Source organism: Acomys minous (assembly GCF_964271855.1).
Source record: "Acomys minous genome assembly, chromosome: 16".
In the NCBI taxonomy this organism is placed as follows: Eukaryota; Metazoa; Chordata; class Mammalia; order Rodentia; family Muridae; genus Acomys; species Acomys minous.
In genome coordinates this window covers 84,461,699-84,530,713 of record NC_140498.1, presented here as the reverse complement: position 1 = coordinate 84,530,713, position 69,015 = coordinate 84,461,699, and the positions used below count along the sequence as shown (strand labels likewise).

General features: G+C 48.9%; 4 protein-coding genes and 2 long non-coding RNA genes across 14 annotated transcripts in view; 2 read left to right on the top strand and 4 right to left on the bottom strand.

Annotated features, from left to right (window-relative positions):
* Positions 1–5,424, bottom strand: part of SBNO1 (strawberry notch homolog 1) — a 50,696-nt gene extending 45,272 nt beyond the window's left edge. For all 3 annotated transcript variants that reach the window (XM_084762013.1, XM_084762014.1, XM_084762015.1), the window contains exon 1: positions 5,284–5,424. The gene's annotated coding sequence lies outside the window, so the exon portion shown is untranslated. The remainder of the gene's footprint in view (positions 1–5,283) is intronic.
* A 17,512-nt stretch (positions 5,425–22,936) lies between these two features.
* LOC311586148 lies at positions 22,937–23,709 on the bottom strand. Its single transcript, XR_014775461.1, has 2 exons — positions 23,471–23,709; positions 22,937–23,371 (listed from the first exon to the last, which is right to left on the bottom strand). It is a non-coding gene; the product is annotated as an uncharacterized lncRNA (long non-coding RNA).
* Positions 23,710–23,911: 202 nt separating this feature from the next.
* KMT5A (lysine methyltransferase 5A) lies at positions 23,912–46,045 on the top strand. 5 transcript variants are annotated; one of them, XM_084762031.1, is made up of 8 exons: positions 23,912–24,053; positions 29,880–30,001; positions 31,264–31,420; positions 35,295–35,514; positions 35,864–35,951; positions 41,585–41,644; positions 43,516–43,706; positions 44,276–46,045. In XM_084762031.1, the coding sequence occupies exons 1-8, from the start codon at positions 24,044–24,046 to the stop codon at positions 44,484–44,486; spliced, it is 1,059 nt and encodes a 352-aa protein (XP_084618157.1). In that variant the 5' UTR covers positions 23,912–24,043; the 3' UTR covers positions 44,487–46,045. The 5 variants fall into 5 exon arrangements, with proteins under 5 accessions (XP_084618157.1, XP_084618158.1, XP_084618156.1 ...); XM_084762034.1 differs by lacking the exon at positions 23,912–24,053 and adding an exon at positions 29,467–29,651; XM_084762032.1 differs by lacking the exon at positions 29,880–30,001 and having other exon boundaries at positions 23,939–24,053.
* Positions 31,476–35,758, bottom strand: LOC311586147. Its single transcript, XR_014775460.1, has 3 exons — positions 35,632–35,758; positions 33,474–33,544; positions 31,476–33,173 (listed from the first exon to the last, which is right to left on the bottom strand). It is a non-coding gene; the product is annotated as an uncharacterized lncRNA (long non-coding RNA).
* Positions 46,046–48,272: 2,227 nt separating the features above from the next.
* RILPL2 (Rab interacting lysosomal protein like 2) lies at positions 48,273–59,328 on the bottom strand. The gene is made up of 4 exons (XM_084762058.1): positions 58,738–59,328; positions 52,105–52,256; positions 51,358–51,462; positions 48,273–48,716 (listed from the first exon to the last, which is right to left on the bottom strand). The coding sequence occupies exons 1-4, from the start codon at positions 59,041–59,043 to the stop codon at positions 48,686–48,688; spliced, it is 594 nt and encodes a 197-aa protein (XP_084618184.1). The 5' UTR covers positions 59,044–59,328; the 3' UTR covers positions 48,273–48,685.
* A 3,943-nt stretch (positions 59,329–63,271) lies between these two features.
* On the top strand, positions 63,272–68,155 carry SNRNP35 (small nuclear ribonucleoprotein U11/U12 subunit 35). 3 transcript variants are annotated; one of them, XM_084762046.1, is made up of 2 exons: positions 63,272–63,480; positions 67,084–68,155. In XM_084762046.1, the coding sequence occupies exon 2, from the start codon at positions 67,087–67,089 to the stop codon at positions 67,825–67,827; it is 741 nt and encodes a 246-aa protein (XP_084618172.1). In that variant the 5' UTR covers positions 63,272–63,480; positions 67,084–67,086; the 3' UTR covers positions 67,828–68,155. The 3 variants fall into 3 exon arrangements, with proteins under 3 accessions (XP_084618172.1, XP_084618170.1, XP_084618171.1); XM_084762044.1 differs by lacking the exon at positions 63,272–63,480 and adding an exon at positions 63,486–63,615; XM_084762045.1 differs by lacking the exon at positions 63,272–63,480 and adding an exon at positions 63,653–63,805.
* Positions 68,156–69,015: the final 860 nt, after the last annotated feature.

The window sequence follows — 69,015 nt, the reverse complement described above, 5'->3', positions numbered from 1 at the left end:
CTGGCCTCGAACTCAGAGGGATTCCCCAGTGATGGGATTACTGGTGTGCACCATCACGCCAGGCTGCAGAATACAAACTTTTAATGATACTAATCCATCCAATAATTCATTTTTAAATAGGTTTATAAGGAGCTGGAGAGATTGCTGAGTGGTTGAAAGCATCACTCTTCTTCCAGAGGACCTGGGGTTTGGCTCCCAGCTCACAACCATCTGTAAGTCCAGTTCCAGAAGACCTAACATCTTCTGGCCTCCTAGGGCACCAAGCACAAATGTGACACACACACACACACCCATACATGTGAAATAAAAATTTTTAATGTTTTTTAAAAAATAGTTCTATAGCTGGGCATGGTGGCGCACGCCTTTAATCCCAGCACTCGGGAGGCAGAGGCAGGTGGATCAATGTGAGTTCAAGGCCAGCCTGGTCTACAAAGGGAGTCCAGGACAGTCAAGGCAACACAGAGCGACTCTGTCTCGAAAAACAACAACAACAACAACAACAACAACAAAATCTATAAAATACTAATTAACTGTCTAGTTTGTGCAGACAATCAGATCTAAAGGCAACTGGTAGTCATTTCCAAATGTGCATAAATACTATCATTTAGCAAATATTTTTGCCTGAATGAATAACAAAACAGGACTGGCATTGTGGTGGTGAATACCTCTAGTCCCAACACTCAGGGAGGCAGAAGTAGGTGGGTCTATGAGTTCAAGACCACCGTATCTTACAAGTTCCAGGACAGCCAGGACTACAAGAAACCCTGTCTCCAAACAAACAAAAAACAACAGGTTGGTTCAGACCAGCATGCATGATTTAGTAAAAGCTTCTTTCAAAATAAATACTACAAAGAGAGCCGTAGGCACAGCTCGGTGTTAAAAAAAAAAAAGGTGGCTGGCCATTGGTTGCTCATGCCTTTAATCCCAGCACTCAGAAGGCAGAGGCAAACAGGTCTCTTTAAGTTCGAGGCCAGCGTGGTCTACAAAGAGAGTCCAGAACAGCCAAGGCTACACAGAGAGACCCTGTCTCGAAAACCCAAATAAATAAATAAGTAAATAAATAAATAAAAACTTGGCTAGCATGGCCCAAATTCCTAAGTAAATCACAGACACACACCACTTCAAGAGTCAGTGTGGCCGGGAAGTAGTAGTGCACGCCTTTAGTACCAGCACTCTGGAGGCAGAGGCAGGTAGATCTCGGAGTACCATGATAGCCTGGTCTACCTATAGAACAAATTCCAGGTCAGCCAGGACTACACAAAAACACTATTTTGAAAAACAAAACAAAAAACAAAAACAAGACAGCTTCAGTTCTATATCAAAATAGACTGAAGACTGAAGGAGCCAGGCCTGGTGTTGCACGCCTTTAATCCCAGTGCTCAGAGACAGAGAGGCAAGTGGATCTATTTGAGTTTGAGGCCAGCCTGGTCTACAAAGGTATGAATGCCAGGGAAACACAGAGAAACCCTGTCTCAAAGACAAAACAAAATGGAAATTCACACAGACACCTTTAACTCCAGTACTTGGGAGGCAGAGGCAGGTAGATCTCAGTTGGAGGCCAGCCTGGTCTACATAATAATGAGTTCTAAGAGGGCCAGGGCTATATAGGGACCCTGTTTCAAAAAATACAAATCTGGAAAAGGAAAAAAAGCAGAAACTCTTCGTCACCAATACCTCAAATTCAGATGACTAATCCCTCTTTCTGATTAGATTTTTTTGAACCAGGATATCTTGTATCCCAGGGTGACCTTGAATTCAGGGTCCTGACTGCAGCCTCGAGGTGCTAGGGTTATAGCCACAAGCTCTGGCACCTTTAATACTTTTTGTGTGTGTATGTTTTGTTTTTTTTTTTTTTTTTTAAGATTTATTGCTCGGAGCTGGGCGTGGTGGCACACGCCTGTAATCCCAACACTTGGGAGGCAGAGGCAGGCGGATCGCTGTGAGTTTGAGGCCAGCCTGGTCTACAAAGTAACTCCAGGACAGCCAAGGCTAGCTAACACAGAGAGACCTTGTCTCAAAAAACCAAAAAAAAAAAAAAAGATTTATTGCTTGGTGTGGTGGCACACACCTGTAATCCCAGCACTTGGGAGGCAGAGGCAGTCAGATCACTGTGAGTTCAGCCTGGTCTATAGTCCAAAACAGCCAAGGCTACACAGAGAAACTCTGTCTCGAAAAACCAAAAAGATTTATATTTTATGTGCATTTTATGTGTTGCTGTCTGTCTGTCTGAATATGAGTGCCCATCTCCTAGAACTGCAGTTACAGAGAGTTATAAGCTGCCGTGTGGGTACTGGGAACCGAACCAGAGTTCTCTGGAAGAGTAGCCAGTGCTCTTGACCACTGAGCCATCTCTCTAGCCCCCTTTAATACTTTTTATGATTAGGTTTTTCTTTTCATCCTCAGCATAACCCAGAAGTCTCCTTCTTGTCACAAAGCAGGAGCTAAAGCCTAGAGAGAAGAAGACTAACAAGAGGAAGGTAACAAGAACACAAGCTTGGAACTCAGTAACAAACTTCCTGCCCCTCTCAGCCCTCCACATTCCAAAGTTCAACCTGGAAGGTCTCACACATGTAAGTCCAACACTGAGACAGGCTAGTCTACACAGGAACTTCCACTCTAGCCAAGGCTACATAGTGAGGCCTTGTCTCAAAAAATAAAAAAAATATGGGCTAGAGAGATGGTGTTAAGAGCACTGTCTGCTCTTCCAGAGGTCCTGAATTCAATTCCCAGCAACCACATGATAGCTCACAATCATCTATAATTTGATCTGATGCCCTCTTCTGGCCTGCGGGTACACATGCAAGATAGAGCACTTATATACATAAAAATAAATAAATCTTTTTAAAAATTTTTTAAAAAGCCAGTCTGGCTACATAGTGAAATTATACAGAGACAGTCTCAAAAATAAAACCTTTAAAAATAAGAAGCTTAGAATGAGTCTCCACACTGGCCATTTTCTATGTTTTTGTTTTTGTTTTTCAAGACATGGTTTCTCTGTGTAGCCCCGGGTGTGCTGGACTCAACTTTGTAGACCAGGCTGGCCTTGAACTCAAAAGCAATCAGGAGGCAGAGGCCGACCTTAACCAGCCTATGTGATGGTTTAATCCCAGAGTGCTGGGATTAAAGGCGTGCCATCACACCCAGCTCACACTAGTCATTTTTAAGTAGTAATTTAAAACATACTTAAGACATACAAGGGCTGGAGAGGTGGCTCAGAGATTAAGTGCACTGGCTGCTCTTCCAAAAGTCCTGAGTTCAATTCCCAGCAACCACATGGTGGCTCACAACCATCTGTAATAAGATCTGGTTTCCTCTGTACATGTAGACAGAACACTATACATAATAAATAAATCGGGCTAGAGCTATGGCTCAGAGGTTAAGAACACTCACTGTTCTTCCAAACGCCCTGAATTCAATTCCCAGCAACCACAGGGTGGCTCATAACCATCCATAGTGAGATTTGGTGCCCTCTTCCAGCGTGCAGGCACACAGGCAGGCAGAGTACTGTATACATAATAAATAAATCTTTAAAAATAAATCTTTTTTAAAAAGACATACAAAAAAGTTCAAATACACCGGGCATGGTGGAGCACACCTTTAATCCCAGGAGAGGCAGGTGGATCACTGAGTTTGAGGCGGCCTGGTCCAGGACAATCAAGGATACAGAAAAACCCTGTCTCGAAAAACCAAAAAAAGTTCAAATACAAGTAACATTCAAACCATTCAAACATTTATACAGCAATTAAAGTGAGGTTGAATTTTAAATCCTGAAGGGAGCTGTAGGGAATGAAACTGAACTGCAAGCAGAAACCACAAGTCTTCTCTATCAGGAAATTTGGGTGGGGGGGGGGCGCAGCTTTAGAAAAATGGAAATTAGCATTCCTGTGCAATCAAAACTGACCCACTGAAGTCACCTCGGCAAATGCCACTTCACCCCAGAATTAAAGTGTAACAGTAGTTTCTTTCCCCAATGCTCATGATAATCACCACAGACTCTGGGGGCACGATGACTGTTAAGGGGTAGAACTATACACAAATGCTAACTGAGCTGACTGATACAGGGCACTTTGGGTTTGACAGTTCAATAGACTGTCCCGGGGACTCTTGACAACCCTTCTTCCACCTTTAATTCTTAAAAGTCCGGATAATATGGACATTTTTACTCAGAATACACTGCAAATAACCGACTTTTAAAGGTCAAAGGGGACCCGTTTTTAACCTCTCAACACGTGTTCAGCACAAACTTCCGGGTGCGGCTACAATTGGCTGCGCAATTCAGTGGATAAAAACGATGCTTTCCTAGGCTCTCATTTTATCTCCAATTCACCCGCCCCCCCCCCCCGGCCGCCGCGCGCGCGTGCACGGTTCTCAGCCAGCGACTCCCCCAAACAAAAGCCTCCCACAGCAAACGAAGCAAGGACATAAGAAAAGCTTTCTATATGGCAACATCAACTTAGTGGTCCGCAAACATCAACCAAACAGAGGAGCACAAAGCCGGTTTAGAAAGGGGAGGAGCTGGATGCCGGGGTCAGGAAAGCAACAATCACACGGGTTCGGGCAAATCCAAGGCTTCGGAGCGGTGGAGCCCATCCCACGCCACTCCCGGGAAAACACCAGTAGACACCGCTTTGAGGAACTTGGGTGCTCGCTCGATCCAATACTGCTAAGGTGAGCAGATTCCCAACCGCCATCGCCCTCAGTATGGACTGAGCTCAGAGTCTGAAGGTACACTCACCACTCACTTGGGGGGGGGGGTAAACTATGCCCACCAAGTCGAGGCGTGAGGGTGTCCCCCACGTGTCCCACGCACCCCACCCGCCAGGGAGCGAGGTCCAGAAAGGGCGTCCCGGTACCTCCCTCTCGCTCCAGGAACCGGGAGCAGTGGGCCGGCGGGACTCTAATAAGGTCTCCGACTCACTTTCCGCCGCTCGTCCAGAGTCAGGGAGAGGAGTGAAGGCGAAGGGGGCGATGCCCAGTAGAGGCGGCGTGCGCAGGGCCGGGGGGGCTCAGCCCCGGAGCTGCTGCTCTCCGGCTCGGGACAGCGGGACTCCTGCAGGGCCGACGTTGCCCGGCGGGGAATGCCAGAATCAACGGGGCGACCCGCAAGATGACACCGGGGAGCAAACAAGCGAGACGCGCCTAACCGTGAAGCGGCCGCCTCCTCCCCCCCCCCACCCCCCAACAGCCGGCCCCACACGGACCCCGAGGAGCCACGGTGGGAGTGGGTGGCTGTCCGGGAGGAAGAGCGTGAATAACGAAAAGGTCTGAGGAAGGGGGACTTACTTTCCCCGCCGGAGCCGACGAAAGAACAGCTTCTCCCGGTCCGTGAGCGTGTGAGGAGCCGGAGGCGACAGGAGCGGAGGCGGCGGTGGCGGCGGCAGAAGCGGCGTCCGGCTCTGCCTACCTCCCCGCCGCCATCTTGACGCCCCTCCCCCCCGACCCCCCGCCCCGCAGGAAGAGGGGGCGGGGCGACTGGTCAGGCGCCGCGCGCACGCTGCGCGCGCCACGCCCCACGTGACCTTCCCCACTGTCACTCCCCCCTCCTCCCCTGAATCCCATGCCTTCTCTGCCCCGCCTCCTCCCTAGGTGAAGGAAGCGGACTTCCACCCCCCACCCCCCCCACACGCCGCATCTTGACCGCCCTCTGCCTTTGACACCAAACCCGGATGCCGCCGGGTCCCGCTAGCCTGGTACCAGTGATGGGATCCACGGGAATTCCGCAACCCAAACGGTCCATTACCGCGGCTCCGGGGTGGGCGAAGGGTGAGGGGGCCGGGTTTCCGAGAAGGGGGAGGGGGCGAGGCGAAGGTGGCCTGGGACAGTCACGTGTCCACCACTTCCGCCCCCGCTAGCTGAGAACTCGCGAGATTAACGTTTTTTTTTTTCCCCTCCCCACCCGTTGCGGCCCCCGCGGGCTGTCGGGAAGAAGGTCCGTTTCTCCTGCGTTGCCACCAGGAGGTCAGCCTGTTTAGTCTACGCGCATGCGCCCCACACCTGTCGTCGGAGTTGGGGCTTGGAGGCCCCAGAGCTATTTTCAGAATCTTGGCAGTGGTGACCTGTCAGGCCCTAGTGGGGTTTCTGTCGCTTGACGAGATCTTCATTGAGCATGCTAGAAATAAAATATTAACGCAGTCCTTGCTTGTGAAGCTCCCTTTAGAGTCACTGAACTTTACTAACTTGAAAACCGCACTGTGACCCTGAGCTCATCCATGGTCCTGGAGAATTGAGCAGAAAGGTCCAGATTCTAGTCTCCTCCAACACGCCCAGACGCCTACACACACCGTTGCTTTCCAGTAACGATTGCTGCATGCCAAGACTTCTGCCGGTCCTCCCCTATTGTCCTGTTTTTGTTATTGTTAAGTGGCCTTGCAGGCTAAACGCATTATCTTCTTGGTCACCCTTTTTTAAAGTCATTCTAAGAATGTGCTTTGACTTTCTTACTTAGGTAATATGCACGCCTGGACAATTCTTGCCCCCTCATCACAGCTCATCTGTTTTCTTCTGTGCTGAAAGCAAACCTCACACGGTCGTTTTGACAGCTGCCATTAAAGTGTGTACTCATCTGGGCTTGGTGGCGCACGCCTTTAATCACAGCACTCAGGAGACAGAGGCAGGCGGCTCTCTGGGTTCGAGGCGAGCCTGGTCTGCAGAGTGTGTTGAAGGAAAAACAAGCTACACAGAGAAACCCTGTTTAGGGAGGAAAAAAAAAGTGTGACCTCTTCAAGACAAATTATTGATTATTGGTGTGTGTTCTAGTTCGGTTTTCTGTAACTATGATAAAAACAAAGCAACAACAACAACAAAATTAAAATTAAAAAACTAAAAAAAAAATTAAGCTTCACAACACACACACAGACTGAAAATATTCTAGAAGAGATAAATCATTCCCCAGGGATGCAAGTCTCATATGTGCTGAGTTTCTGTGTGGAAAAAAAAAAGTGTCCTGTAGATAATGTGCCATTGGATCCTAACCACGGCTCTGAGGAAGATGTCAGCCATCAACAGTCCCCCAAAGCCTGCATTATTTACGTACAGCAATATGAGTTTGCCTGCTGATAGCCAATTAACTTGGTTTGTTTGGGGAGATTTTTTTTGTTGTTGTTGTTTTGTGTGTGTTTGTTTTTTCTACACAGGGTTTCTCTGTGTAGCCTTGCTTGGTCTGAACTCTCTTTGTAGACCAGGCAGGCCTTGAACTCACAGAGATCTGCCTACCTCTGCCTCCCAAATGCTGGGATTAAAGGTGTGGTGGCGCCACCACACCCGGCTAACTTGGTTTGTATTTAAAAAAAAAAAAAGATTTATTTATTACTATGTATACAGTGTTCTGCCTACTTGTACATCTGCAGGCCAAAAGAGGGCGACAGATCTCATTATACATGCTTGGGAGCCAGATGCAGTAATGCAAGCCTGTAATCCCAGCACTTGGGAGGCAGGGTTGGGAGGATCACTGTGCATTAGAGCCAGCCTGGTCTACAAAGCTAGTCCAGGACAGCCAAAGCTACACTGACAAACCCTGTCTCAAAAACCCAAAATGAAAATTGAAGAAAAAATCATTTAAAATGCCGTATTGAGCAGATCCCCGAAGGATTTGAGAACCACAATCTATTAATTCATCTGAGCTACATAAACTTTGTTCCTACGTACCCGCTTCAAACTCAAGCCTGCATACATGTGCAGGAAGAGAGATGGAGCTTATTTCTAGAATTAGTATTTTGTTTGACTACTAGTATCATGACAGAAAGCTTATAGATACATAGTACTCTTATAATATTTATACCTTAGGAAAAGTTTTAAGAGAGCCAAATGAAAACCAAAATTTTTGGCTGGAGAGATGGGTCAGAGGTTAAGAGCACTGACTGCTCTTCCAGAGGTCCTGAGTTCAATTCCCAGCAACCACATGGTGGCTCACAACCATCTGTAATGTGATATGGTGCCCTTGTCCAGCCTGCAGGAGTACATGCAGGCAGAGCACTGTATGCATAATAATACATAAATAAATCTTTTTTTTTTTAACCCAAAACTTTATGAGACTCGTGGCTACAGAATGGCCCATCATTTTTTGTTTTCCTCTGTCCCAAACAAGGTGGCTCATCTGTATTAAGAGATTTTTAATTTGTTTTTGTTTTTGTTTTTGTTTTTGTTTTTGTTTTTGTTTTTTGAGACAGGGTCTCTCTGTGTTATCCTTGACTGTCCTGGACTAACATTGAAGACCAGATTGGCCTCAACACTCACAGCTATCCGCCTGCCTCTGCCTCCCAAATGCTTCACATTATTTTTTAATAATAAAAGATTTCTTTATTTGTTTTATGTATGCGTGCTCTATCTGCATTTACACTCTTAACCTCTGAGCCATCTCTCCAGCCCTTTGAATTTTCCTTTAACCAGGCATGTGTAGTAGGTTTGGGGAAGGCGAGCACTCCAACCCCATGCTACTTTTAATTTTTTAACTGATTTGGGACCACATAAAGACCATTTGCCACTTATGTCTGTAGAGGGCAACAGAGACAAACATTTGGGGATGCGCCATGGGAGGTCCAGCTGCCTGCCTAGAAGAAAGACAGAAGGGCCCACCTGGGCTGCCAGTGCTCCGCCCAAATCAGGCAGTGTTCCAGTGAGGAGGGGCAGCCGCTCTGACTGGTGGCATGGGTGCCATTGCTATTCCGGGGATCCAAACCAGGATTTCAGACTGGTCAGCCAGTGATGGGGGACACCACTGGGCCGATTCACTCTTTTTCTGGGGACATTTTTTTTCTTTTTATTTTTTTAATTTTAGATTTTATTTATTTATTGTATATGCGTGTCCTATTTGCATGTACACCTGCAGTCCAGAAGAGGGCATCAGATCACATTACAGATGGTTGTGAGCCACCATGTGGTTGCTGGGAATTGAACTCAGGACCTCTGGAAGAACAGTCAGTGCTCTTAACCACTGAGCCATCTCTCCAGCCCCTTCTTTTCGTTTGAAAAAAATATTTCTTTCTTTATTTTACATAAGAGTGTTCTGTCTACATGTACGCCTACACGCCAGAAGAGGGCATTAGATCCCAGTAAAGACAGTTGTGAGCCGTTATGTGGCTGCTGGATTTGAACTCAGGACCTATGGAAGAACAGCCTTGGCTGTCCTGGACTTGCTTTGTAGACCAGGTTGGCCTCGAACTCAGAGAGATCCACCTGCCTCTGCCTCCCGAGAGCTGGGATTAAAGGCGTGCGCCACTATGCCTGGCCCTGATTTTGTTTTTCAAAGCAGGGTTTCTCTGTAATACAGAGCCCCTGTATATTTATTTCTTGATCACAAAGGGCATTTGCTTTGAGTTTCAGCATGCCTTTTGCAAGTGGCTTGTTGTTGTTGTTGTTGCTGTCGTCATCATCAGAACTTTATTAAGTGGAGTTTGGGTGAGAGAAAGGCCTGAAACAGTTGTCCACCTGACTCAGGATAAGTGGTATAAGGAGCCTTTGTTTGGAGACAGGCTTTCACTGAGATGGAAGCAGATCGTTGATTTCTTTACAAGGGGGCTGACTGGCTGATTATCTCTGAGACCCAGTTCAGATTTTTTTTTTAATATTTTTATTTAATTTTAATTTATGTGCATTGGTGTGAGGGTGTCAGATCTTGGAGTTACAGACAGTTGTGAGCTGCCATGTGGGTGCTGGGAATTGAACCTGGGACCTTTGGAAGAGCAAACAGTGCTCTTAACCACTGAGCCAACTCTCCAGCCCCGGATATTTTTTTTTAAAGTGGTTGATAAGAAAAGGCAAGTTCCTAGGGCAGGAATTGACCACAAGTAGAAGCCCTGCTCTGTGTGCCGGCAGACAGGCACCAGGTTTATGTTGGACAGGGGACATCTCTGCTATTCCCAGATCAAGATTTGCTGGAACGGGGACCGTGACAAAAGACAAAAGGATCAGTTTCTCAAAAACAAGTATGAAGTAATTACAGAGGGAAAAAAAAACATAATGGTCACAAGGGAGGGAGGGAGATAATCGTGACTCTCATTAGTACCTGACCCCATCCCCAAGCCACTGATCCTGCAGGGGCACACCAAGCACCCCAATGAGCTGCGGCCACATAGAAGGCCTGAAGGCAGAAAGGTGGGGATAGGGACTGCTTGGCTACGGGGGGTGGGGGGGGGTGGGGGGGCCTGGGGGGGTGGGGGGGTGGGGAGGGGTGGGCAGACCTGTAGAGCACACTTGTATGCTACCCGTGGCCACAGCCCAGCCCCTCCAGGCTTCTATCACAGTTACCAATACATGCATAAATACATTATGTACAACAGTGGGTCTGGGAGGCAGGCATCCCACAGAGGCTCAGCTGACACAGTTCTGTGCAGGACGGGCACTGGGCTCCCAGCGCTGTGCTGTGTGTGTTCCCTCCTGCCCATGAGCCCACCCTCTCCTTTTCAGGGTCTAGTTTGTCCAGTATGGAGAGCTGCCATGGGTGGGCTTGCAGGCTTGAGACTTGGGCTGCAGGAAGCTGGGCTGGCTGCGCTGACCAGAGCCACTCATGGCATCCTGCAGTTGCAAGTAGCTTTTATATTTATTTTTATTTTCTTCTTCTTCTTCTTCTTCTTCTTCTTCTTCTTCTTCTTCTTCTTCTTCTTGTTTGTTTGTTTTTGTTTTTGTTTTTCGAGACAGAGTTTCTCTATGCAGCCTTGGCTGTCCTGGACTCACTTTGTAGACCAGGCTGGCCTCGAACTCCTATTGATCCGCCTGCTTCTGCCTCCCAAGTGCTGAGGTTAAAGGCATATGCCACCATACCCGGCAATGGAATTCTTTTTGCTTTTGTTATGCCCAAATTTTGAGAGACTCCCCGAACAGACCACCCAAGAGCTGAGTCCAAATGCAATGGCAAGGAAGTCTTTACTGCAGGTTCGAACCCCGGGCCACCCCTCCCATGCACTGGCACAGCAGATGCAGGGAAGTGGTCTTGAGTCTCAACTGAGAGGGGTTTTTATAGGTTTTAGACAAAGAAATGGGTTTTATAGTATATGATTGGATGGCATCTGGGCAGAAAAGCTGCAAGCAGGGAGTTATAAGCCTTGGTGTCTCATAATTGGGTAATAGGTGTAGGGGCAAGCTGACCTATAGAAAAGATTGGTTGAGAGCCGGGCGTGGTGGCGCAAGCCTTTAATCCCAGCACTCGGGAGGCAGAGGCAGGCGGATCGCTGTGAGTTCAAGGCCAGCCTGGTCTACAAAGTGAGTCCAGGACAGCCAAGGCTACACAGAGAGACCCTGTCTCGAAAAAACAAAAACAAACAAACAAACAAACAAACAAACAAAAAGATTGGTTGAGCTGGGCAGTGGTGGTGCACACCTTTAATCCCAGAACTTGAGAGGTACAGGCAGGTGGATTGCTGTGAGTTCAAGGCCAGCCTGGTCTACAAAGTGAGTCCAGGACAGCCAAGGCTATACAGAGAAATCCAAAAACACACACATACAACAACAACAAAAAATAAAGTAAAGAAAAGATTGGTTGAAGCAGTGTCACAGGGCCATTAGGAACGTTGACCTGACTTCTCCTAATTGGTTCTTGCTGTGTGCCCGACCACCCACTGGTCAGCTTGACCGTTTATCTAGAATTTCCCAAGGTGAGCTGATTGTGTTGCTGGAGAATATTTTTCTGTTTAGACTACTTTGTGGGTTTTCTGGAATCTGGGTTCAGCCCTTGGCCAGGTTTAACACAAAATGGGGTTTCTTTTTCAAAATGGAGTCTGTCTGGTCCTTTCATTTCCCCCTCTCCTCGTAACTAGAGAAGCTCAGTCTTGGCCTTCTATGTGCTCTGTATTTCATAACTGACTGGGTGCGCATTTTGTAGGGGCTGGTAACCATCAGTTGGATGACACCTAGTTTTTCTTACGTGAACTGTATTATCTCACTTAGGATACGAGGTCCAAAGGTGAGAAGGGGAAACAGTGAGCAAAGGACCTAAAATCATGAATATCAAAGTGGTCAGCCTCGGGGAGGAACTGACCCGTGACGCAAACCATCAGTGATGTGGGTTAGGACAGACATGACATAGAGTCTGTCATACAAGGGGCACAAAGCATGACTGGGAGACACAGAACTAAAGGCCCGTTTGTCCCTTATGCCGAGGTCTTTTTGTTTCTACATAGTATTTCAGCCTGTCAGGTGGGATAATGGACGCTGTAGTCTCTTCTGTAGCTTCTTCAAGCTGACATTAGGACGTTGTTATCAGTGACCCAGGAAGGCTGAAAAGCTAGTCAGAGGCTAGGTAATGGGGCGCTTATCAGAAGCATCTGCTTAGCCGATCTAGTTGAAGAGACAGGGAGCAGTCAGATCTGTGGGGCTGGTTAACATCAGCTTCCAGCAGGTCCAGATCTCAGCAGCTTGTAATCTATAGGTGATCTCTGGATGGAGTCTGTTAGCCAGGTGAAAATCTGCTGAGACAAATAGGAACTTGGAACAGAATTAAGTTTTTCTAGTAATTGGGGAAGGTGAAGAATCCCAAGACCTGGGAAAATGTCCATTTTCAGAAAAAGGTAGATGAACTTATCTGGAGTTCATTTGATCTGTGGCAGGTGGGTCCAGTTCTCATGACTTTTTGATTCTCTTGAGCTTCTATGAATTTTAGCTTAGAGAAAGAAGCATATTAATCTTACAGTTGTAACAGACAACAGCAGGAGACTCACACCTTTGAGACCCAGTAAAAGCATGAACATTTTTTTTTCTCTGTTCCAGTAGCCTTGGTATACAGACTGGACAGACTTGTTTTTAGCAGAAATGATAAGCACCCTTAAGTCTGTATTCAGAAGACAACCAAAGGGACATTAGAATCTTGAGCTTGTGACTAATTAATAAGCGGTCAGTGCTTCACCAGCTTATCGGAACTCTATTGATGTCATTTTTATGTGCCTTAAGTCATTTTTGTAGCTCTACAACTTGTATTTATGTACCTTAAAACTTTTCTTTCTTTTTTTTTTTTTTTTTTTTTTGGTTTTTCGAGACAGGGTCTCTCTGTGTAGCCTTGGCTGTCCTGGACTCGCTTTGTAGACCAGGCTGGCCTTGAACTCACAGCGATCCGCCTGCCTCTGCCTCCCGAGTGCTGGGATTAAAGGTGTGCACCACCACGCCCGGCTCTTAAAACTTTTCTTAACAGCCTCTAACCTTTGTCACTTTCACTTACCATTTAAACACTTTCTTAGACCCTCAAATACTTCTTTTTGTTTTTTCAAGACAGGGTTTCTCTGTGTATCCTTGGCTGTCCTGGACTCACCTTGTAGACTAGGCTGGCCTCGAACTCACAGCAATCCACCTGCCTCTGCCTCCCGAGTGACAAATACTTTTTGTTTTGTTTTGTTTTTTTGAGACAGGGTTTCTCTGTGTAGCCTTGGCTGTCCTGGACTGGCTTTGTAGACCAGGCTGGCCTCGAACTCACATCGATCCGCCTGCCTCTGCCTCCCAAGTGCTGGGATTAAAGGCGTGCGCCACCACGCCTGGCTGACAAATACTTTCTTTATTACCAACTTTTAAATACTTTCTTAGACCTTTTAGTATTTATAAAATACATTCTTAGTCCTTCTAATATTTTAGGTCCTCTTATCTGTCTTCTTAAATAAGAGAAGAGACCTAATATCTGATAGTTTTAGCTAGCTAAGGAACTGACTAATGAACTAACAGTGGATCTAATTGTTCTCTAGTTGTCAAGCTACCATCAACTTAGCCATCAATGTGATCAGAGACCTCAGAAGGAAAAGTTGTAACCTAGATGAATCTATATATCAATTAGAATGACAGAGATGACCAGCCAGTCTGCCACCTAGACAGTTGTGGTTTCCTGGTATCATGGGCAGAAACAGTCTGGCCATCAGTCACAGAAGATGAGAAGCTGTTTTTGTGGAGGAAGAACATGAGAGACTGACCTCACCTTGTTTCAGCAACGTGAGACAAGAACTCTCCAGATGTCCAGCTTGTTGTCCGCAGTCCATGCTGGGCCTAGCAGCGGGTGAAACTTTGGGGCAGTTTTGCCCAGTGGTTAGAATACCACAATCCAGCATTGTAGTCATCTGCCATGCCAAAAATCTTCTCTGAGACCTTAGGAATTTACTGCTAGGATGTGGGAGTCTCTGTCCTAATTAGTTTAAATATATTTAATGTCATACTTAGTAGATCTCTGACTAATCTGAGGGTCAGCATATCTGAGCTGAATCCTTGTCTGTCTTTAACTGTCTCTTGTAAACCACATCCTACAAACATAAGACTGGATATCATGACTTATAACCTGCAGATAAGTGTTTGCCTATATTATAATCTATTTTTTTTATTTATTTATTTTATTCATTTGGTTTTTTGAGACAGGGTTTCTCTGTGTAGCCCTGGCTGTCATGGACTCGCTTTGTAGACCAGGCTGGCCTCGAACTCACAGCGATCCGCCTGCATCTGCCTCCCGAGTGCTGGGATTAAAGGTGTGTGCCACCATGCCCGGCCTATCTATTTTTAGTATATATAGATTGTTTACATTGACTGATTAATTTAGAAAATTGAAATAGCACCTAATAAAACCATCAGTTGTGATTACTCTAAACGGTTTGTGATAGTAGCTCTTAACTTTACATACCTGTTGCAGTTAAAGTACCAGTATGGTTTAAGAATGTTTATTTTGCTGGGCGTGGTGGTGCACACCTTTAATCCCAGCATTCGGGAGGCAGAGGCAGGTGAATCCCTGTGAGTTCGAGGCCAGCCTGGTCTACAAAGTGAGCCTAGAACTGCCAAGATAACACAGAGAAACCCTGTCTTGAAAAAACTAAAAAAAAAAAAAAAAAAAAAAAAAAAAGAGTGTTTATTTTTAGGTCTATAATTATTATTACGGCAGTATTTTCTAACCTGCCAGCAATCAATCAAGACACAGACCCCTGTTATATTTTAAAATAGCTTTAGGTAACCTGGGGCAGGGCAGATACAAATCCCCTAAACTACTTCCTAGAGTGGGCAGGCATGGGATCCCTCCTCCAATCCCATGTCATCTGCTTCTAATAATTTTTATCAAGCTACCTCCCATCCATAATCCCATATACTTGCTAGTGTTCTTCATCTGGGCCAAATCCTCCGTCCACAGGGGCCTTGTGGCTCTCTTTCCATCTCTCAACTCTTTGCCCAGAGTCTGGCAATGATTCCCAGTATCTGTTCCGGGTGGAGTCTCTCAGAGGACATCTATGTTGGGCTAATAGCCACTTATAAGTGAATGTATACCATTGTGTGCCAGAACACACATTTTCCTGTACTCCCAAATGCACCCATTCTTTCTATTAGAACAGCTTTGCCCTTAATGTAAGGAAACAGTAGCAGCTGAGCAATCCTACCCCCTGAGTTAATTTGCATCTCCTGCTTTACACACTCCATGATTGTGATTTCCTCCTTACAATCCCCATCACTCATGACCATAAGCACAGTCAAAGATATTTTAAGAATACAAGCATTCATGAAGCAACCGATAATCTGCACTTGACAATTATTTTAATAATAAAATGACAACCATTAAATTTAAGCTCCTTTACTTCAGCATCAAGATCTCTAAATACAGGGGCTGGAAACTTTTCTGACTCCCATATGGTAAATCATTATCGAAGACAACAGTTTTCTTAAAAGAAAATTCATCAGTGTTACTACCTATTTAACTTATGATTTACACAAGTTCCCTTTACGTTACTAGTAATCTGCACTGATTGTAACATAATTAATACAAATGAGTCTTTTTTACATTTGTTTAAGAATGAAGTTATAGAGTATAACCATAATTTTAGAAATCAAAACCAGATTTTTCACAGTGTAAACAATTGAATATCTCTAAAGTTAATACATTTCAACTTAAAGGTATCTTTAGAATCACTCTTTCTTTATATATAATTTTTTTACTTTTCGAGACAGGCTGTCCTGAACTAACTTTGGAGACCAGGCTGGCCTCAAACTCACAGCTATCCGCCTGCCTCTGCCTCTCGAGTGCTGGGATTAAAGGCGTGCGCCACCACCGGCCTGGCCAGCATAATTTTAAAAGAATCTTACATCTAAATGTTAAATGCTAAAGGTAGAACCTGTGGAAGATAATAGAGAAACTAGGACTATCTGAGTTTGGCATCCTGCCCCAGGATGTTTCTGCACACGAGCCCCTGTTGAAAATGCGTAGCCCACCAAGAAGAGACTTGATACCCTATGAGCATATACAGGGGGAGGAGGTCCCCCTCAGTCACAGTCATAGGGGAGGGGAGTGAGGGGAAAATAGGAGGGAGGGAGGAAATGGGAGGATACAAGGGATAGGGTAACAATTTAGATGTAATATGAATAAATTAATAAAATATATTTTTAAAAGAAAAGAAAAGAAAATGTGTAGCCCTCATAGTGAAAGTTATACAGAGCCCATCGCCAAGGAGTCCAGGAGTGACTAGGACTGAAAAGAACCTTACCAGTGGCTTTATCTGGTCACTGCTTGCCCACCCAGTCCCGGGAAAGACCCACCACATTATCTCCCGCTGCTCAGCCACCTATTTCTCCCTGTTGAGAGTAGTGACCCTGCACTCACTATGTGAAGGCTTCTGGGCTTGCTGGAGTTCAGAACACATCACTGGGAGAGAGTTCAGGCAGCCCTGGGCTTGTTGCCAGTTTGCTCTAGACAGGACACTCCCAACCTGGCTCCAAGGACAGAGCTACCTTATCAGTCCTTGCTGCCTTTTTTTTTTCTTGAGAATCTTTAAAATAAGTCAGAACTAACAACCAGCAGATGGAGGTTGGCCCTTCCTCCCCCCCCCACAACAGAATATAAAACATAAAACAATACTTAAACAATTAAACACATTTTCTTAAAATTGTCCGTCACAAGAGAAAAGGGGGTTGTCACAGTCTGTCATTAAATCTAGAGGAACGGAGGTGGTCTGTCCCATCGTCAGTTCAAGTCTCAGTCAGATAAAGAGCAACAGGAAGACATAATCATCAGACAAAGAGTAACAGAAACTTGCGCACCAAGATCGGATCGGAAGCAAAACCGAAAATGGGACACCGGCCTCATGCCATGCTGCTGGAGCGATCCGCCTTGTCCCTACACATGAAACTTCTTAAATTCTTCACAAAGGGCCACTCTGTCCCCTCCCACGGAATCTGGACCATCTTCTAGACTTCCTGTGATCTCAGCCCCTTCCTGCGTCCGCTCAGCTGACTTGATTACAACCTGTACACAGTTGTCTCAAGACCAAAGTGAAAGTAAGACTGAGAGCAACAAAACAACAAACACAAACACAACACTTACTGCCGGCTTAGAATCCCATTGGGTCGGAGGTCTTGGGGGTCGCCGGGGTCGGGGGGTTCCCGGCCAATGCACCATAAGTTATGCCCAAATTTTGAGAGACTCCCCGAACAGACCACCCAAGAGCCGAGTCCAAATGCGATGGAAAGGAAGTCTTTTTTCTTCTTTTTTTTTCTTTTTTCTTTTTTTTCGAAACAGGGTTTCTCTGTGTATCTTTGGCTCTCCTTGACTCGCTTTGTAGACTAGGCTGACCTCGAACTCACAATGATCTGCCTGCCAGACCACCTGCTGGTCAGCTTGACCAGCAGAGAGTATATTTGGACTTTCCCAAGGTGAGCTGACTGTGTTACTAGGGAATATTTTTCTGTTTAGACTACTTTGTGGTTTGTGGTTTTTCTGGAATCTGGGTTCAGCCCTTAGCCAGGTTTAACACAAAATGGGGTTTCTTTTTCTTTCTTTCTTTCTCTCTCTTTTTTTTTTTTTTTTTTTTTTTTGTTGTTGTTGTTGCTTTTCGAGACAGGGTTTCTCTGTGTAGCCTTAGCTGTCCTGGACCCGCTTTGTAGACCAGGCTGGCCTCGAACTCTCAGTGATCCGCCTGCCTCTGCTTCCCGAGTGCTAGGATTAAAGGCTTGCGCCACCACACTGGGCTTCTTTATTTTATTTTTTTTAAGAAGATTTATTATGTATACAGTACTCTGGCTGCAGGTACACTTGCATGCCAGAAGAGGGCATCAGATCTCATGATAGATGTTTATGAACCACCATGTAGTTGCTGAGAATTGAACTCAGGACCTCCGGATGAGCAGTCGGTGCTCTTAACCTCTTGGTGTTTTTGTTTTTTGTTTTGCTTTCTTGAGACAGGGTCTCTCTGTGTAGCCTTGGCTGTCCTGGACTTGCTTTGTACACCAGTCTGTCCTCGACCTCACAGCGATCCGCCTGCCTCTGCTTCCCGAGTGCTGGGATTACAGGCATGCGCCACCTCTGCCAGGCTTTTTTTGGTGTTTTGAGACAGGGTTTCTCTGTGTAGTCTTGGCTGTCCTGGACTTGCTTTGTAGACTGGGCTGGCCTCAAACTCACAGAGATCTTTCTGCCTCTGCCTCTCTGAGTACTGGCATCAAAGGTGTGCGCCACCACTCGGGACATCAATGGATGATATCTATTTCTGATTACTTGTAGTTAAATAAATAGTGAAGTTACTTCTGAATCAACAGGAATGCTTGGTAGTTTCAATATGTAAAGCAGTTTTTTTCTCCATAGTGAGAGTCAGGAAAATCTAACAGCACCATAAGAACGGCATACAACTCTGATTTTTGAACGGAATCTTAAGATCTTTGAGCCAGTTTACATATAGTTTTCCTGACTTACAACCTGCCTTTCCTGACTAATTTGCATCAGTATAGAAGGTAGGGGATGCAAAATTTGATGTCTCATTTACTATATAGGGGAGAATCCTATTAGTTCTTCTGATTTTTTAATATATTTTATTAATTTATTCATATTACATCTAAATTGTTATGCCATCCCTCGTATCCTCCCTTCCTCTAGTTCTTCTTATAAAGTTTAGTATCTTGTTTGTTTCATCCTACACTTGGGATAAAACAAAAACATATTTACATAGCACAACTGAGTTTAAGGAAGAAACCAAAACCTTCCATTACAGGGAGGGAGGGGGTGGCATCCGCTGGTGGCCTGTGGCATGTAGCGGTTCCGAGACTGCCGTGGCTTGGAGATAGGATGGGTGGAGAGAAACAGTTCTTTTTGTTTGGTTTGGTTTGGTTTCTCGAGACAGGGTTTCTCTGTGTAGCCTTGGCTGTCTTAGATTGACTTTGGAGACCAGGCTGGCCTTGAATTTACAGCGATCCGCCTGCCTCTGCCTCCCAAGGGCTGGGATTAAAGGCGTGCGCCACCACTGCCGGGCTTGGAGAGAAACATTTCAATGCAGAGGCTCAGAGGAGACTGCTTGCTGCATTTGCTGTTGACTGAGATTGGTATTGCCCCCCAAAACAACCCATTGACCCTAAACAGCCCCGAGAAGTAAAGAGGTCTAGCGCCCCTCTCTCCACTAACATTTTTTTCTAATACTGAGGGTTAAAAACAAGCATCAACACATATATGTAGATGTGTGTGTGCATGGACATGAAAAGACAATCCTTTTAGAGAACAGGAACTGAGATAATGGAGGGTTCTTTGCAGGAGGGACCCTTATTTAGGGCACACCAGAACGGAGATGTCACTGAAAGCAGATGGTTGAGAATGCCATTTGGGCACAGTGTTGACTATTTACCGAGCACTACTTGTTCATCCTGTGTCTTCGAGCACGCTTACACATTAATGGGAAGCCATCAGAAGGCACATGTGCGCCAGCACACACACAAGAAGTTTGTAGATACATTTTACAGCTTTCTATATAATTTAACATATCTATATAGTTTTTACTCCTGTTGTCTTGAGGAAAGGTCTGTTACCTCACTGTGAACCCTGAGATTGCTAACTGTAAAAACCTGTTTTTTATTTGTTGTGGTTCATCCCTAACACACACCTTTAATCCAAGAACTTTCTTCCTTCCTTTCTTTTATTTAGATAATAATTTATTTATTTGAATTTTTTTTCAGTTCTTAAAGATGTATTTATTCACTTATTTATTATGTATACAGTGCTCCACCTGCATGTAACACCTGCAGGCCAGAAGAGGGCACCAGATTTCATTGTAGATGGTTGTGAGCCATCATGTTGCTGGGAATTGAACTCAGAGCCTTTGGAAGAGCAGGCAGTGCTCTTAACCTCTCAGCCATCTCTCCTGTCCTTATATACTTATTATGTATACAGTGTCCTGCCTGCCTGTACTCCTGCAGGCCAGAAGAGGGCACCAGATCTCATTACAGATGGTTGTGAGCCACCATGTGGTTGCTGGGAATTGAACTCTGGACCTTTGGAAGAGCAGACAGTGCTCTTCACCTCTGAGCCATCTCTCCAGCACAACCCAAGACTGTCTATACACAGGATTTAATAAAGTTAATCCTAGGTCAAGAGGCTGAGCAAGAAACCAGCTGACAGCGATTAAAGAGTAGAGGGACTTTGAGTTGAAGGGTATTTAAGACAGCATGGTTAAGAAGAAGCAAGCTTCTTGAGCTTTGGCCTTGGATTTTTTTTTATTTTTTATTTTTTATTTTTGCCTTTTCCTCCTTAGCTGTCAGCTGAGCTAGTGAGGTTTTTGGGCTTTTTCCTTTGAGAGATGAGCTGAGTAATAAAGTCAGCTGGGTACTTTCTCTGTCTCTCTGAGCTAGCAGGTTTTCACCCCAGCACCTGGCTCCTGAGTCTTTATTGTAATACAGAACATTTAGGGTTTTCATTCTTTTTAAGATTCATTTATTTGGGGCTGGAGAGATGGCTCAGAGGTTAAGAGCACTGCCTGCTCTTCCAGAGGTCCTGAGTTCAACTCCCAGCAACCACATGGTGGCTCACAACCATCTATAATGTGATCTGATGCCTTATTCTGGCATGCAGGTGTACATGCAGATAGAGCACTGAATACATTAGAAAAAAAGATTTATTAGCCGGGCATGGTGGCACACCCCTTTAATTCCAGCACTCGGAAGGCAGAGGCAGGCAGATCTCTGAGTTTGAGGCCAGCTTGGTCTACAAAGCAAGTCCAAGACAGCCAGGGCTGTTACACAGAGAAACCCTGTCTCAAAACACCAAAATAAAATAAAATAAAGATTTATTTATTTATTATGCATATAGTTTTCTGCCTTCATGTACACCTGCAGGCCAGAAGAGGGCAGCAGATCACCTTACAGATTGTTGTGAGCCACCAGTGGTTCCTGGGAATTTAACTCAGGACCTCTGGAAGAACAGACAGTGCTCTTAACCTCTGAGCCATCTCTCCAGCCCGGAATTTTCGTTTTGTTATTTTATTGTTTTTATTTTATTTTTGTTTTTTTTTTTTTCACAACAGGGTTTCTCAGTTTAGCCTTGTCTGTCCTGGATATGCTGTGTAGACCAAGCTGGCCTCGAACTCACAGCAATCGATGTGCCTCTGCCTCCCAAGTGCTGGGATTAAAGGCGTGTGCTACCATGCCCAGCCTTATTATTTATTTATTTATTTATTTATTTGTTATAACAAAGGTCCATGTATTCTAGGCTGGTATTGAACTACCATTTTCTTGCCTCAGTTTCCCATTTGACATCCCTACAGAAATTCTCCACCACAGCCGGGTGTGGTGGCACACGCCTTAATCCCAGCACTTGGGAGGCAGAGGCAGGTGGATCACTGTGAGTTCAAGGCTAGCCTGGTCTCCAAAGCAAGTCCAGGACAGCTAAGACTACACAGAGAAACCTTGTCTCGAAAACCCAATCCAACCCAACCCAAATAAAAAACAAAAAGAAATTCACCACCACACTCACATTATTACTTTAAAATTTTTTTAAGTAACAGACTCCTGTCCCAGCCACCATGCCCGGCCTGTCTCTCTTTTTAATTTAAAAAAAATTTTTTTTATACGTATGGGTGTTTTTCCTGCATGTCTGAGAACCACTGGTATGCCTAATGCCCTCAGAAGCCAGAAGAGGGAGGGCGTGAGATGTGCTTGAACTGGTGGGTGTGAGCCGCCATGTGGGCCTCAAACTCTTGACAATCCTGCTTCAGGCTCAGGAGTGCAGGATTCACAGGTGTGAGCCACAACATCCAACCGAGACGATTGAAATTAGCAAAACTGGTGGCTGGAGAGATGGTTCAGTGGTCAAGAGCACTGGCTGCTCTTCCAGAGGTCCTTAGTTCAATTCCCAGCAACCGCATAGTGGCTCACAACCATCTACGATGAGATCTGATGCCCTCTTCTGGCCTGCAGGCTCACATGCAAACAGAGTAACTCATATACAGAAATGAATTTAAATTAAAAAAGGAGAATAGCGAATTGTTTAAGGGCTAGTGTGGGACTAGGAATGTAAAAAAGGTGGCCTGGAGCACACTGAATGACACATCCTAGCAGGCTGGAGGAGAGGGTTCTGGTTGGAGGAGTCCCAGGAGCCGCTTCCTCCTGACCGCCTAAAGAAAGAGACTGCCCGGGTGTTGGAGGTCCTTCCGTCCCAGGCAGTGGGACATCGGGCCGGAGACCTTCTTAATCTGGAAGCTTTTGAGGGTTTTTTTTTTTTTTTTGAGACAAGTTTTCTCTGTTTAGATAGGGCTGCCCTGTAACTCACTTTGTAGACCAGGCCGACTTTGAACTCAAAGATCCTCCTGAGAGCTGGGATTAAAGCATGCACTAGCACGCCTGGCTGCTCTCTCTCTCTCTCCTACATTTTAAACTTTATTTTGTGCTGATGTGCATTTGTATCCATGTGGAAGTCAGGGGACATCCTGCAGGAGTCTGTTCCCTTCTGCCACCTGGACCCTAGTGATCAAACTCAGGCCATCAGGCTTGGTGGCCTGTAGCTACATTTACCCACTGAGCCCTCTCACTCACTTGGCTTGCCTGCTAATCTTGCCCATGGCTGGGCGTGGTGGTGCACGCCTTTAATCCCAGCACTCAGGAGGCAGAGGCAGGTGGATCTCTGTGAGTTAGAGGGCAGCCTGTTCTACAAAGCTGAGTTCAAGACGGCCAAGGCTAACACAGAGGGACTCTATGTCGAAAGCAAAACAAAACAAAACAAAGCAAAACAAAACAAAAACCTCTTTCAGACAGACATGGTGGGACACGCTTTTAATACCAACACTTGGGAGGCAGAGGCACTCGGGTCTCTGAGTTTGAGGCCAGCCTGGTCTACAAAGTGAGTCCAGGACAGCCAGGGTTCTGCTACACAGAGAAACCTTGTCTAAAAAAAACAAACAAACAAACAAAGCAACAACAACCAAAACCGAACAAACACACAAAACCCATCCTTGTCCATGGCAGGGTAAACAAAATGTTCTTAGTTCACAAAGAAATAGGCAGTGGCATCTTTCATGCTTGTAAAGCCAAGACTCAGGACATTTGTGCTTATCTGGGGACCTTGGGTGCACTGCTTTCCTGGAGTTGAGGGATTCATGTAGAAGGCTGGCTGTCCGTCCGGCGATTTACCCAGGCCCTGAAGGGAAACTGTTGGGTGATCCTGGAGAGCAAATAAGTTTGCTGCAGTCTACTACTCCGTCTGTAAAACAGACACAAGTATTTGGAGTTGCATTTTTGATGTTCTGTTTACCCACTGACCCAGTTGTACCATCAGAGTTTACATAGTGGAAGAGCATACTTTTTGCAGTAAGCCTTTGCAACGTAGGCATTCGGATGAAAGTGCCAAACTGAGGGTGGCCGTCCAGGTGATGGAGATGACCAACTTCTGACCACGTTACGTTGCCCAAGAGCGTAAAGAGAGGTCGACCGGTCAAAGGTCTGGTTTCCGGTCAAGCCTTAAAGCACACCGGAAGTTCCTGATCAGGTCCACCTCTAAGCCGGTTCCTCCAACGGGAGATTGAAGAATGCGACCCAGAGTTACTGCCAGGAGAGGGAGGAGTTTGCTGCCCCTCCCTCCCAATAGCAGTCGATGAATCTTTCTTTCTCAGCCAATCAACGCCAGGAGATGATCAAATTTAAAGTCACCCCCCTCCCACCTGGCTGCAGGCTCTTCCTCCTGCAGAGAGGCGGGGAGAAGGGCGGGCCCTGGCCTCGAGCTCGCCTATCACAGTGGGTACCCCGCGAAAGAGCGGGCGTTAGTACCAATCAGCACTCGCAGCCGCGGTATGGTTGAGCAGTTGGCTACAGTTGTTGCAACTTTTTTCGAAAGCTGGGTTTCCCGGGAGATTCCAGGCGGTGACAGAGCCCGGCCATGGCTAGAGGTATTTACTAGGGTGGCCAGCGCGTTGGTACTTCTTGGAGGGGAGACGCACTGCAGAGAGCGCAGGGCGCAGGAGCGACCGCTCACAGGCAACCTCGTATGGTGGAGTGCGGGGACCCGGAGGGGCTGGGGATCCTGGGTGCTCCCGGAGCCCGTTCCCCTTGTTGGGCAGCGCTTTCTCGTCTGAAGGCTTGGGTGCCTGTGGTTCAGCCAGTCTCCCCAGAGCTGGCATATCCCTATGTCAAACAAAGCTCCTGGGAAACTTGAGCGCAGCGCCCCTCCAGGGAACGGTTGTTACTGATGCCACGAGCCTGGCTGCCCGAGGAGGTGACCCCGAGGCAGGGCGCAGATTGCTGATCTCCTTCTGGGGCAGTGCGCGCCCCTGAGTCAGCTCTGCACAGCGAGGTCAGACCCGGTCCAGTCCCTGTAGCAGCGAAGTCAGACCCGGTCCCTGTAGCCTGTAGGCTGTAGTCTATTTCGTGTGAACCGGGTCCCCCAGGTGCCTGGCGGAGCAGCCCCTCACCCCTAAGCTGGGCAGGACTTGAGCTAACAGGGGATGGCGTGGGTGGACTCGTGGGTCCCCGTGGCGCAAGTCCTTCAGGACAAAAAGCCCACGTTATGCGGCAAAGGGATCTCCACCCGCCTGCCATTTCTACCCGTTGAGTCGCACCCAGAAGGACAAAAACTTGAGCGTGACTAGAGAATCGGTTAATTTGTTTTTTAAGTTGGAGTATTGCGTTTTCCTCGAAATGCCAAGACCTCTCGTGTTAGTGGAAATTTCCATTAATGCAATGTGGTCTGTAGAGCAATAATCATAGATTAATTCGTCATTCATTCAGGGAATATTTATTGGGCACCTTTGCATGTTCTGCACCCTATTGCATCATTTATTCTCCCAGCACTCTTACACACACCGCCCCCGAGACATGAGACAGAGTTTCTCTGTATAATCATAGCTTTCTTGTAGGGTCTTTGGAGACAAGACTTCTAAGATGCTAACCAGAAATGAGGCATAATGAACTTCATGTTAAAGTGTTTAATTACCTAAAAAAAAAAAGTTAACACTAGTCTCACCATTCCCTTTCTTCACTCCAACACCTTTTTCTTTTCTTTTTCTTTATTTTCTTTATTTACGTAGAGACAGAGTCTCACTACATAGCCCTGACTGAAATGGAATTTGTTATGTAGACCAGGCTGGCATCGAACATGGGGCGATCCTCTTGCCCTTACCTCCCAAGTTTAGGGTTTCTAGGCATACACCACCATGCCACGTTTAACATTACATTTTTCTTGAAAAAAAAAATAAAAGAAAGTATCTAAAAACATATTTAAGTTGTTTAAGTTATAAGATGATGAATTCCTAGTTCACTTTTTCTATTACCATAAAACTTTTTTTGTTTTTGTTTGGTTCTTCGAGACAAGGTTTCTCTGTGTAGCCCTAGGATGTCCTGGACTCACTTTGTAGACCAGGCTGGCCTCAAACTCACAGAGATCCATCTGCCTCTGCCTCCTGAGTACTGGGATTAAAGGCGTGCACCACCATGCCCGGCCATGAAACTTTTTTAACTTTTACCTTTTTATTATTTTTATTTAATGTGTATGGCTGTTTTGTTCCACATGTGTGTTTGTGCACCATGTGTGCCTGGTGACCACAGAGGCCAGAACACAGTGTCAGACCCCTGGGAAACGAGCTACAGAAGGTTGTATACAGCCATGTGGGTGCTGAGAATCAAACCTGGGTCCTCTGTAAGAGCAGCCAGAGTTCTTAACCATTGGTATCTCTCTTTGCTACCATACAAAAGGGCGCTGCACTGATGTGCAGGCAAAACACTAGTACATTAGAAAAAAAATGTGTGTGTGTGAGTAAAACTTGATTGAACTGTGTGTAGGGTGGTGAAAAGCTTTTTTTGTTTTATTTTTTTTCCAGACAGGGTTTCTCTCTGTAGCTCTGCCCAGCCTTGTGAATTTAATCCTAGCACTCAGGAGGGAGAGGCAAGTGGATATCTTAAGTCTGAGTTCAAGGCCAGCCTAGTCTACAAATCAAGTTCCAGGATAGCCAGGGCTACACAGAGAAACTCTTGTCTAGAAACACCAAAACAACAACAAAAAACTTAATTAAATTACAGAGAGAAAACTTAACTATTATTGAAATATGGGAGCTGGGCATGGTGGTGCACTCCTTTAATCCCAGTACTTGGGAGGCAGAGGCAGGCAGATCACTATGAGTTTGAGGCCAGCCTGGTTTACAGAGTGAATCTGGGACAGCCAAGGCTACACAGAGAGATCCTGTCTCGAACCCCGCCCCCCCCAAAAAAAGAAACATGGAAATAATTATTATTGAGAGCCAAACATTTTATTATCTCAGCAATATCTGGCTGGACTTTGGCATTGTCATTTTAATGAAATATGTCCTGTCCCAGTGTTGTGTAAACATTGTCCCCCATCACTATTACAGATAGTTCTTCAGAGGGCAAAGGTGAAGTCTGAAGTCACCCACATTAGCTGTGCTGTGTCTTTGTTAGGCTGCTGTCTCCATTTCTTAGCCAAAGCTAAGGGTAAAGTTGTCTAGCTTCTCCCCAGTAAAGCTCATGACCCTAAACCCAACCCTTATGGCTAGCTATGTGCTTCTTTGACCTACTGCTTGTGCGTGTGTGTGTGTGTGTGTTACTGATATCAGATCCTAGGGTCTCACACACTCACAAGCACTCTTCCACTTTGTTATCCTCTCCACACCCCCCCCCACCACCCCCCTTTTTTTTTTGTGAGACAGGGTCTCTCTTGTGTAGCCCTGGCTTCCCTGGAACTAACTGTGCAGACCAGGCTGACCTCAAACTCACAGAGTTCCACTTGCCTCTGCCTCCGGAGTGCTGGGATTGAAGATGAATACTATTACACCTGGCCTGAGCCTGTTTTTTGTTTTTTGTTTTTTGTTCTTAGACAGACTCACCATGTAGCTCAGGCTGGCCTAGAACTGAGGCACTCCTCCTGCCTCAGCTCCCTGAGCAGCTGGGCACTAGCTGGACTTTTAAGAGCTGTAGATACCACATCATTTATAGTACATCAAAGGAAAAGGCCAGGCTTTTTCCTCTAGGATGAAAAGGGTGCCCGGTGCCTGCTAGGTCAGCACCGGACCACTGAGCTTCATTCTCAGCCTCCAGAGAGCCTGGCTTTGCCCGGGCACAGTGCCGCGCATCTGCAATCCCAGTGCTGGAGGAGGCAGAGGCAGGAGAATGGGCTAAGATTTGGAGGCCAGCCTAGGCCACAGTGTGAGACCTCCCTGCCCCTCCCCAAAAGGAGACAGAAGAAGGAAACCAGAGAAGGTGTTCAAGTCACTTTGAGAGTCCCACTGTGTCATCTGAACAAACCACTTTTGTTGTTGTTTGTTTGGTTTGGTTTGGTTTTTATTTTGTTTATTTTTTATTTTATTTTATTTTATTTTTTTGTTTTTGTTTTTCAAGATAGGGTTTCTCTGTGTTGTCTTGGCTGTCCTAGACTCGCTTTGTAGACCAGGCTGGCCTCGAACTCACAGTGATCTGCCTACCTCTGCCTCAGGGTGAGCCACCTGCCTCCGCCTCCCGAGTGCTGGGATTAAAGGCGTCCGCCACCACGCCCGGCATAAGAGAACCATTCTTCATGGTAAAATGTGATTATATAGCAGAAGTGGGTTCCGATCCCAGTTCCCATTTCTTTCTTGTCATAGTACTCCTAGGCAAAGAAGTCATCACTCCAAGCCTCAGTTTCCATAGGTGTGAAATGGGAATGTAGCACAATGATGCTGTATTAAAGGTTCCAATGCAGGGCAAACACTCAAGCTACGTCTGCTGTTGATGATATATATTGTTGTCAGCTCATGGTTCTCTGGCATCCTAGCAACAGTAGAGTTTGTATCTCTGTTGTTTTGTTTGGAAGTGTCTTACTTTACAGCCTAGAGTGGCTTCAAACTCGCTGTCACTCAGCCTTAGCCTGCCAAGTGGAGACTGGAGGTGCGAGCCACACACAGTTCAAACGGGATGGTTCCCACTGTCTGTCTGTCCTTTGCAGAACTTGGGATTGAACTCAGGGCTTTGGAGTGTCACTTTTAGTGTCTTTTTGTTTTTTGACACAGGCTTTCTCTGTGGAAGAGAGCCCTGATTGTCATGGACTCACTCTGTAGACCAGGCTGGCCTCGAACTCACAGAGATCTGCCTGCCTCTGCCTCCCAAGTGCTGGATTAAAGGTCATGTGCCACCAAGTCAAGCTACTTTAGTATCTTTTCCACTTTCAGTGTGGGAAGTTCTGCAGAGGGATGGCAAGTTAGAGGTTGGGAGGTAGGCCTCTAACTTTGACACTTATTAAAGTAAATTGATAAGGTGTTAAAAGTCCTGCGAGTGGCTTGTCCTGTAATCCTCCTCAGTGTGGCCTTTTATGAGGAGCACAGGTGGCGATGCGCCTCTGAATGGCTCTTCTTTGTTTTTGTAGATGTTGGAAGGTACCTCTGATAGATCATGGAAAACGAGGCTTTGGGGATTTAGCTAACAAGACTAGAGGGCCAGATTCGGGAAGTGATGGTCATAATGTTAAGGCAGGAGCTGGGTACCTTTCAAGTGTCTTGTTTGCGTCTATGACTTTGCACAAATGCAGCGAATCTTTGGCTGTGAGCCAGCATGCCCTAACACGGCCACAGCACAGCGAGCGGCACAGGGCAGTAATATAATCAGACAGTCACCAGAGTGCGTGGAACTCTGCCCACCTAGGCATTTTTCTAACAGGGAGGGCTGCAGGAACACAAGATGAGTGACCTGCTGCTAAACCTTAGATCCCCCACAACCTCGATTTCTTCATCTGTAAGGGCCAAGAGCAGTGGCTATGAGTGCAGTCTCCCCGGTCTGTTAGCTTGGGCTGCGACCTGGGTAGCAAGAACTTGGCCAGGTCCCTCGCTTCTCCGAGCCTCAGTTTCCCCATCTGTAGGAAAGAGGCTGTAACTGCGTCTGTCTTCCCCGGGCTGTTCCGAGGCTTGAACAAGACAGCCTGGCAGAGGAAGCACCCCAGCCAACTTATCAAGGCCAGCCAGGACTCCCTGGCTCCTTAGAGCCTCCTACCGGTCACAGGCAGTGTTCGCCCGGCTTTAGACGAGGGCCCCACACTTCGTGCTCCTGTGGCCCTGGAGGCTCCCCACCTTCCACTGGGATGCCAACAGAGCTGGCGCCGGGGCTCGGGTGAGCTCCCCACGCGTGCAGACGCGGCCCCGCGGCGGGCTCGGGGCGCCGTGCAGTCGCCGGGCGGAGTGGCCGGGGGCGCGCGCGCGAGGGGCCGCGCTGAGCCGGGATTGGCCACCGTGCGCCCTCGCGCCCGCCCCGCAGGCGCCTGGCAGCGCCGCCCCTGCCCGCGCCGTCCCCGGCCTCGCTCGGGGCCCCGGCTGCGGCGCGCGCGGGCGCCCGGCCGGCAGCAGGCCATGGGCGAAGCGGGCGCCGTGGGGCGCCGCCGGCCCTTCCCCGGGGCGCCGCGGCGGCGCTGGTGGCGGCGGCAGCAGCAGCAGCAGCGGCGGCGGCAGCGCTGGTGGCCGGGCCGCGGCGAGGGCGAGGGCGCCGGCCGCGCCGCCATGGGCCTAGCCGGGCTGCAGGTGGGTGTGTCGGGCCCGGCGCGTGGGGTGGGGCGGGCGCAGGGGGCCCCTGCCGGGCCGGGTGGGGAGGGCGCCGCGGCGACGGCTCGGGCCCCCGGACAGCGCAGCCGGGGCCCCCTGCGTGCGCGGGCTTGGAGACATGGCTGCGGCGGGTCCCGCGGTCCCGCTGCCCGCGCCGCCGCGCCCTGAGCGCCCCTCCCCCGCTTCCCCCGGGTCCCCCCTCTCCAGGCAGGAAGATGTGCAAGCCCCGCGCGGTGGAGGCGGCGGCGGCGGCAGCGGCGGTGGCGGCGACGGCCCCGGGCCCGGAGATGGTGGAGCGGAGGGGCCCGGGGAGGCCCCACAGCGACGGGGTAAGCAGGCTCCCTCCCCGCACTGAGCAGCGCGCCAGCGGGGCCCGGGCCTCGCGCACGTGGGCGCAGCGGCGGGGGCTCCCCCACTCTCCGGCGCCCGCCCGTGAGACCGGCCTAGGGCAGCTTCATTCTTTGCTGCCTGGCCGGGAGTGGTGATCCCGCTCCACTGTGACCCCGACTGGTAGTGTCTGACCTCGAAAAGTTTAACTGTGTGGCATTTCCAGGCGCTCCAGAGACCTCGGGTCCCTGGAGATGTGGCTGTCTTCCCAAGAGTGTCCAGGGCCTGCTCTCGCCCCCTCGATCAGCCCCCAAAGTAGCTGATCTGGTGTTCTATGGCTTACCAGGCTGCCAGGCCCTGCATTGTTTCTGGGAGGACCTCCTCCTACGTGTAGTCACTTGGAGGAGAGGTCCCACACCCAAAGACACCGCCGCAGAGGTGACCTGTACCTCCCTCTCCCTCCTCTCTCGGAGTCCGCCCCAGTGTTAGCAGCCAAGGTGCGGTTTGCAGTGGAGTGACCGCCCTAAATGCGCTGGCCAGGAGCCTGTGCTCTCATTGGCCTCCCCCATCACTCAGCTAAAGTCCTGGGAGGTGCTGAGTTGCAGTGGCTTGAGAGAGGCCAGGCCTGGCGTAGAGTAGAAGATTCAGGCAGTAAGGAAGCCCTCCCAGCTCGCCTCGGCACCAAGTGGCCCTTAGGCTTGTTTCTATGCTACCGGTTGACTCCCTAGCCTGGGGAGTTAACCCCTGACTCAGCCCGTCCCTTCGGAGCCAGAGTTTTTCCTGGGTCATTCTGATCTCCCTGCTGTTGGAAGGTTAGCTCTTTCCTTTACCTTCCGTTATGGTCTTGTCCTCCGGTGGCCAGACTTGCCACCGAGGGACTCTGTACAGAGAGGACATTGGTTCAGCAACCAGGGGCCTGGGCCTTCAAAAATCCGCCCGTGCTCTACTGAGCTGGCCTCTGCTGGTTGGCCTGTCCAGAATCGGTGATGCCATATGTCTTTTGAGTTCTTTTGTTGTTGTTTTTGGTTTTTTTGTTTGTTTTTCCCCTGAGGCAGGGTTTCTCTGTGTAGCCTTGGCTGTGCTGGACTTGCTTTGTAGACCAGGCTGGCCTCAAACTCACAGAGATCCGCCTCCCTGAGTGTTGGGGTTACAGGCTTGCGCCCGGCTGTCTTTTGTATTCTTCTTATTCCCCTTCTTCCCTTAAAATGCGATGGGAATGTCTTTGTTTTCAAGCCTCTTTCAGAGTACGCGTTTGTCTTTCTAGGAGAACGTGTTTGCTGGGCAGTCAAAGATCTATGCCTACATGAGTCCGAACAAATGCTCTGGAATGCGTTCACCACTTCAGGAAGAGAACTCAGTTGCACATCATGAGGTCAAATGCCAGGGGAAGCCATTAGCTGGAATCTACAGGAAACGAGAAGGTAAGTCCTGAGATGGCTCGTTGCTGCCTTTCAGCTGCTCAGGTTGTACGTACGTTCTCTCTCTCCCTCGCGCTCTCCCCCCCCCACACACACACACAGAGACACACACACTCACTCTGGTTTGCACATACGTCTTCCCAGTACCTGGTGTGGGGGAGATATTAACTGTGTCCCTTCTCACTAGTGAGTAACAAACCCAGGTAGAGAAGAGTAAGCTGTGTCAGGGTGTGTGTCCTGTGGTCCGACAGGTTTTTCCTACTTGCACAAGAGTTAGCGTGTCCTTCAGGCGTGTCTTGCCACATTGCAAAAATAACACACCTGACCTGCAATTTGAGAGGCTTATGATTGCTAAAAATGCAGAAAAAGTGAGTTCAGATTGTACTGAGCAGGTGACTGGCTGCAGTGTGAGGTGAGCTCAGGGGATCAGCTAACTTCCTCTTGTAGAGCAGGCCCTGACCCCGTTTCTACCGTTTCTTTCCATTCAAGCATTCTGTGTTACTTTCCAAAGCATTATGCACTGTGTATAAGATTTTGAGTTAGACATTGAGCATAGGTTGGTGACAGGGCTCAGTGGTAGAACGCTTGCTTGTCTAGCACGGGAGACCCTGCGTTTGATCCTGAGCACTGTACAATGAAAAAGGAGGCAGAAACATTAAACCAAGAGAGTATGGTTATTGGAAAATTCTGTGGAAGCCGAAACGGGACTGCAGTGGCTTCAAAGCCAGCGTGGCTTGCAGTATGACAATTTGTCCCATCCCACTGCCCAAAATAAGTAGGACTGGGATGTAGCTTAGCGGTACGCTGCCTGCCCGGCAAGGGTAGAGCGCTAAGTTCAGTTCCTAACACCACAAAATGAAGATTCCACTTCGCTGTATGAACAAAGCAACCCTCTAAGGCTCTTGTGAGTTCCTCCTTTTAGGGGTTCAGTGAGGAGAGGCTCTTGTCCACCCCCATAACTTCATCTCTTATGATGAGTCTTGTCAGACCAAGCGGGGCCCCCCTGGCTACCGGCAGCTTTATAGGAGAAGCTGTGTGTTCACAGCTATAAAGGCTCAGAAGAGCTGAACCCCAGCCTCTAGCTGGGGCCTTCTTTGCTGAGCGCCTGGGGAGCCCTGTGCACAGGGGTTGTCTGAGTCAGTCTCGGAATACCTTAGGTTCTAACTGCTGCGTGGAAGGAGGAGGCCTGGGCAAGCTGTCGCTCTTTTGGGATCCCTAATTGTACTTGTCGGTTGAGAGAAAAGGAATCCACTCACCCCCTGCGCTGTTTGGGGAGTCAGTCACAGCACGGGTGTCGAAGGGTCCTGCGATGTGGCAGCTGCCAGTTCAGCCCCACTGCTGTGGCCACATCTTTCTTCCTCCTCATGCCTACAGCTGTTAGGAGGGTACCTGCCCCCCAAGTGTGTGCAAAGGACAGAATGAGTATTGCCCACCCGGTGATGGAGACCTGCTGGCTCCCGGTGCCGCTACATGGCAGTGGTTAGAATTTGGAGTCTCGTGTACACTGGAGTTTCACAATCTGACTCAGTTGTGCTGTGGCACAGACAGCTCTCACGATGTACATAGGACACTGTCCGCTCCCTGGTTTACACCTGCCGTCCTGCCAAGATAAGAGAGTGGTCGGGGCGGGGTGTTTTCATTACATTTATTTAGTTTGTGTGTTTGCATGTATGTGGGTGCGTATTTCTGTGCTTCCTGTACATGTGGGGTTCAGAGGAGAACTCACAGGAGTCAGTTTTCCTCCACCATGAGGGTCCTGGGGATCAAATTCAAGAAATTAGGCTCAGTGGCAAATTAGGCCCTCAGCTCTACCCCCTTTCCCCAGCTTTTTTTATGCCTGTGCTGGGGCTCCGAACTCACCAAGCCAACCCCCCTGTCTGTCTGTCTGTCTGTCTGTCTATCTAACTATCTCCGAAACAAGCTCTCTTGTAAGCCCAGCCTTGCTTCTAACTTCCCGTAGAGCTGAGGGTGGCCTTTAACTTCTGTCCTCCTGCCTCTGCCTCCCAAGTGTGCTGGGATTACAGGCACGTGCCACCATGCCAGGATTTACTTTTACCTGCCTCCATCCCCCGGCTCCACAGTGTATCTGCAGATTCACACAACCTCTGAAGTCCAGAACATTTCATCCTGCCACAAAGAACACAGCCCTTAACTCCCAGGCGGCGCTCCCCATCCCCCACAGCCCGAGGCAGCCTTGAAACTCCCTTCCCGGTCTGCAGCTTTGCCTGTTGTGGACATTTCATGCAAATGAAGTCACAGGCTTCTGGGCTTGGCCTTTTTACTCAGTGTGTCTTTGAAGGTCTGTGCATGTAGTGTGTGATGATGCTTCATGCTTTTCTGTGGCTGACCCAGAGTGTGGACAGACCACATTTTGTGTTTGGGATGTTTGCCCTTCTGGTTAGTGTGCATAAGCTGCCACGCGTTCATGTACAGATTTTTTTTTTCCTTTCTCGAGGCAGGGTCTCTGGAGCTTTGACTGTCCTGAACTTGCTTTGTAGACCAGGCTGGCCTCGAACTCACAGAGATTTGCCAGCCTCTGCCTCCTAAGTGTTGGGATTAAAGGCGTGTGCCACCATCGCCCGGCTCATGTACAGATATTTTGTGTAGACGTGTGTTTTTAATCTTCTCGAGTAGATGTCTGACTGACAGAATTGCTGGGTTGCATGGTAATTTGATGTTTAACTTTGTGAGGAAACTGCCAAACTGTTTTCCAGAATCTGTGCCATCTCGTATCTCTGGGTATGCTAGTAATTTACTTTTAAGAAGTAAATCATTAAATCCATTTATTAAAAATAGCATGGTTAAGATGGGCATGGTAGCGCACACCTTTAATCCCAGCACTTGGGAGGCAGAGGCAGGCAGATTGCTGTGAGTTTCAGGACAGCCAAGGCTATACAGAGAAACCCTGTCTCGAAAACCAAAAACAAAACAAAACAAAAAAAGGCATGGTTGCACGCCACTATCAGTAAAAAGCCATTTGTTCTGTGCCTCATGACAGGATGCATGCCAGTCTGCCTAGGTACCATCCAGAGAACATCTGGGAGCCTGGGGCTTCAACCGTGTTAGGAGGAGGGTTTATGCCAGCTGGGGTGGTGCACACCTTTAATCCCAGCACTCTTAAGGCAGAAGTAGGGTGTGTGTTCAAGGCCAGCCTGGTCTACAGAGCTAGTTCTAGGATAGCTAGGGCTACATAGTGAAACCCTGTCTTGAAAAGAGCAAAATAGAAGGAGGGTTTATTTGACTAAGAATCTGAAGTGAGCCGTACGTGGTAGCACACGCCTTTAATCCCAACCCTTGGGAGGCAGAGACAGGTAGATCACTGTGGGTTTGAGGCCAGCCAAGGGTAATACAGGGAGACTCTGTCTCGAAAAAACGAAACAAAGCCACTGGCAAGCATGCAGGCCAGTGGTATCACCACTGTGCACTTCACATGATCACAGGCTATCTCCTCTGTCCACATATAGAGGACCAGGTCTTGGTCTTGTCTCTGGTGTGTGGGTCAAAGCATAGATGCAAGAACTGGTTGGCCTTAGGTAGACTCTTAGCTCAGTGGGCTCTAACTCCTTGGTGACACTCCCATGATGCTCTGTTCTTAGCCTGTCCTTTTTTTTTTTTTTTTTTTTAACATTTTACTTACATGTTTTATTTTATTTAAATGTTTTGCCTGCATATGTGTCTGCATCAGGGTGTCAGATCAGAGTTACAGACAGTTGTGAACTACCATGTGGGTGCTGGGATTTGAACCTGGGTCCTCTGGGAGAGCAGTCAGTGCTCTTAACTTGCTAAGCCATCTCTCTAGCCCCCTTAGCCTGTCTTAGAACACAGGTGATACACAGTGCACCGAGTAAATCCCTGTCCCCCACTCCTCCTGCTGCAGAGAAAAGGAATGCTGGGAACGCGATCCGGAGCGCCGTGAAGTCCGATGAACAGAAAATCAAGGATGCCAGGAGAGGTCCCCTGGCACCTTTTCCAAACCAAAAATCCGAAGCAGCAGAGCCTCCAAAAACTCCACCCCCATCATGTGATTCCACCAATGCAGTGGTTGCCAAGCAGGTCCTGAGAAAGCCCCTCAAGGGCAAGCCGGCTCCTCGGAAAAAGTAAGCAGCCTGGAGCCCTCCCTCAGCCCACCATTTGGCCCTAGTGGCCTGGCTCAGGTGCTCCTTGCCAGGCCTCTCTCCCCTGAGTCATCCTCCCGCGGCACATCCGTTGTTTACCTGTGTCTATGTGACAGGGTCTAGAGGTCAAGACTTCCCTCCCTATCTCTTCCCCAGAGAGGAATAGTTAGTTGTCCTTGATGCTGGGCCCCGCCCAGGTCGGTTGAGCAGATGTGCAGCCAGGTCCCTGTGCACAAAGGTATTTGAGGAGCAAGTTTATAGGGAGTTCCCTGCCGGGTCTGAGCAGGGCAGCTGGCCTCCTGTTTATCTTCTCCCCTCCCCTCTCACCCAGGTCTCAAGGGAAAACTCAGCAGAACAGAAAACTCACAGATTTCTACCCCGTGCGAAGGAGCTCCAGGAAGAGCAAAGCAGAGCTGCAGGTAGTATGTGGCTGCCACAGCTGCTAGGAGGGAGGTGGTCAGTGGGCGGAGCCTGGTGTCTATGGGCGGGGCCTGGGTGTGTCTCTTGTCCCTGAAACAGATCTTTAGTTTACTCTTTCACCCTGGTGGGGGCAGGAGACCCCTCTGAGGAGCCTTGTAACTTGTGTTTCACGGCATAGAAACTCAGGCCTTCCCAGGATGGGCAGTGTTTGGAACGGAGGCCACGGGGTGGGGGCGTGGGGGGAAGCTGCCTCTTCTTTGAGGAGTTCCTCTTGGCTGCAGCCTAGAAGTTTCTAAAGAACGATAGCTTGGAAGTTCTGATGGCTGGGCTCCAGCCCGAGGGCCCCTCCCCCTGGAGTGCCGAGCTCTGCTGCCTGAAATGGAGTGGTGAAGGCCAGACATGGGGCGACACACATCTGGATCCCTAGGATTCGGGACAGAGTTGAGAAAGCTGATAAGTTCTGATGAGAGTGGCCAGTCTATACAGCAAGTTCTAGGCCAGACAGGGCTACACGGCAAGGCTGTGCCTCAAAAAACAAAGGAAGACACAAGGATGAGGCGGTGAGGTGTTGTGAAGATTGAAGAAATAGATCCATGATAGGTGTGGTAGTGAGTCAGGAGAGTGCGGCCAGATCTCCAGCTGGGGACTGCCCTGTCTGAAACTGTCCCTGGGTGCTAGGGACATGGCTCAGTTGCTTAGCATACTTCTAGAAGTCCCGTGCTTTTCATCTCTAGCACCGTAAAAACTGGAGGTGGTGGCTCTTGTCTGTAGTCCCAGCCCTGAGGAGGTAGAAACCGATCAAGAATTTAAGGTTCTTGGGGCTGGAGAGATGGCTCTTCCAGGGGTCGTGAGTTCAATTCCCAGCAACCACATGATGGCCCACAACCATCTATACTGTGATCTGATGCCCTCTTCTAGCCTGCAGGTGTACATGCAGACAGAGCATGTAAATAGTAAATCTTCTAAAAAATAATAATTCAAGGTTCAGCTGGGCGTGGTGGAGCACACCTTTAATCTCAGCCCTCGGGAGGCAGAGGCAGGTGGATCGCTGTTGAGTCCAGGACAGCCAAGGCCACGCAGAGAGACCTTGTCTCGAAAAACAGGAAAAAAAGGGCAGGGGGGGGGGCGGTGGGCAGGGGCCCGCAAGGTTCTATAATGGCATTGGAGTGCAAATGGCAGTTGGCTGAAACTGACACCCTTCCTTGTTCTTCAGTATGGTCAGTTCCCAGGTTTCCTATCTGCCTATTTCCAGCTGAACACCCAGTGGCTTGTAGGCAGGAAGGTAGCCAGTCCAGGTGGCCCCACACCCACTTGTACAGGACCAGCGGGCAGCCTGTAAATGTTTAGTGTAGCAGGGTGTGGCTGTTGCTTCTCCCTTCTGAACCCCCAAGGTATGGCCAGATAACTCTTTGCTCCCACACAGAGAGTCAGGGTTAACCCTTCACTCTCCTGCATATCTTTTTAACTCTGGAGGCTTATGGTCACCTCCAAACAGGGAAGAGGGGCTGGTCTGGGCTTTGGGGCACCTCATCTGCTGCATAGGTTCGCTCAGCCAAAGAGATGGCAGGCCTGCAGGCGGAGCTACAGAGTTCTGTCATCCTTATTTTCTTTGAATTGATACAGTTTTATCTTAAAAACAAGCCCAAGGCCGGGCGTGGTGGCGCACGCCTTTAATCCCAGCACTCGGGAGGCAGAGGCAGGTGGATTGCTGTGAGTTCGAGGCCAGCCTGGTCTACAAAGCGAGTCTAGGACAGCCAAGGCTACACAGAGAAACCTTGTCTCAAAAAAAAAAAAAAAAAAAAAAAAACAAGCCCAAAGGAGGGAGGGAGGGTCTGCTTCACTTCCCCCACTTTCCCACTAGATTTTGCTTTTTTTTTCTTGTGAGAGGCAGTGTCTTTTGGCTAAGAATGAGCTATTATAAACACCCGCCAGCAGTGGGAGGCTGTGCTAGGTCACTCTCAAAGGCAGCACTGCAGAATGGAGGTGGTGCCAGGCCACAGAAACCAGGGTCCTGTTCTCCAGGCACAAGGTCCTGGAGAGGCTGGAAGGCTGCAGAGGAACTGCAGAGGTCACCTGCTTCCTGCAGCAAATAAGCTGCAGACAGGGAAAGCGCTCTCAGTTACTAGACGAGGAACCAGTACAAGCCAGAGCCACGCTGTGCCCCTTGCTGTTTGTCTTGGCTCTGCTAAAAGAGCACTGTTCCCCTGCCGCTGCCTGTGGCAGTAAAGCAACAGCGCCTGTGGCCATGTGTATGTGGCTGTTGCTGGCAGGGACTGGTTCCCTTGACTGCAGAGAAAGCTGGAGGGCACAGCAGCTAGGCTTGAAGTTCCCCCTGACCTGACGAGGCTAGGCCAGGCGCTGAGTAGGTGGGCCAAGAGATACTGTACTTGACCAGGTGTCCAAAAGGGAAATCAAAGTACCAAGTCCTGGGGCACCTCGTGGAGCTGAGGAAAAGCTGGCCGGGCAGAGCCAGGTCCAGAGGTCAGGACAGGAGGAAGGGGTTTGAGGACAGGGCAAGCCATAGATGCCCCCAGCCTCATGGCACCATCTTGAGAAGCCCCTTGGCTACCTGGCTGCCCTGCCCATTGCTGGGGTGGCAACCACACTGTAGCAAGAACTGCAAGTGTTGGCAGTGCCCTGGCTTCCTCCTCTTCTCTGATACCACCCGAGGGCTGTAAGGAGCCGACCATCCTTCCCGGCCGCCTTCACTCAGGCCTTGCCTACTCCCACCGGGTGTGGTTTTGGAGTTAGGAAGACCCTTAGCTAGTGCTGTAGCCGAAGCCCCCATGTAGTCACCAGTACTTTGAGGAAGACCAAACCTACTCTGCCTGCCTTTGATACTAAGTTAGCGTGGTGGAGTAGCATGGTGGTGTGTGTTCAGCCTACGGCTCCTTGGTCTCCTGGAAGCTGCAGTTTCTCTGAAAAGGTGTCCTGGCATCTCTGGAGCAGAGGAGAAAACAAGCAGCAGATGGCCTGGGGAAAAGGTCGCCCTGGGCAGGAAGGGTGGCTGCTCAAAGCCTAGAGGCTCGAGACCTGGCCCTCTGGAAGAGCTGCTGTCTAGCTGACAGGGAGTGGGGGAGGTGAGGCATTGAGACAATCCTAGCACTCAGGAGGCGGAGCCAAACTGTCTCAGAGCAGAAAAAGGTAACGCTTGGGATGGTGTAAACTAAGCCAGCATTCTGCGTGTGTGATGGTGTGCTCCTGTAATCTCAGCACAGGCTAGCCTCAGGACATAATAAAGCCCTAATTCGAGACAGGGTTTCCCTATGCCACCCTGGCTGTCCTGGAACTTGCTCTATAGACTTTTTTTTTTTTTTTGGTTTTTCGAAACAGGGTTTCTGTGTTAGTCCTGGCTGTCCTGTATTTGCTTTGTAGACCAGGCTGGGCTGGAACTCACAGCAATCTGCCTGCCTTTGCCTCCCAAGTGCTGGGATTAAAGGCGTGCACCACCGTTCCCAGTGAGACCAGTCTTACAGAGATCTGCTTGCCTCTGCCTCCTGAGTGTTGGCATCAGAAGTTTTTTTTAGTAATTTTTTTTATGTATAGAAAAATTGCAAAGGTAACACAGACACTTCTCAGGGACCTATTACCAGCCTGTTCCATTACTAACATCTCCAGTCATTCTGGAAATCTGTCACTACGGGGGATACAGCACTCACTGGTAGGCGAACACACTGAAATGATGGGACTTCTTTTATGACTTTAAAAGGGCTGGGTGTGGTGGTGCTTTTAAAAATAATGACAGTAATAGCACCAGCAACAACGCTTCAGAAGATCTGTGATGCTAGGTAAGGAGTGGAGTCCTTGTTGATGGTGGAAGGCCTGGGCCTAAGGAGATGCTGTCCTATAGGGACATCAGAAGATGGCTAGCTTTCAGACTGTCCTCCAGGTGGACAATTGATCTCATTCACTCTCCATCACGTGTTCCAGGGTAGGTGTGGGACTGACTGGCTAGATACATCTTGGTCCTAGGCTCTGTCTGAAAGGTCTAGCAAGGGTATGAGTTCAGTAGCCCCCGCCCCCATAGATGCTATCTGCCCAGGGAGTGCCTTGACGTGGGTGAGCCAAAGTGCTTTGGGGCATCTGTCCTTGGTAGGCCTCCTCCAAGAGTAGTGTCTTATCAGCTGGGAGGCATAGGTGGCACATGTCCTGCTGCAGGTGCAGCCTGTGATCTGCTCTGGGTGATTCTTCCCATTTATTTATTTTATTTGCTGGTGCTGGGCATTAAACCCATATGTTAAACAAACGTCATCCCTTCGGTGCCTTCCTCTCTATCCTTTTTTGCTTTCTATTTTTATTTTTTGTTTGATTATTTATTTATTTTTTGTTTGTTTTGTTTTTTTGAGGCAAGGTTTCTCAGGGTAGCCGTGGCTGTCCTGACTCGCTTTGTAGGCCAGGCTGGCCACAAACTCAAAACAATCTGCCTGCCTCCGCCTACCGAATGCTGGGATCACAGACTTGCCTGGCTCCTTTTTTACTACTTATAGGATCTCAATAAACTGCTCTCTGCTGGCCCAGAATTAACTACATAATCCAACCTCAAATATATGAACATCGTACCTCAGCCTCTTAAGCAGCTTGGATTGCAGGCATAGCCATTTTGTCCAGTTCATGGTTGACGGTGACTTCATATGACATCAGAATCCAGATTTTATGTTTACTTATCTACTTACAATGGGGACATTTGTATACCATGGTTTGAGTATAGCCATCAAGGAGGACACTTGGAGAGTTGGTTCCCTCCCATTGCGTAGGTTCTGGGGATCAAATTCAGATGGTCAGGATTGCCAGCAAACGCCTTTGCCCGTTGAGCCGTCTTGCCAGCTCTAGCTCTGGTTTTTAGATCCTGGTGAACTAAACATTTTAAAAAGTACTACACAGGACAGACAGCATATTTAAGGCTCTGTAACAAATACGCAGGATAGTAATGATTCCCCCCCCCCCTTTTTTGTTTGTTTGTTTGTTTGTCCTGGACTTTGTAGACTGGGCTGGCCTTGAACTCACAGAGATATACCTGCCTCTTGCCTTCCTCGGTGCTGGGGTTGCTGTCCACCATGCCTGGCAGTAAGATTTCTTTTCTGTTACTGTTTGAGAAGCTTCAGTCCGTGAGCTGACCCCTGTTGGCTTTGGGCAGGAAGCCCATCATGGAGGACCGTGTGGGACAAAAGCACTTGCCTGGTCGCTGAAGATGCGAGGCTAGGCAGGAGGCCCTGTCCCATTCAGGGTACATGCCCAGTGACCACACCTGGTCCCCCCTCTTCATGGTTTCAGTGTCTCCCACTGGTACCACAGGGCAGACCATACAGTTCTCACAAGGACCATTGGCAGACACTTAAGATCCAGACTAGCCAGTTATGGTAGTGCCCACCTATCGTCCCACACTCTAGAGGCTGGGGCAGGAGAATCAAGAGTTCAAGGCCGGCCTGGCCTTACAGAGAGATTCCCTGTCTCAGAAACCAACAGAGACAAAGGCTTAACGTGTAGCAGACGAGAGCTGTGTCCTCCTGTCGCAGGCGAAACTAGGTGATGGATTGCTCATGGCAGATGGGTGAGGCGAGGCAGGGTCAGGTCTGTGGCCTCACAGCTTCGCCCTGGCACGGTAACACTGTTCTTTTATTTCCTCTCCACACAGTCTGAAGAAAGGAAAAAAATAGATGAGCTGATTGAGAGCGGGAAGGAAGAAGGCATGAAGGTAAGGCCACAGGGCCAGTGCCCTGAGGTGATGACCCTCACCTGGCACATCGCTGAGACCAGCCATAGGCTGCCTTGACTGTGTCTGGTCTGTGGCAGTTCCCACCACTTTAGGGTGTCAAAGGGCCCGACTCAAAATCTCTTATGGGGCGAACATGTCAGGAGGGATGCACACAGGCACCATCGCTTAACTGATATATCCATGGTGGAATACCCACTTTTACTTGTTATTTTATTTTTTTGTGGAATGCATGTTATGCTTGCATGTATGTCTGTGCACCACATTACATGCCTTTGAGACCATTTAATCCCCTCAAACGGGTTTCATGGTGGATGGTTGTGACCCACCAGGTGAATACTGAAAATTGATTGTCATGGTTAATTTTTCAGTGTGGCTTTTCAGGCCTACAATTATTACAGCAGTGTTGTCTAACCCACTAGCAATCAGTGAAAACAGACACCTGTTATATTATTTATATATAATAATAGCCTATGTTTGTCTATGCAGCAGCTCAGTAAAACAGGCTAGTTACAGACTCACCAGAGATCTGCCTACCTCTGCCTCCAGAGTGTTGGGATTAAAGGTGTGTGCTCTGTTACACACAGACATCTTGTATCAAAAAAGAAGAAAGAAAGGAAGGAAGGAAAAGAGAAAGGAAAGAAAAGCCGGGCATGGTGGCGCACACCTTTAATGCCAGTACTTGGAAGACAGATGCAGGTGGATTGCTGTGAGTTCGAGGCCGGCCTGGTCTACAAAGCGAGTCCAGAACAGCCAAGGCTGCACAGAGAAACCCTGTCTCGAAAACCTGGAAAGAAAAAGAAAAAGTACAATGGGAATGGTGGCAAAGTTTTGTCTTTCCAGCTACTCCACAGTTGTCTGGTGGTTTAAAGATAAAATTCATAACATCAAGTCTTCCAGGCGGGTGTGTTATGCACACCTGTAATTTCAGCAGGCAGATCACTGTGAGTTGGAGGCCAGCCTGGTTTGCAAAGTGAGTCCAGGACAGCCAAGGCTACATACAGAGACCCTGACTCTAAAAATAAAAATAAAAATAAATCAAGTCTTGGAGCTACTGAGTCAGTTCAATAGAAAAAGAAGGCTGGCAGCAGCGTAGCTCAGTGATGGGATGCTTGCCTAGCGTGGACAACGCCCTATTCAGTTCCTCACACTCCCCAAGGCAGCAAGCGCCAAACAAAAGATAGGGAGAAGATTAGGGTTATCTTCTCTACTGTTTTCCCCCAGCAAGGTCTGAGGCACTTGCTTTTCTCTTTGGATCTAGTTTTTTGTCCATGCTGGGAATTGACTCAGCCCTGAGCATGCAAAATGTATCTTTAAAAACAAAAACCTTCTCTTTCCACCTACAACCTAGACTACAAGGCTTAGTCCTGAGCTCCTAGGCAGCCATGCATTCTGTGAGTGCATTTGTAACAGAGTGAGGAGAAACATCAGAGGTTATTGATGGATCACAGGAGGCTCAAGACACTGGGCCTTGCTCCTTCCCCAGCAAGCAGAGAACCTTCCGGATCAGACACACACACACCCCACACACACAATGCTACCATTTCCTAGCTTTTTGTGGCCTTGGACACGTGATCCTGCCTACCCAAGCCTCATTTTTCTCATCTGCAGAATGGTGTTTTGCCCACTTAGCAGATCTCAGCTGGGAACCTGACATGGAGAGCACTTTTTGGGATGCCATGACCTGAAACTAGACCCAGTACATAGCCAAAACCATTAAGCCATCCACTCGGTGCACGTGAGGTCCATCCAGTAAAGTTGGTAAAAAGTGCAGTCCAAGCTCCTGGAGGACATGGTGCCTGGTGACATGTGTCACATTTATGACTCCATGCTATTTTGTCACCTCCTAACAGATTGACCTCATTGATGGCAAAGGCAGAGGTGTGATTGCCACCAAGCAGTTCTCCCGGGGAGACTTCGTGGTAGAGTACCATGGGGACCTCATTGAGATCACCGATGCCAAGAAGCGGGAGGCTCTGTATGCACAAGACCCCTCCACAGGCTGCTACATGTACTATTTTCAGTATCTGAGCAAAACCTACTGGTGAGTACACGGTGTGAGTGACTTAACCCCTCAAGTAGAGGACAGGTAGAGAGCTGGGTGCCCAAGGCCGCTCCTGAGTCTCTGTGGTTAGCTTCTGTACACATAGATCAGGTCTCACTATGGAGCCCTGGCTGGCTTCAAACTCTTCAGTCTCCTGCCTCAGCCTCCTGAGTGCTAGGATTGCAAGCATGAAGCCGTGTCCGGAGACATCTGCCCCTTTCACCTCCCCAGTTAGTTGCTGGGGTCGGAGCGGCCTCCAGCAGGAGAGGCCTCTCCCTCTGGGCATCTGCCAGAGCAGCTCTGCACATGGTACCTGCTCCTTCTCGGTGGAGGTCCACGGAGCTGATTCTTAGCCATTTATATCCTTTGAAACACTACAGTTACTTTCCTCAGCTCCATGGAGAGTTCTTTGGGTCCTGTCCCTAAGCTCTCCTCCGGAATTAAACTGTCTTCCTCCGAATGAGGTTGCCAGTTGATACCTCACAAAAGTCATGTGGAGCAAGGCCCCAGCCAGGTTAAAGGCCTCTTTATCAGTGTGCTCCCCTCGCTCTCCTCTCCCACCACGCCAGCGTGGATGCCACTCGAGAAACGAACCGCCTGGGGAGACTGATCAATCACAGTAAGTGTGGGAATTGCCAGACCAAACTGCATGACATCGATGGTGTGCCTCACCTCATCCTCATCGCCTCCCGAGACATTGCCGCCGGGGAGGAGCTCCTGTACGACTATGGCGACCGAAGCAAGGCCTCCATCGAAGCCTACCCTTGGCTGAAGCATTGATCACGCGGCCTCCCCGCTTCCCTGCCACCCTGCCTCCTTCAAAGGACAAAGTGCCCTCAAAGGGAAATGATTTTTTTTTTTTACACACACACTTACTCTTAGCTAAATACTTCAAATGTTTTTTAAAAGTATATTAAAGATGCCTTCTCATGTAGTGTTTAAATATCTGTCACAGGTCTCCCAGGCGGACCTGAGCAGACGGCCTTATATTACCAAAACTTTTATATTCTACTTGGTTTGTACCTTTTGCATACAAGTTGAGCGTTCGTGCTTCCCGCGCAGCCTAGGACTCGGCACAGGTTTTAGAGAATGGAGTTGAACGTGAACTAGGAAGCCGGGCTCTGCCCGCGATGAAAGCCAGGACTCCCCCGCACCCCGCGTCCAAGGACAGGCGGGTGTGAGGGTGCTGCCGCCCCCCACGCACAGCCTGGACAGGATGTCTCCAAGCTCTTGTTCTCCTCAGCGTCTTGACAGGCCTACACATTGATGTGTATGAATATTTTTTAACAAAGTTTCGCAGTAAGCTAGTCTTCCCCTCTGCTTTCTCCAAAGCTTACTGAGCCTGGGGCTCGGAAGCCCCACGGGAACAGACCTCCTCCACGGGCTTACAGCTTTTCCAGGCACCTCGAAGCATCAGGGTGGGCAGTCAGACTAGAGGCGGGCCGGGAAAAGCACTGTTGTCCTGCCCAAGCAGGGCAGGTCTCCTGAAACTGCATTAATTCTTTATAGAAATGTGAACACTGAATTTATTTTAAAAAATAAAAAAATTTAAAAAACAAAACATTAAAAAAAATTAAAAAGAAAAAAAAAAAGAAAAAAACCACAGAAAACAACTTATATGTATATAGGTTTTGAAGGGAGTGAAGTGAATGCGTTTTTCTTTTTCTTCTGGGGTTCTTTTATTTTTATCTTTTTGGCTTGGCTGGCTGGTTTTTGTAGAGAAGATTTGAGATGGTACCCTATTCTAATCAAAAGTGAGGTTTTGTAGTGGGACCAGAAATTATTAAGCCCTTCTCCCCCATACACACACACACACACACATACCCCAATTCTGCTGCGTGGAAAGTTCTCTACTTGCTGTCAAGGCAGAACTCCTGGTGTCCTGTGCAGATGCTGCCAGTCTAGGGCCCCTGCTGGCATCAGAAGGGTGCTTAGCAGCCAGAGAGCCAGGGTGACTTAGGTTCTGACCTGTGATAGCAAGAGTAGGTGGCTGCCTTCCCGCTCCCTAGGAAGAGCTAGTTCTCACCACTCACCTGCAGCCTAGGGGCTGCGGCTCAGGAGCCAGGTCCCCTGTCCCCACCACCTCCCCCACCCCGAGCCTCATGATGGTGCTACCTGAGAAAGTCTTCCCCACACCCCTTGCTAGCCCGGTCAGCGGCCAGACTTGGAGGAGGATCCGACGGGAGGGTGTAACGGTGAGATAAAAATGTCTTGGTTGTACCTGTTTGTGGCTTAGCTTTGTATTTAAATAGCAAACAAAAAAGGAAATAAACTTGAAACTTATTTGTCATCATAAAAATAAAGCAAAAATTAAAATATTTATTGCCAGGCAAGGCCAACTATGTGTTGTTTGGTGTTTTATTATGTATACAGCGTTCGCCTACATGTACACCTGCACACCAGAAAATACCAGATCTCATAGATGGTTGTGGGCCACCATGTGGTTGCTGGGAATTGAACTCAGGATCTTTGGGAGAGCAGCCGATGCTCTTAACCCCTGAACCATTTCTCCAGCCCCCTTGTTTTCTTTTTTGTTTTCATTTTTAAAGAGTTTCTCTTACATCCTGGCTGCTGTGGCCTTTTAAGTCAGAGGCCCACATTTCTCTCTTGGGATTAAAGGCGTGCGCCACCACACCTGGCATGTAAAGGTTCTTGTCACTAAGTTTGACCTCTGGGACCCACACACATGGAGACAATTTCTGTAAATTATGTTGACCTTTATACATATTGTGGTATGTACATAAATAAAAAAAGACTGGGATCTAACTTGCTGCAGAGTGAACTTTGAGGTTTGCCCTAGGGTGGTGGTGTGTGTGTGCTTTTTTTTTTTTTTTTTTTTTTTTTTGGCTCCTGATGACCCTATATAAAAGGGGAAAGGCTTGGAGGACTCCTGGGAAGTCTGGGTGATGACTAGCGTGTACCAAATACTCTACAGGGTATTTTGCCAGTACTGTCTTGTCTGTATGCTCCTGTATCCCAGGCTGCCCTGAAACTTACCGCTTCCATCTCCCTAGTGCTAGGACCACAGGTGCACATGCCCACACTGGCTGCGTGGACCACAGGTGCACAGGCCACGGTGCCCTCCGAGTGCTAGGTCCGGCTTATAAGCACGACCTGATCCATCCTGCCACTGCACCTCTGTCCCAGTCACATGTCATTCCTACCAGCTTTGTTATTTCAGTACTTGTGACCTTTTGGGAGTTGGTGACCTTTGTGTCAATAGGAACAGCCTACCTATTGCCCTCAACGGGTGTTCTGAAGACTCATTTCTTTGGGCATTACATCATCCCTTGTAGAAGGTTCTGTGGTCTTGGGGTTTCTCGTGCCCAACACAGATGCAGTAGGAATGCTAGGGGCAAATCTGATGCACTGATACTGACAAGGCCTTGGACTAGTGCTTTGTGAGTGGGAAGCTACGCAGATAATCCTTAAGAGGGAAAATCTGTTTCAAACTCCCAAGTGCTTGAGGCCTATAGCTAGTGAATACTTCTGACTTATGTGTAGCCTTGGCTGTCCTAGACTTGCTTGGTAGACCAGGCTGGTCTCAAACTCGCAGCAATCCATCTGCCTCTGCCTCCCCAGTGCTGGGATTAAAGGCGTGTACCACTACACCCGGCCCAGTTCTGATATTTTAAGCTGGATGTGTAGATGGCTCTGTAAAAGCACCAGCTGCCACACGTAATCCCAGAACGCAGGAGGCACAGACAGGTAGATTTCTGAGTTCGAATCCAGCCTGGTCTATAGCACTAGCTGTACAGGCCTAGATACCAGCAGGTTGTGGCGCTCGCCTTTGATCCCACTAGTCTGAGGCAAATGGATCTCTCCGAGCCAGGCAAGGTTTTGACAGGAAGATGGAGGCAGAGGCTGAAAATTATCCAGTGGCCCCAGAGTCAGCAGCCCTACCTCAACAAGGTTTCCAGAAGTCCAAAATCCAAAACTGACTCTCAAAAGTTATCCTGGGGGTGGGGACTAGAGGGGGCTGGAGAGATGGCTCTGCACTTGAGGGAATCTGACTGCTCAGGAGGATGGGTGTTCAAATCCCAGCACCCACATGGCAGATCTGACACTCACATAAACATACATGCAGGCAAAACACAAATGCACATAAAATAAAGGTAATTGTTTTAAAATAAAGGGTGGTTGTCTGGCAACTGGCAAGACGATTCAGCAATTAAGAGCAGTGACTACTGCTCTTCCTAAGGACCCAGGTTCAATCCCAGCACCTACACGGCAGGGGTTTCAATTGCACCAAATCTTCAGCTTGAAAGGCGTGAGTCCCCTTTGAGTCAGATCGTGGCATGGCCTTCAGTCTGCAGAGATTCAGCCTCCCTGGCTGACCCCTCACTGGGGTTCAGTGGTTCAGTATGCAAGCATGTGCACCACTGTGACTCAAGGAAACCACTCGGTGGTGCCTTTAACCCCAGCACTCGGGAGGCAGAGGCAGGCGGATTGCTGTGAGTGCGAGGCCAGCCTGGTCTACAAAACGAGTCCAAGACAGCCAAGGCTACACAGAGAAACCCTGTCTCAAAAAAACAAAAAGAGAAAGAGACCACTCTGAAACAGTAATGGAAATGATAAAGGTCATTCTGCTTTAATACAAAAATCATGTAAAGTTGTATGAGAAAAATCAAGTATTCACCAAATATCAGTGAAGTCAATTCCATTTTTTCCCCCTGCCACACGTTAATGACTGGATTATCATTGAGCAGGCTGCAGGCCAGAGGCCTCGGTCCGTGTGTAGAGGCAGGATACGGCCATGCTCTCTTCCCTCGCTCTGCCTGCCCTGACGAAAGCTTGGTGGCTGTCCAGTTTCTGACCCCAGGGAGCAGGTGAGCTGTGTGAACATCTTCCTGTGACTGCTCTGAGGGGTAAATGAGTGAGCGGGCCCAAAGTACATACATGGCACAGAAGGATGGTTTCAGAAGGCATCTTGGCAATTATCAAGTCAGACGGTCAGCACCTTAGCGGTGGCCTTCAATCTAGGTGTGCTTCCCTGACCGGAAGAAGAACCTGGGTGAGGGGAAAGAAGGAGAGAGCATGGGAAAAGACAGTCTTGCAGGCTGTGGCCTCAGGTTCCATTCAGCGGCCCCGTGGGATGTTACAGTGGGTGAAGGCACTTGCCCCAACCTGACAACCTGGGCTTGGTCCCTGGGACCCACGTGGTGGAAAGAGACAATCTACTGTAATTTACTGTCTGAATTCCACACATCTCCTGGGGCGTGAGCACCATAAACAACCAAATAAAGTTAATCCCAGTACTCGGGAGGCAGAGGCAGGTGGATCACTGTGAGTTCGAGGCCAGCCTGGTCTACAAAGTGAGTCCAGGACAGCCAAGGCTACACATAGAAACCTTGTCTTGGAAAACACGCCAGACGACAACCAAAGCCATAGTGATGAGTACTCGTGTCCTCTGCTGTCCTGGTCCGTTCACACAGGGCACAGAGCCCTTCCCTGGCAAAGACAAAAATCCTTAGCCTGACCTACTTACTCAGAAAGCCACCTGTCCCCTCTTTCCTTCCTTCCACTGGTTTAATGAGCTTACCTAATGTAAATCTGCAGCCTCGTGGCCACAGACATTTTTTTCTTTTGCCATATTTGGCTCAAATACCAGTGAATTTTCTCAGAATTTCCAAAGGGGAGGCTGAAAGAAAACAGTGGTTTCTGCCTTCTAGAGGTTTCATTTAGACAGAGAAATACCAGAGAGCAGACATCAGAGCTCACTGGGAACCTCATGATACTCTCGAGCTTAGAGCCCCATGTGCTGTCCACACGTGGGACCCGAAGCTGGGAGTAGTGGTAGTGACCTTCATCTGTAATCTCAGCCCTTGGGCGGTAGAGGCAGGAGGATCAGGAGTTCAAGGCCAGTCTGGGCAACTTTTAGTGAGAGTCTGTTTTCCAAAAGAAAAATAAATGTTTTCAATGCAAAACAAAAAGAAGGCTGGGATGTCAGGTTTGGTGGCACAGGCCTTTACTCTCAGCACTCAGGAGGCAGGGGCAGATGGATTGCTGTGAGTTCCAGGCCAGCCTTGGCTACACAGAGAAATCCTGTCTCGAAAAACCAAAACCAAACACACAAACAAACAAACAACAACAACAACAAAGCTCACTGTTCAGCAGGACATGGTGGCACATGCTTTAGTCCCAAGGCTACACAAGGACACCCTGTCTCAGAAAACTAAAAACAAAACAAAACAAAAAAGACCTCATGGTTCACTAAGTTGGACTTTGGTGGTATCGTACTTTGGTCGGCTGCGAGTTCCCTACCTGGACTAAGCAGGCGTATATCTTGCGTTGCCCCAGGAAAAGTTTTGTCACACAACACTGCCCTAACTGCTTTTGATGATAAACTGTGCGGTACAAGTGGCAGTAAAAAAACAAAACAAAACAAAACAAACAAACAAACAAAAACCCTTCTTTCCCTAATTTGCTTTTTTTTTTGGTTTTTCAAGACAGGGTTTCTCTGTGTAGCCTTGGCTGTCCTGGACTCGCTTTGTAGACCAGGCTGGCCTTGAACTCACAGTGAACCTCCCGCCTCTGCCTCCCGAGTGCTGGGATTAAAGGCGTGTGTCACCACGCCCGGCCCTAATTTGCTTTTGTGCAGGTATCTCATGCCGGCAACGGAAGCCCTCAGAACAGACGAGCAGCGAGTGCTCTTAACTGCCCAGCCATCTCTCCAGGCCCAGCTCTCCTCCTTTTTATTTAAGCCAAGTTCCTTAGAGATAGTATCTCTTCAGCATAGCAAGTAGCCAGTACCCGACCTCAGAGTCACTGTTACCACGAGGGTCACTAGAAGACAGACCTTGCTGTATTTGTCACCAAGATGGCTACCAAGTGATGACTGGACAGAAGCTGGCCACGAAAAGACAACCCGGTGAGTCATATCCCAGACTAGACATGGTGGGAGGCAAAACATTGCATCACACCGCTTACAACAGCAGGCAGTTGAAAACTCACCTTTTTCTTTTTCTGATTTTCTTTTCTTTTTTGCTGTTTTTTGTTTTTTGAGACAAGGTTTCTCTGTGTAGCCTTGGCTGTCCTGGACTCACTTTGTAGACCGAGCTGGCCTCGAACTCACAGCCATCCGCCTGGCTCTGCCTCCCAAGTGCTGGGATTAAAGGCGTGCGCCACCACCGCCCAGCTCTTTTTCTGGTTTTTCAAGACAGGGTTTCCCTATGTCATGGACACTGACTGCCCTGGAACTCTCTTATAGACCAGGTTGGCCTCAAACTCACAGAGATGCACCTGCCTGTACCTCTCAAGTGCTGGGATTAAAGGTGTGTATTACCACACCCGGCTGAAAACTCACAATATTTGTACTATTCCATTTACTATTTTTGGACCCTGGCTAGGCAAGACCCTGGAGAGTTTAACCTATGAAAAATTGTAATGATACAAAGTAACATGGTCAGAGAGATTTCTCATCCAGTGAGCAGACTCTTTCCCACACCTTGCCAGGCTGTGTCCAATGTTCAGACTTCCCTCAGCATTGGTCACAGGTATAACTAAGTGGCATAAAACATTCCAATTGGCTGCAGCCACATTCCAGGAGAGAGAGGAGAGCCTCCTCATCCCAGGGCTGGTCAGCTTCCCCTCAACCCACAGCCATCTTGTGGTCAGGGTCTAGCAGTGATGGGGCATCCAGGTGACTCACAGCTTCTTCATGATGGTCCTCTCCTCCTTCTCACCGTTGCCCACGGTAACTACAGCATCCTTCTCCCTTCTTCCTCCTGGAGTTTCTGTAGGTGGAAGGAGACCACTGGAGAAAAAACGGGAGAAGAGGGGCAAATAAATAGATTTAATGCAAATCTCTTTTCCATCCTGGACACCAAAAGTAAATAAAATAAGGTATTTGTTGTTGTGTTTTGAGACAAGACTTCACAATCTGTACCTTATAGAGATAGGTCTGCCTCTGCCCCTTGACTGCTGGTATTAAAAGTGAGTTCTATCAAGTTTGACACTGTTGTTTTGAGTCGGGGTCTTACAATACAACAAGTACAGGCTTGTCTCTGAATTTATGATCCTCCTGCCTCTTCTAGAGGGCCAGGATTACAGGCACATGACACACTTCCTCCTCCACTTCTCCCAAGACAGGGTTTCTCTGTGTAGCCCTGGCTGTCCTGGAACTCACTCGGTAGATCAGGCTGGCCTCGAACTCACAGAGATCCACCTACCTCTGCCTCCCGAGTGCTGGGATTGAATGCCCACCGCCAGGCTGGCTAGACAGGTCTTCCCACTAGACCGTCAAAGACCTTTCCCGCTAAGAGCCCACACTGTGAGTGTTGTGCAGCTGTGCACTTAGTGCCTGGCACATAGTGGGTGTTCAGGAAACTAGGTGAGTGAGCACAGGAGGCAGCATGTTACGCGCTGAGCATCTTGGGCCGCCCGCAGGGGAGCCTACCTCCTGTAGCACTGCAGTTCCTCCTGCACCAGCAGGAGCTGCGCCTTGAGCTTGTTGCGCTCCTGCAGCACGTCCCGCAGCTCCTGCAGAGTGAAGCGGGGTCGGTTGGGGTCTGTCAGATCCACTACCATTTTGTCTGGTCCCAAGTTCACCTGAAAGACAATATGCCAAGAGGGTCAGTCACCACACTGGGCCACACCAGTCCCTGAAGGGAAAGGTTGGGTCTGTAGCTCCCAGGGACCCTTTGAGGTTTGATAAAGTAGTGCCAATGCCTGTGGGGGGGGACCCAGGGCTCCTCAGAGCAGCTGATGCCACCAGTGGAGCAGAGGAAGGATGACCAAGGAGCACATTACATTAACTCAGGGATGGAGATGAATAACATGAAGGCTTGAAAGTCCTATGACTGCTCAGACTGAGAAGGCCTTGAATAGTCAGTCCTTCTGTAGAATGACAGATAACAAGAACGGACAAATGCATCGATGAAAACCAGAGTATGGGCTGGACACAGTAGCTCAAGCCTGTGATCCCAGCCCTTGGAAGGCAGAGGTAAGGGATAGCTGTGAGTTCGAGGCCAGCCTGGTCTATAAAGTGAGTCCAGGACAGCCAAGGACTACACAGAGAAACCCTGTCTGGGAAAAGAAAGAAAAAGAAGAAAGGAGAAAGGAGAAAGGAGGAGAAGGGGAAAAGGAAGAGGAGGAGGAGGAGGAGGAGGAGGAGGAGGAGGAGGAGGAAGAAGAAGAAGAAGAAGAAGAAGAAGAAGAAGAAGAAGAAGAAGAAGAAGAAGAAGAAGAAGAAGAAGAAACAAACAAACAAAAAAACCAGAGCACGTGGCTGGTGAGATGGCTAAGAGGTTAAGAGCACTGACTGCTACTCCAGAGGTCCTGAGTTCAATTCCCAGCAACTATATGGTGGCTCACAACCATCTATAATGTGATCTGGTGTCCTCTTCTGGCATGCAGGTGTACATGCAGACAGAGTATGTATCATAATTAATGTCTTTTTTTAAAAAGGAAGAAGACATTGAGTGCTGCATGCCTGCCTCACGCGGGTGATGCTGGAGGTCTTTCCCCAGCACCCAAAAAACACCCATGAAAATGCTGAACAACAGTCACAAGGTACAATGTATTATGTAATGTGAAAATCCATGTGACTCCCATGGGACACAGTCATACTGTGGCTGCCTTCTTAGTCTCTTGGCTCCATTGCTTTGCCTCTGGGGGAGATGAAAGCTTCTGTACAGAGTTCCTCAGTGGAGGACACTCAGTTCAGGAACCCCACCACTGATAACAAGTCCGCCGAAAAACAAAGACATTCCTCATATTCTTTTGTTTTGTTTTGTTTTTCCAGACAGGGTTTCTTTGTGTTATCTTGGCTGTCTGAGTCACTTGGGTGGCTGAAAGGCACTAGGGAAATGTTTTACCCAGCCTGAATCCAGAGAATAAAACAAAAATGAGGCCAGGTGTGATGACACAAGCCTTTAATCCCAGCACTCAGAGGGCAGAGGCAGGCGGATCTCTGTGAGTTTCAAGGCCAGCCTGGTCTATATAGGGAGTTCCAGGACTGCCACAAAGAGACCCTGCCTCAAAAAAAACAAAAACAAAAACCACTCAAAAAACCAAAAAAACAAAATGGGGGTGGGGCATTAGGAGAACAGTGTGCTAGGAAAACCACTAGCCCTACCTAGAGGATATAAATCCCATTTTTTTTTTTTTTTTTTTTTGGTTTTTCGAGACAAGGTCTCTCTGTGTTAACCTTGGCTGTCCTGGACTTACTTTGTAGACCAGTCTGGCCTCAAACTCACATTGATCCACCTGCCTCTGCCGCCCCAGTGCTGGGATTAAAGGCGTGCGCCACCGCGCCCAGCTCCCAGTTTTCTTTAGGGGAAAGCGCTGTTTGTTTTTGAGACAGGTTACATATCCTTGGCTGTCCTGGAACTCACTCTGTAGACCAGGCTGTCCTCAAACTCACCGAGATCCCCCTGCCTCAGCCTCCCTAGTGCTGGAATTAAATGGGATTAAAGGCTGTGCTACCATGTCTGACAGTTTTTGATCTTTTTGTTCTATTTGTATATTTGGCTGGTTGGATATGGGTCTCTTATCTATCTATCTATTTATTTATTTATTTTTCCTAGACTTTTAGAGAAAAGTTTTCTCTGTGTAACAGCCCTGCCTGTCCTAGAGTCACTTTGTAAGCCAGGCTGGCCTTGAACTCACAGCGATCCCCTTGCCTCCACCTCCCCAGTGATGGGATTAAAGGTGAAGGCACCACCACACCTGGCTTGCTTTTGGTCTTTTAAGACGCAGAGCTCAGTATATACTTCTCTGGCTGGTCCCACATTTCTAATAATCCCCCTGCCTCCGCCTCCGCCTGACTGCTTGCTGGGCACAACTGACAGGCAGCACCATGTTCTGAGAGGCTGGTCTCTTTCTGGTTAAGTCCGACTATCTGCCACATCTCAGGGAAGTCAAGGAGAAGCCTAGCAACTAGCGCGGCGGTCACATGCCTGCAAATCAAAGGGAAAACACGGCCACATGTTGCTCCGTGAGTGGATGGAAGGAAAGGATCATTCAAAAGCTCTCCAGGGAGGAGACTTAGGAGAGAGGTAGGTTGGGCAGAGTAGTGGGGTGAAGGTGGGGTGGGGGGCGGTTGTTTTCTTTAAGGCACGCACCTTCATATCATTTTAAACTTGCAGACAGGGGAAGAGAAGAAGAGAGGAGTGAGCGGGCGAGAGAAATACTCAAGTGCTCATCATATGAGGCTAAGTGTGCTGGCCCATACATGCCATGCCAGCGCTTGGGAAGTATCACGAGTTCGAGGCCAGCCTTAGCTACATACTAGGTCTCCAAGAGCAGCCTGGGCTACATGAGAGCCTGTCACAAACAAAGAAAAGAAGCCGTGTGTTGGTGGTGCGCGCCTATAATCCCAGCACTAGGGAGGCAGAGGCAGGCCGATCTCTCTGAGTTTGAGGCCAGCCTGGTGGTCTACAGAGTGAGTTCCAGGACAGCCAGGGCTACACAGGGAAACCCTGTCTCAAAATAGCCCCACACACACACACAAAAGGAAAAGAGCTTCATCACATGAACTCCCTCCAATAGCAACGCACAGAGACAGAAAGTAAGATGGGCACAGTGGTGCCTGTCTGGTACCAGCTACCCAGGAGGCTGAGACGTGAGGCCAGCCTAGGCAATACAATGAGACAACTGGTTGCTCTTGCAGGAGACCCTGGTTAGGGTCCTGCCACCCATGTGGTGGCTCACAACCATAAATTACCCCAGTTCCAGGAGATCTAATAGGCACGCACATGGTGTATACACACACACACACACACACACACACACACACACACACACACACAAAGCATCCATACACAGAATGGAAAATGAATAAATTTAAAACATTATTTTTAAGTAAACAAATAAAACTGGCACTCTGGGGCTGGAGAGCTGGCTCAGAGGTTCAGAGCACTGCCTACTCTTCCAAAGGTCCTGAGTTCAGTTCCCAGCAACCACATGATGGCTCACAACCATCTATAATGAGATCTTGGTGTCCTCTTCTGGCTTGCAGGCACACATGCAGGCAGGACATAATAAATAAATAGCACTTAAAACAAAACAACGAACAAAACAAAAAACTGGCACTGTGAGAGGCAGAGGCAGTCAGGAGTTCTGTGAGTTCGAGACCACGCTGGTCTACGCAGTGATGCTTTGCTTCAAAAATAAATAAATAAAGTGAAGATGGAAAATAACTTTCATGTTACATGGATTTGACTACAAGTAAAAATAATTTGAAAATCATCAAAAAGTCATTTCCAAAGAACACAGCCTCCCTCCCTCCCTCCTTCCCTCCCTCCTTTCCTCCCTCTCCCTCTACCTACCTACCTACCTATCTATTTTTTGGCTTTCCTGAGACTAGAAGGCTAGACAGAGAAACCTTGTCTCCAAAAACAAAACAAAAATGTATTATACCTACAGTATTCTGCCTGCATGTATGTCTGCATACCAGGAGAGTACATTAGATCACATTGTAGATTTTTTTGTTTTTTGAGACAGGGTTTCTCTGTGTAGCCTTGACTGTCCTGGACTTTCTTTGTAGACCAGGCTGTCCTTGACCTCACAGAGATCCGCCTGCCTCTGCCTCCCTGAGTGCTGGGATTAAAGTATTATAGATGATTTTAAGGTACCACGTGGTTGCTGGGAATTGAACTCATGACGTCTGGAAGAGCAGCCAGTGCTCTTAACCTCTGAGCCATCTCTCTAGCCCACAACCTACTTTTTTAAAGAACACAATATTTTAATAAAACGTGTCCTCGGTGAACTCTATTCTTCTGTTTTATGCTTTTCCTTTCCTTCTTCGTTTCTTTGAGGAGGCAGAGTCTTGCCATATAGCCCAGGCTGCCTCAAACTGTCTAGGGTCTTGCCTTAGCCTCCCAAGATGATACGACAGCCATGTCTGTGTCACCACATCCGGCTCCCCCCTCCCCCCATGCTTTAAGACTGTAGTAAAGGAAGAAAATCTGCCACCTCATCTGGTGTCCGTGACCCAGTGCGGGAAACCACCGTTCCCAGGCCACAGAGCAGCTTCCTCTATTTCCCCGAGCCTGAAGACCCACGCGTACCAAACACCCAGGCAGCCCAAGTAGTTAAACTTTCCTTGAACCTCCAAGGCCAGGCTACCTAACATGGCTATGGAAGTACTGTGCCTCTGCAGGTACAGTTGTCACTGTCACATCCTTAATTCCGACACTCACAAAGACCAAGGCAGAAGGAGTTCAAAGCCAGCCTGAGCTACAGAGTGAGACCTTGCTATAAATGATACAAAATAAGAAAGCAGTACGTGAAATAAAAGAGGTGTTGCGGGGTGCAGCTCAGCAAGCCAGCAGCTGTTCAGAATGACAACACCCTGGAGTCCACCCTCAGCTTTGCCAAAAAATGGATTCAAAACTCAGAAAGTTGGGCCGGGCATGGTGGCACACGCCTTTAAGCCCAGCACTAGGGAAGCAGAGGCAGGTGGATCACTGTGAGTTCGAGGCCAGTCTGGTCTACAAAGCAAGTCCAGAACAACCAAGGTTACACAGCGAGACCCTGTCTCAAAAAACCAAAACCAAAACACACACACACACACACACAACTCAGAAACTTAGACCCGGAAATGCATGATGCCTGTGTACCTCGAGAGCAAGTGCACGTGTGTGGGCTTGTGTGCTTTTGTGTGTGTTTGTGTGTGTGTAGTTACAGGAAGTCCTTTCTCAGAATTTTTGTTTTGTTTAAACTGGGCAGAGTGGCTTATGCTTGTAATCTCAGCACCCTGGGGTGCTTCGGTAGGAGGATGTCTCCGAGTTTGAGGCTAGTCTGCACTACATGGAAAGTTCTAGGCCAATGAAATCTACTTAGTGAGGTCCCGCTATGAAAGAAAAAGAAAAGAAAGAACCAACCAAAAATAATAAAGGAAGGAGTGGGGTACGTGACTGAGTACGGCGCTTGCTTGAGCATCTTCAGGCCCGCCACCGCCCAGCACGGCCACCCCAAACCACTGACACAACAGCAGCTTCTCGGCCCCCTGCTCAGACCCCACTTACTCTAGCAATTCTGGGCTTTGATGCTGTCCCTTTGTTGTTTTTTGAGACGAGGTGTCTCTGTGTAGCCTTGGCTGGCCTGGACTCACTTTGTAGACCAGGCTGGCCTCGAACTCCCAGTCTTTAATCCCAGCACTTGGGAGGCAGGTGCATGTCTGTGAGTTCGAGGCCAGCCTGGTCTACAAAGAGAGTTCCAGGGCTGTTACACAGAGAAACACACACACACACACAAAGAGAGAGAGAGAGAGAGAGAGAGAGAGAGAGGAAGAAAAAGAAAAAGAAAAAAATAAAGTGGTTCTGAAATATGCTAACACTTGAAGCCATTGCTGGAGGTAAAAGTCCAAGATGCAATGGGAGGGATTAGAGAGATGGCTCATAAGTTAAAGGTGCTTGCCAACACGCTTGAGGCAATGAGTTCCATCCTCAGAGCTGGCATGGTGCAAGGAGAAAATCACCTTACAAACTTATCCTTTGACACACACGCACGCGCACGCGCACACACACACACACACAGGCACACACGCTCACATTAATAATATGCATAAGTAAATACTTTTTTTTAAAAAATAAAGTAAACTGTACAGTGATGGTGCACGCTTTTAATCCCAGCACTTGGGAGGCAGCGACAAAGGGATCTTTGTGAGTTCGAGGCTAACCTGGTCTAGAGAGTGAGTTCTAGGACAGCCAATGCTACACAGAGAAACCCTGGTGTGAAAAGAAAAGAAAACCAGGGCAGGATATAGTAGGTTAAGTGCACTGGCTGCTCTTGTCGAGGGCTTGAGTTCGATTCCCAGCACTCACATGACAACCAACTATAAAACTACGGGGGTGGGGGCCCAATGCCTTCTACTGCCCTCCAGGGACGCTACGTACATGTGGCGCAGACATATCTAAAGAGAAAACGCCCAGACACACAAAAATAAAGGTTACATTTTTTAAAAAAAGAAAGAAACTAAATTCGAAAACGAAGCAGTAGGCTACGGACGTGCAGAGCGGGACACTTCGTTGGTACTCATTAAACGTCGACTGCGGGGAAAACTTCCAGACTGAGGTCCCCTCACCTGGGCTCCTGACGCACTGGCTCTCCGCAGCCCCTCCACCTCCAGCCTGAGGTTGTCTCTCTCCATCCTCAGTTCCTCGACCGCCAGGCTGCCCTCGGTCACCAGCGCCTCCAGCATCTCCATCACACGCACGATCTTGAATTGCAGCCTGGTGACTCGGGGGTCGCTGCCCAGGGCCATCAGCTCGCGGCCCACCACGTAGGAGATGTCGTACACGTCGTCGGTGGTCAGCTGCAGGGGGCTCTTGGCGAGGGCGCCCTCTTCATCCTCTCCGTCCTCCTCCTCCCGCACAGGGGGCTCCTCCATGGTGCTTCCGACTTGGGCGACCCTCGGGGCTGCTGTCACCTACGCGTCCACAGGTTCTGGGGTCAAGGAAACTTTTCTCTGGGCCGAGTCCACGCCGTGCGCAGTCTGGGTAGCTCCGGGGAAATGCGTCGAGTCGAGGGAAGCACCTAATCGCGCGCTGCAGCACAGCCGTGCTCCATTTGTTGCGGGACACCGAAAAGGAGGACTGGAAAGCAAAGCAGGGTGGAAGTGGGGGAACCACGCACCGGAGGCCTGGTAGCCCGAGGGGGAGGAGCCTCCCGTAGCTCCGCCCTTGGTGACGGGCGCGTGAGAAGCCTGGTTTCCATGGAGACGGGGGCGGACTTTCCAGAGTGGTCATGGAAAGAGGGTTTAAAAACAACCCCCCTCCCCCCAAAAAAAACCCTCACAACTTTTTACAAAATCGAGCTTTCCAGCTATCGAATTTGCATGGCAGGGGAGGGAAACTCCAGTTCTCTATTGAAGAGTTAAAAAAATTTTTTTTTTCCAGAGAAACCCTGTCTCGAAAGACCAATATGTATATATTAGCAAAAAACATCCTGCAGGCGTTGGGTTGGGCATGAGGAGCAGTTGGTGGAGCGTGGCAACAGGGACCTTTACCGCTGAGCTAGGTATCTTGTTGGCTAGCCAGGTATATCTCAATACATGCGTGAGGAAATGCAGGAAGCGTCTACTCTCTTACATCTTGAAATAGCCTGAAAACGGGCTACTAAAGAGAAAAAAAAGCGGGCACTAAAAGCCACATACACATGACTTCCTCTCTAGGAAATGTCCAGAATAGAAGAAATCCTAGTCAGAGAAGGGAAATCAGCTTCCTGTTATTAAAAAATAAGTAAAAGAAGGGCTGGAGAGATGGCTCAGCGGTTAAGAGCACTGACTGCTCTTCCAGAGGTCCTGAGTTCAATTCCCAGCAACCATATGGTGGCTCACAACCATCTGTAATGTGATATGGTGCCCTCTTCTGGCTTGCAGGAGTACATGCAGGCATAGCACTGTATACATAATAATAAATAAATAAATCTTAAGAAAAAAGAAAAAAAGGCAACTCGTTCTAAACTTAGCACCGTGACGTTCTAAATGTGACTCCAAGCACCCCAGACGGTTTCTCCATGTTAGCCTTGGCTGTCCTGGACTTGCTTCGTAGACCAGGCTGGTCTTGAACTCATAGTGATTCACCTACCTCTGCCTCCCGAGTGCTGGGATTAAAGGCGTGCGCTACGACCGCCGGCTTTGTTTGGTTTTTCGAGACAGGGTTTTTCTATGTAGCTCTGGCTGTCCTAGACTTGCTTTGTGAACCAGGCTGGCCTCAAACTCACAGCGATCCGCCTGCCTCTGCTTCCCACAGTGCTGGGATCACAGGCATGTACCACCGCACCCAGCCTTCCCCGATGTCAAAGCGCTGGACCAAGACACACATAGCACTGTGTCTGGCCTTTTTAGTGTGGCTTCCAAGTACGGAACTCGTGTCCCCTGCTTGCTCCTACTCTGAGTCATTTCATTGGCCCTCTACTTTATCTGTTTTTTTTTGTTTTGGTTTGGTTTGGTTTTTTTGAGCCAGGGTTTCTCTGTGTAGCCTTGACTGTGCTGGACCCTTACTTGTTTTTGAGACGGGGTCTCTCCCTGCAGCTGGGGCTCCCTGATTCAGCTCAGCTGCCTGGCCCATGAGATGTGGGCCATCACAGATGACGTGGGCCATCACAGATGTGGGCCATCATGCCCCATCTTTTCCTGGGTTCCATAGACTGGGGCTCAGTCCGTGTGCTTGAGCCCTGACATCCCCGGACTCCCTGGGTTGCTAATGACCTTTAACATGCCCAGCCACCAAGACAGCCTGAAATGCTCCCAAATCACTGACCCTGCCAAAAGGTCAGTACAATTCCCCGGAAACTGACGCCGTGGAGCTTCACAGCATCCTTCCTCTCTACCTCATATCCTTTCATGACAGGAAAGATGGCAGAACGATGGTTGACATAACCAAAGTGGGACCAGGGAGATGGTTTTTGGGTAAATGCTTTAGCTACACAAATTGATGACTCAAGGTGTGTCCCACAAAACACATGGGAAGATCTACATGCAGTGGTTCACATCAAGAGAATCATCTAGAAGCTTTGGGCCACCGGTGGCCTAGAGTCCACAGCATAGCAGAAGAAATGAGAGGGCCCCTGCCTCAGCAAGGTAGAAGAGAGAGGAGAACTCTCTGCTCTCCTCATGCATACTGTGACCCAGGTGCACACGAAGCAGAAATCAGTTACTTAAAGGCACACATCTCTAATCCCAGCAGTCAGATGGAGGCAGACGGATCTAAATTCAAGGCCAGTCTGGTCTACACAGGGAGGCCCAGACCAGCCAGGGCCATATATAAAGATCCAGTCTCAAAAACAAAACAAACAAACAAAAAAGAGAGCGAGAGAAAAAAAGAAAACAAGAAACAAAAACCAAACTAATTTCAAGGCACCTCCTCTGGAGAGGTGCACGACATGTCTTTAATATAAACTCTTCTTTCCTGGTCTGACCTCTTCTATCCCTTCCCCCACATACTCTACTGTCCCTGAAAAACTAAATAACTTGGCCTTTTCTTTCTCTCTCTTTTTATAAACCACTATTCCTAGGCCGGGCATAATGCTGCACACCTTTAATCCCCAATACTTGAGAGACAGAGGCAGGTGGATAGCTGTGAGTTTGAGGCCAGCCTGGTCTACAAAGTGAGTTTCAGGATAGCCTTGGTTACACAGAGAAACCCTGTCTCAATAAACAAACAACCCCCCCCCCAAAAAAAAAAAACACCACCACGACCAAAAACCCAACACTATTCTCCTGAGATAAGCTAAGACAGACAGGAAAAACATGGACACGGAAAGAAAGCACAAGTAAGTGGGTAGGGGGAGTCACAGGTAATCAAAGTGGCACTGGAGGTCTTTGGTGGCTGACACCTACAGATAAAAATGTTCCACCAACAGTGGGGACATGAGCATATTGTTCAGGTCCTCTGGCTCCGTGTGACACCGCCCATTTCCTAAGTGGCTGCTTCAGGGTTTTAGCTATCATGGTCATTCCTACAGGAAAACAGCCAGGGCCTCACCTGCCTCTGCCTTCCGAGTACTGGGATTAAAGGATTAAGGCCACCATGCCTGGCTTGGACAGCCCCTGTCTTAAGTTTCCATGCAGTGAGTGAAATGGTTTTGACTCAGGGACTGGCAGGTGATGTGAGGCTGTTAATGAGAATCTGAGTGTTTATTGTAGCACAATTCACAACGCACAAGATACGGAACCAACCTAAGTGTCTTATTAATGAATGAATACAGCACCTTCCCCTGCTGAGGCCAGCCCAGGACCGCCAAGGCTACACAGAGAAACCCTGTCTTGAAAAACAAACAAAAAGAAGAAAAAGAAAAAAGAAAAGGAATTGCACATTCAAGTAGTCTACCAACTGTCAATTTACGTTTTTGTCATCATGTTAAAAACAACAACTGAAGCTGATCGGTGATGGCCCACGCCTTTAATCCCAGCACTTGGGAGGCAGAGGCAGGCGGAAAAACAAAACAAAAAAACAAGTCGGACAGGGTGGCGTAGGCCTTTGACCCCAGCACTCCAGAGGCAGAGGCAGATGGATCTTTTTGAGTTCGAAGACATCGTGGTCTACAGAGTGAGTCCAGGACAGCCAAGGCTACACAGAGAAACCCTGTCTCGATAAATAAAAACAACAACAAAGAACAAACAAAACCGCGAAATCTCCTTATTCTTAAAATATCCACTCCTGTATATAATCAACTTTTTCAAGAGACGGGGAAAAAGGTCCACGCCTTTAATCCCAGGACTCAGGAGGCAGAGGTGAGAGGGTTTCTTTGAGTTCAAGGCCAGTCTGGTCTACAAAGCAAGTTCTTTTTCTTTTCTTTCCTTTCTTTTTTCTTTTTCTTTTTCTTTTCTTTTTTTCCCGAGATAGGGTTTCTCTGTGTAATATCCCCTGGTTGTCCTAGAAGAATCATTGGTGACCAGGCTGGCCTCGAACTCACAAAGATCCGCTAGCCTCTGCCTCTAAGACAGCAGGATTGCACAGAGAAACCGTGTCTGTAAAAGGAAACCAAGAACAAAAAAAGCAGCTCGAGCGGGGCGTGGTGGCGCATGCCTTTAATCCCAGCACTCGGGAGGCAGAGGCAGGCGGATCACTGTGAGTTCGAGGCCAGCCTGGTCTACAAAGTGAGTCCAGGACAGCCAAGGCTACACAGAGAAACCCTGTCTCGAAAAACCAAAAAAAAAAAAAAAAAAAAAAAAAAAAAAAAAAAAGCAGCTCGACGTCTGTAGCGAATCTGCTGCTACTAATAAAGAGTTCCGGTGGATATCGGCGGAAGGGCTCCCGAGTCGCCCGTAAACGTGTAGTGGGTACAGCCTGTGCCGGGGCGGAAGAACCCAGGATTTGCTGAGGTGAGTGAGTGCAAGCTCGGCGGGAGCAGGGCCAGCGCGAGGAGGCGGAGACAGCCGCCCAGCAGGCCTGGCGGAGCGCCACGTCCGCGCGTGGCCGACGCCATGTTGAAGCCTGGCAGAGGCGGAGGCCGGGAGGTAGGAGAGCGATGGAGGGTTGGGTGGGAGGGCGACCCCCGTTGAGGGCCGGCGGAGCAGCTTGCAGCGCCTCCCCGAAGGCACAGACCGAGCCTGGGGGAACCGAGAAGCCGGCTTCCCACAGGCACTTCCGCCCTGGCTTCCTCGGCGCCACTGCGCGTGCCTGCGACGGTTCGGCCGGCCCTGAATGGTTCGTCTTCATTTTGCTCTGGTTTTCCGGGGCAGCGCTTGCCAGTTTCTAAAATTCCTGCCCTCTCCGCTGAGGCTTTTTTTTTTTTTTTTTAAACAATTTTAAAAATATGGGTATCTCAGGTATCCGAGGCTGGCCTCCAATTTACTAGGTAACCAAGGCTAGGATTTACACCCTGCCAGCCCGGGTTACTTTAGGTCTAATCTCCAAAAAACAAAAAACCAAAGTGGTATGTGGATCACTGTGAGTTCAAGGCCAGCCTGGTCTACAGCGCCAGTTCCAGGACAGTCAGGACTACACGGAGAAAAACTGTCTGTCTCACAAAACAAACAAAATAACTGAAAAACTAAACTCGACCTCTTGTCCCACCCCCTGTCCCCCAAATTGATGGGCTGGTACATATATTGAAGAGGTAGAGGCAGGAGAGCCCTTGACTACATAGGAAAGTCAAAGCTAGCCCGGGGTATGTGAGACCTTGTCTCTCTAAATTCCTGCATAGTTTTTGTTTTGTTTTGTGCTTGTGTTGTTTTTCAAGATGGGGTTTCCCTGAGTTCCCTTAGCTGCCCTAGACTCCCTTTGTAGACCGGGCTGTCTTCAAACTCACAGCCAGGGCCAGGCATGGTGACTCACGCCTTTAATCCCAGCACAGAAGAGGCAGAGGCAGGTGGATCTCTGTGAGTTTGAGGCCAGCCTGGTCTACAAAGCAAGTCCAGGACAGCCAAGGCTACACAGAGAAACCATGTCTTGAAAACCCAAAACAAACAAACAACAACAACAACAAAAAAAAAACCAAAAAAACAAAAACAAACTCACAGCCATCCACTTGCCTCTGCCTCCCGAGTGCTGGGATTAAAGGTGTGCACCACCATGCCTGGCTTTCCTGCATAGTTTTGTTTGAGATTAAAAGGAAAAAAAAAAAAACCCTCAGGCCAGAATGTTGAAAATACTGGTAGTTGCCTAGAGGATGAAGATGGAAAAAGAAAAAGGCCTGGGTGTCATGACCCCAGCACTTGGGAGGCAGAAGCAGATGGATCTCTGAGTTTCAGGTCCGCCTGGTCTGCAGAGTGAGTTTCAGGACAGCCAAGGCTACACAGAAACCCTGTCTCAGAAAACTGAAAAACAGAAGAAATAAATAGAAAAGGCAGCTGGGTGGTGGTGGCACACGCCTGCAATCCCTGTACTCGGGAGGCAGAAGCAGGTGGATCACTGTGAGTTGGAGGCCAGCCTGGTCTACAATGGGAGTCCAGGACAGCCAAGGCTACACAGAGAACCTCTGTCTTGAAAACAAAAACAGAAACAAAAAAGGAGGGGCTGAGGAGATGGCTCAGTAGTTAAGAGCACTGCCTGCTCTTCCAGAGGTCCTGAGTTCAATTCCTAGCAGCCACATGGTGGCTCACAACCATCTATAATGTGATCTGATCATATTGTATACATAATAAATCTTTTAAAAAAGAGAGAGAAAAGGTTTCGCTGTTTAAGAGGTCAGCTATGTGTCACAGTGTAAGATGTTTTGTTTTTGAGATAGGGTCTCAGTAGGACCACCTGGCTGGCTTGAACTCCCTATGAAACCCAAGGCTGGATTTAGAGTGCTGGGATTAAAGGTGTGTGCCTCCACTGCCACGCCCCCCACCAAAGCCCTGCATTTTATGACAGCATCCAAGGAAGAAATGAACGCTGTCTGTAGCCTTTCAGCCCCTGACTTGACTCTCTCACTGGACTACTTAGCTTAAAGATCACAGAGCCTTTTGCAGGTGTCCTTATCTGAAGTGACGGTGGTGGCCCTGCACATTGATGGCCCGTGTGAGAGGAGTTAGGGGCTCAGCCCAAGGCGCGGCAACACCTGGGTGCTGGGCGCAAGCTCCTGGATTTCCCACAGATAGCTACCCTGCTGAGCGATGAGGGCTCTGGTTCCCAAGAATCCAGGGCTCGGTATAGAGAATTCCAGAGCCGGGGGACGGCCATGACAACACTTCTGCTGGCTTTCACCTGGAGGAATTCTATGCTTTTGGGAGAAAAAGACATCAAATGGTTTGAGCCAGAGCCAGGGACAACCCCCCCCACCCCCCACCCCCCCCACCCCGTGGTGGCCCTTCCTTTTACTAAGGCCATAAGGGAGCATTGTGCTGCTTGTGAGTGACAAGTTGGTATTATCCTGCTTTACTTATTTTTATGTACATTTGGCATTTTGGTGTGCATGAATATCTGTGTGAGGGAGTCGAATCCCCTGGAACGGGAGTTACAGACAGTTGTGAGCTGCCATGTGGGTGCTGGGAACTGAACCTGGGCTCTCTAGAAGAGCAGCCAGTGCTCTTAACCACTAAGCCAACTCTCCAGTCCCCCTCCTTTTTTATAACTAGATAGAAGGCTGTGTAATGTCCAGCTTTGAGCTGGCCCTGGAATGCCTTGGAATTTTCGCCTCTACGCCCTAAGTGTTGAGACGACAGATGTGTGCTACCATGCACGATTTTGTATTCTTGTTTTCAGTTTCATTTTTATGTATAGGGATGTTTGGCCTGCATGTATGTTTGTGCCTCATGTGCGTGCCTGGTGTTCATAGAGGGCAGGAGAGGCCTTCAGATACGCTGGGGATGGAGTTACTGAGAGTCTTGAGCCATTCATGTGGGTGCTGGGAACCTGTGGGTGCTGGGAACCGAACCTGGATCTTCTCGTAGTGCTGAGCCATTTGTCCTGCCCCTAGTTCTTTGTTCCTTGAGACAGGTGACCCAGCCTGGCCTCAGACTTGTGGCAATCCTCCTGCCTCAGCCTCCTGAGTGCTGGGACCTTGTGTGCACACTGTCATAGCCGGGGATGAGTACCATTTTAGGGGTGTGGAAAGATGCTGCTGGGGAAGGAGTGTCTGTCACACCCCCATCAGTAAACAGCAGATTCCAGCATCGGCTCTGATTGGCTAGCGGGCAGTCGAAGTTTCCCAGAGAGTTAGGTATCACGTCTCAGGATGAAGAGTGCCAGCCGCCCTCAGCACAGGCATTCTCGTGCCCAGCATGACTGGGTCGCCGTGTTGGGAGCTGAGAAGAAAGCCCCTGGTTTTTAGCCCAGAGCCCTCAGCCTGGGTAGTGAAGTTGGTGGCCCGTGCTTGTGATCCCAGCCCTCGGGGTGAGGTGGGAAGATTAGGAGCTCAGGGCTAGCTTGAGGCGATAAGGGAGGCCCTATATCGTGAAACTCACCGTCCACAGAAGGGGGTGAATAGCACTGCTTCCCAGGGCTGTGGGGAGTGTGGAGATGCAGCGGTACTTCCTCACTCGCTGTTACTGTCCTAGAGCATGAGCGACTGGCTGCCCATCGCCAAGGAGTATGACCCGCTTAAAGCTGGCAGCATCGATGGCACGGATGAAGACCCACATGACCGTGCTGTTTGGAGGGCCATGCTGGCCCGTTACGTTCCCAACAAAGGTGTCACCGGTGACCCACTCCTTACCCTGTTTGTGGCACGACTGAACTTGCAGACCAAAGAGGATAAGTTAAAGCAGGTCTTTTCCCGGTATGGTGACATCCGGAGGCTGCGGCTGGTTCGGGACCTGGTGACTGGCTTCTCCAAGGGCTATGCCTTCATTGAGTACAAGGAGGAGCGGGCCCTGCTGAAGGCCTACCGTGATGCCGATGGCCTGGTCATTGACCAGCACGAGATATTCGTGGACTATGAGCTGGAGAGGACCCTACGTGGCTGGATCCCTCGGCGGCTGGGTGGTGGGTTGGGTGGGAAAAAGGAATCTGGGCAACTGAGGTTCGGTGGCCGGGACCGGCCTTTCCGCAAACCCATCAACTTGCCAGTTGCCAAGAATGAGCCGCATAGAGACGGGAAAAGAGAACGGAGGGAGCGGTCTCGATCGAGGGACAGACACTGGGACCCCAGGCCCAGGGAACGGGACCATGACAGGGGCCGAGAGAAGCGCTGGCATGAGAGGGAGCCGGCCAGGGCGTGGCCCGAGAACGACTGGGAAAGAGAGCGGGAGTTCAGGGAGGAGAGAGTCAAAAGCAGGGACAAGAGGGACAGAAGTAAGTAGAGCCGACACAGGCAGCGGAGGCCCGCGGGGCGGGGCGGGGCGGGGCGGGGGCGGGCTGAAGTCCCAGTCACGGTCAGGCTGGGGCAGTTCCCTTTCCAGTACAGACATGCCAAAGCTACCATCGTCACACAGACCTAGGAGAGGCCGGGCTTTTGCAGTCCTGGGAGTGGACTGGAGAGCCCAAGCGTGCTAGGCAAATGCTCCACCACAGAGCCAGAGGATGGATGGAGAGCGCTGTGTAAGAAGTCTCCTTGTCATCCCAGCACGTGGGAGATGGGGGCAGTACTGAAAGAAGGGCTAATAAAGAATTTGTCTTGGCTTTCTCACACTCTGAGGTGGGATTGAATGTACGGCAGAGGGGATAGAGGCTTAAAGCCCTTAAACGTGAGGCACATCCCTGTCATCCTAGCACTGGGGAGGCTGAGGCAGGAGGATTGCAGGTTTGAAGCCAGACTAGGTTATAAAATCTTGATAGCCTACAAGAGTTAGATGTTGCGCTGACTCCTGGGATGTGTCATCTCTTCCATCTTCTTGAGCGTAGCCCCAGGGTCGGCTGAATTGGGGGTGAAGGGGGGCGTTGGGCTAGAAAAGCCACACATCCAAGGAGGATGTTCTAGCCCTTAATAACCAGACAGCAGGCTGAGCATCCGGGTCAGCAGGCAGCTGCTGTCAGGTTGGTGCAGCCCTCTCCTGCAGAAATGCTGGCTGCCAGCCTTCTTCCCGGCTGGCATCTAACATGGAAAGCAGTCTTGTAGGGGCTGCCAGCCCTTGGAAAAGCTCAGTCTCCGCGGGAGTGAGCTGAGAGGCTGGGAGGGGCAAGGTGGATTACCTGGAGCTAGCCTGCAGGGCTGGCGGCCCCGTTTCCTTACTGTCAGATTCTGGTCTGCAGGACAGCTAGGGTCTGCGAACCTGAATCAGAGACTGAGTGTGCTGAGGCACACCTTTAGTCCCAGCACTTGGAAGGGACTTTGCAGACACCAGCAAAGTTAGATCTCTCTGGAATTCCAGGCCATTTCAATCAGTAACTACACTGCCATTGGAGAACTAGCCAGATGGCTCAGAGCATAAAGGACACACCACTGGTTGGAGAGACAGCCCAGCAATTTAAGTGTACTTGCTGTTCTTGAAAACAACCTGGAGCTGGGCGTCATGGCGCATGCCTTTAATCCCAGCACTCAGGAGGCAGAG

Coding starts and splice junctions, on each gene's coding strand:
- KMT5A (XM_084762030.1), top strand. CDS start 29,484: ATGGGCGAAGCGGGCGCCGTGGGGCGCCGCCGGCCCTTCCCCGGGGCG. Junction 35,515..35,863: donor AAGCCGGCTCCTCGGAAAAA/GTAAGCAGCCTG, acceptor CCTCTCACCCAG/GTCTCAAGGGAAAACTCAGC. Junction 41,645..43,515: donor GGAAGGAAGAAGGCATGAAG/GTAAGGCCACAG, acceptor ACCTCCTAACAG/ATTGACCTCATTGATGGCAA.
- RILPL2 (XM_084762058.1), bottom strand. CDS start 59,043: ATGGAGGAGCCCCCTGTGCGGGAGGAGGAGGACGGAGAGGATGAAGAG. Junction 51,463..52,104: donor GAACTGCAGTGCTACAGGAG/GTAGGCTCCCCT, acceptor TTTTTTCTCCAG/TGGTCTCCTTCCACCTACAG. Junction 48,717..51,357: donor AGGACCATCATGAAGAAGCT/GTGAGTCACCTG, acceptor CCCCTCACCCAG/GTTCTTCTTCCGGTCAGGGA.
- SNRNP35 (XM_084762044.1), top strand. CDS start 63,583: ATGTTGAAGCCTGGCAGAGGCGGAGGCCGGGAG. Junction 63,616..67,083: donor GCAGAGGCGGAGGCCGGGAG/GTAGGAGAGCGA, acceptor TTACTGTCCTAG/AGCATGAGCGACTGGCTGCC.